Source organism: Ranitomeya imitator, chromosome 7, assembly GCF_032444005.1.
Source record: "Ranitomeya imitator isolate aRanImi1 chromosome 7, aRanImi1.pri, whole genome shotgun sequence".
In the NCBI taxonomy this organism is placed as follows: Eukaryota; Metazoa; Chordata; class Amphibia; order Anura; family Dendrobatidae; genus Ranitomeya; species Ranitomeya imitator.
This window is the reverse complement of record NC_091288.1, coordinates 180,573,165-180,634,112: the sequence shown is the minus strand read 5'-3', so window position 1 is coordinate 180,634,112 and position 60,948 is coordinate 180,573,165. Positions and strand designations below refer to the sequence as shown.

Here is a 60,948-nt window from a genome sequence, read left to right as displayed (position 1 = left end):
ACAGACAATTTCTCTGTTCTCATCCTTTTTGGTTGCTGTTTTGCTCATGTTTGCATTTTATCATTGCTCCCACCCCTAAAGTTACAGTAACATGAGGCGGTGTCTATAGTACAACCCACAAAAGGTGCTCGGGTACTGCAGCTCATCAAGGTTGGCATGTCAATGCGAGCTGTGGCAAGAAGGGTAGCTGTGTCTGTTAGTACAGTGTCCAGAGCATGGAGCAGGTACCAGGAATAAGGCCAGCACTCCATAAGATGTGGAGAGGGCCATAGGATAGCACACAATCCAGGGCCATTACCTCCTCATTTGTGCAAGGAGCAGTGCCCGAGGAGCAGTGCCCGAGCCCTACAAAATGACCTCCAGCAGGCCACTAACACCCGTGTGTCTGTTCAAACTGTCAGAAACAGACTCCATGAGGATGGTATGAGGGCCTGATGTCCATAAGTGGGTATTATGCTTACAGCCCAACACCGTGCAGGACGCTTGGCATTTGCCAGAGAACACCAAGATTGGCAGATTTGACATTGGCGCCCTGTGCTCTTCACAGATGAGAACAGGTTCACACTGAACACATGTGACAGACTTGACAGAATCTATAGACACTGTGGAGAATGTTCTTCTGCTTGCAACATCACCAGCATGACCGGTCCCGAGTGCCGGCGGCAGTGCCGGGTATTGACACGCAAGACTAGTGCGAGTTTCTCGCAAGTGTGACCCCGGCCTAATTCTTGTCTTTTCTATTATGCTAATCTGTCTTATTCTGCAATCAATAACTCCTACTGCTTCTGCCATCACTGTGTCTGGTGGGTGTAACCAACAAAGTCAGTATATGCAATAAAAGAAAGACAATTATTCAGCCCACAAAATTTTATTGGTTATAAAAGCAAATTTTAAATTCTAACAAGTGTTCACATTTAGAAAATATTCAGACACTGAAATCCCATAATTTGCTGCTTACTTTTTACTTCTATTGCCAACTTAAGAATTGGAAAAGTTGACACTACATATTATTGCCTGGTTGCTAGGGAATACCCACATGTATTTATGCTGGCTAACAGATGTATATCATTCAGCTGCGGCAATAAAAACTAAATCTCCGAGCACTAAAAAATACTCAGAGGACACCCGAGCGTGCTCGAGAAATCTCGAGTAACGAGTATATTCGCTCATCACTAATCCGAAGATCTAACCAAACCAAACTTGGGTAATCAGCAGGAGAGCAAAGCCAACAAGTGCAGGAGATTCTTGTGTGCCTGGAAAAAAAAAAGAACCATTTTTATAATAAGAATTGTAATCTCTAATTCAGTTTTAAATCTGTTTTCCAATAATGTAATATGTATTATGTCAAAATATCATATTGCTTTAAAACATCCTACTGTATTTTATGTGCAGCTCCTTTGATGACCTGTATGTCTCCATGATTACCTACTACAGCACAGCGGCTCAGTGATCAGCACCAGGGACAATGACAGCAGTCGCAGAGGTCATGACTTGGCCTTTGTAGGTGGGTGACCATGTGGATGGGGCCCGCCGACGCCAGCAGAAACTTCAACTGGATATGCATCCTCAGACGCACATCCAGCTGACGTGTATTGCGGCGCACAGACCCACAGGGTCCGTGCACGGAAATAGATTTTGCCGGACAATAAGAGGCCAGAAACTGAAGTCGATGTGCACGTGACTGGGGGAGCATGGCAGTGACTTTAGGAGCGGACGATACGTGGTGGGGAAGCTGATGGGAGGGGAGTATAACTTTTTTTTCTAAAGTATTAAAGAACAGTGGCAGATCGGGGGAGTTGAGGAGGTAGTATGGGAGTGGGAGACGCTACATGTTCATTTTAGAAAGGTATGAGGAGATTTAGGAAAGGGCAAGGTCTTTGATGTCAAGTGAAGAGAGGATCTATAATATTAATGAGTGGTCCACTCTGCCAAAGGCAATGGAACGATTTAGACCTTCGCCTAGATTGGAACATGCTTAGATTAGGCTATGTTCACATTTGCATTGTTGGGTGCAGCGTCGTCGACGCATACCGACGCATGCGTCATGCGCCCCTATCTTTAACATGGGGGGCACATGGACATGCGCCGGTATGTGTTGTAATGCGTTTTACGACGCATGCGTCACTTTGATGCACCAGACAGGGCGCGGCCGACGCTACTTGTAGCGTTTTCCCTGCGCCAAAATTCCAGAACTTTACAAGTTTATGACAACGCATGCGTCATAAAACACTGCGTTGTGTACATGCATTGTGGGTTGTGTCGACGACGCTGCGCCCAACGACGCAAATGTGAACGTAGAAGCTAGATTAGAAGACTTATATACACTAAATGGGGTCTCCACCAGTCTATTGCTATTTTTTTTATAGTTGCTTGAAACAGGAAGCAATTTCCCGTTAACACAGTCTTTTTAACAAAAAGAGGGGAAAGATACTGTACTTATAAATACTGCAATAAAGAGAAACTGGTAGTAGAAGTGCAGATATTCTTCATGAATATGTACCACCGAATGTCATACTTACCAATACTGCCGGAAGGTGGAGTGACTATTACTTCATCTGTAAAAAAAAACAATAGATACATAGATTATTCAGACAGTTTGAAATAAGTTACCAAACATGAGAAAGAAATCACCAGTGAATTGAAAAGGACTTTGTATCTGGATAGAGAACTCCTAAATGAAAGAAAGGCTCCTTCTTCGTGATTAGGTTCTGACATTCCCCCAGTGAGACTTACAGGTCCTTCTCAAAAAATTAGCATATAGTTATAGTTATTATTTACCATAATGTAATGATTACAATTAAACTTTCATATATTATAGATTCATTATCCACCAACTGAAATTTGTCAGGTCTTTTATTGTTTTAATACTGATGATTTTGGCATACAACTCCTGATAACCCAAAAAACCTGTTTCAATAAATTAGCATATCAAGAAAAGGTTCTCTAAACGACCTATTACCCTAATCTTCTGAATCAACTAATTAACTCTAAACACATGCAAAAGATACCTGAGGCTTTTATAAACTCCCTGCCTGGTTCATTACTCAAAACCCCCATCATGGGTAAGACTAGCGACCTGACAGATGTCAAGAAGGCCATCATTGACACCCTCAAGCAAGAGCGTAAGACCCAGAAAGAAATTTCTCAACAAATAGGCTGTTCCCAGAGTGCTGTATCAAGGCACCTCAATGGTAAGTCTGTTGGAAGGAAACAATGTGGCAGAAAACGCTGTACAACGAGAAGAGGAGACCGGACCCTGAGGAAGATTGTGGAGAAGGACCGATTCCAGACCTTGGGGAACCTGAGGAAGCAGTGGACTGAGTCTGGTGTGGAAACATCCAGAGCCACCGTGCACAGGCGTGTGCAGGAAATGGGCTACAGGTGCCGCATTCCCCAGGTAAAGCCACTTTTGAACCATAAACAGCGGCAGAGGCGCCTGACCTGGGCTACAGAGAAGCAGCACTGGACTGTTGCTAAGTGGTCCCAAGTACTTTTTTCTGATGAAAGCAAATTTTGCATGTCATTCGGAAATCAAGGTGCCAGAGTCTGGAGGAAGACTGGGGAGAAGGAAATGCCAAAATGCCTGAAGTCCAGTGTCAAGTACCCACAGTCAGTGATGGTGTGGGGTGCCATGTCAGCTGCTGGTGTTGGTCCACTGTGTTTCATCAAGGGCAGGGTCAATGCAGCTAGCTATCAGGAGATTTTGGAGCACTTCATGCTTCCATCGGCTGAAATGCTTTATGGAGATGAAGATTTCATTTTTCAGCACGACCTGGCACCTGCTCACAGTGCCAAAACCACTGGTAAATGGTTTACTGACCATGGTATTACTGTGCTCAATTGGCCTGCCAACTCTCCTGACCTGAACCCCATAGAGAATCTGTGGGATATTGTGAAGAGAAAGTTGAGAGACGCAAGACCCAACACTCTGGATGAGCTTAAGGCTGCTATTGAAGCATCCTGGGCCTCCATAACATCTCAGCAGTGTCACAGGCTGATTGCCTCCATGCCACGCCGCATTGAAGCAGTCATTTCTGCCAAAGGATTCCCGACCAAGTATTGAGTGCATAACTGAACATTATTATTTGTTGGTTTTTTTGTTTGTTATTAAAAAACACTTTTATTTGATTGGATGGGTGAAATATGCTAATTTATTGAGACAGGTTTTTTGGGTTATCAGGAGTTGTATGCCAAAATCATCAGTATTAAAACAATAAAAGACCTGACAAATTTCAGTTGGTGGATAATGAATCTATACTATATGAAAGTTTAATTGTAATCATTACATTATGGTAAATAATGAAATTTAACACTATATGCTAATTTTTTGAGAAGGACCTGTATTTAATTATTTTTACCTGGATTAGATGAAGCCCATGTAAATATCTTTATCAAACAAAATTATACTTAATAAAACTGATTAGCTGATCTCTTGACTCTGTATTGTCCGCTTATCCCTTAGCTAATACTAGTTTGTGGAAAACATTTCTTCTTTCACACAACTGCATTCACCAGTAGATTGCCACCAGATCAATACAGTGATGATCTGACCTCTGTGAAGAACAAGAGAAGGTATAGTGGGTGCAGAGATAGCAGTCACATGTGGGCCCTGGTCTATTAACCCCTTCCCGCCGCAGCCTTTTTTAGTTTTTGTGTTTTTGTTTTTCGCTCCCCTCCTTCCCAGAGCCATAACTTTTTTTATTTTTCCGTCAATATGGCCATGTGAGGGCTTATTTTTTGCGGGACGAGTTGTACTTTTGAACGACATCATTGGTTTTACCATGTCGTGTACTAGAAATCAGGAAAACAATTCCAAGTGCGGTGAAATTGCAAAAAAAAAAGTGCAATCCCACACTTGTTTTTTGTTTGGCTTTTTTGCTAGCTTTACTAATTGCTAAAACTGACCTGATATTATGATTCTCCATAACGAGTTCATAGACACCTAACATGACTAGGTTATTTTTTATCTAAGTGGTGAAAAAAAATTCAAAACTTTGCTTAAAAAAAAATATATATATGCCATTTTCCGATACCCGTAGTGTCTCCATTTTTCGTGATCTGGGTCGGGTGAGGGCTTATTATTTGCGTGCCGAGCTGTCATTTTTATTGATACCACTTTTGTGCAGATACGTTCTTTTGATCGCCCATTATTGCATTTTAATGCAATGTCGTGGCAACCAAAAAAAACGTAATTCTGGCGTTTTGAATTTTTTCTCACTATGTTGTCTAGCGATCAGGTTAATGTTTTTTTTTTAATTGATAGATCGGGCGATACTGAATGCAGCGATACCACTATGTGTAGGTTTGATTTTTTTTATTGTTTTATTTTGGATGGGGCGAAAGGGGGTGATTTAAACTTTTAGATTTTTTTTATTTTTTTCATATTTTTAAAAACATTTTTTTTTTACTTTTGCCATGCTTCAATAGCCTCCATGAGAGGCTAGAAGCTGGCACCACTCGATCGGCTCAGCTACCTAGCAGCGATCATCAGATCGCTGCTATGTACAGTAGCTGAATTGCAGGCTTGCTATGAGCGCCGAGCACAGGGTGGCGCTCACAGCAGGCCGGCATCAGTAACCATAGAGCTCTCAGGGACCTCTATGGTTACTATCCTGATGCATTGCCGACCCCCGATCATGTGACGGGGGTCGGCGATGCGCTCATTTGTGGCCGCTCGGTAGTTAAATGCCGCTGTCAGCGTTTGACAGCGTTCCTTTTCGTCTTGTGCTGCTACATTATGCACACCTTTGTATTATGTCTCATTGAAGCGTAATTGCAAAGTAGCATAGAAAGACCTTTTTGGGGGAATCAACACTTTACAGCATTTGACCATTTTTTTTCATCACACAACTGGGATATTTACCTTCACGATGAATTGGACCTAGACTTAGCTGATAGCTTGCTTCAGCTGCTGAACTTTGGGACCGACTTCCAGAACACGACTGCAAAAATAATAAAGAGGATATCATTTCAAGGTAATTGTTAGTTATAAACTTATACAAAATGCAAACTGTGCAAAGAGGCAAAACGTTGCAAGACACAATAATGCACAGTGTGTACTTACAGGGGCGCAGGATCCAGCAGTGACGTCACACAGACTGACAGCGCAGTGAATGTAGACATAGCTATGATTGCCAACAAATTTAAACACTTGCAGAGACAGCCGACCTTTTTTTGAAACACCATTTTCTGGTACGCTAATGGTTGAGTCTTGTTTGTTAGGACAGCTACAGAGGAAAATAATACAAACAACAGTTACAGTATAACCAATGTCTGAAAAAGTCAGTATGACGTCTTACTAGGTCTAAACCTCCTATCCTATTCTATCATTTGATTCAATGAATAAAGGATCTAGTGATGCGCCAGAAATGCATCAGGTGTTTCTCATGCCTTTAATCCAGTTTGACATGCCGAAATAAAGTTTTTTCTTTTATTCTTGGGTTAGAGTGCCCAATCATTTTCCCTTTTTTTTGCCTTTGCCTTTGCCTTGCTCACCGGTGGAATGAGCACCCACCCATCTGCTGCACTGGGCTCAACTCACTGATCATTCTGCTGGATAACGTCTGCAGCTCCGTACCTCTCTCTCCTACCCATGACCGTACCGAACACCTACTGTTCAGGCACAAACACCGAACATGGACTTCACCAGAAAGTCCGTGTTACTGTTCAGGTACTGTTCAGGTTCAGCTCCCCGAACACCGAATGTGCATGACAGCGAGGCAAACACCGCTTCTGATCAGTGGTAAAATCAAATGACAGAGTGAGCACACAGCTGTGATCGTAGATATAAAGTTTACCTCTGGTCACTGGTGTTAGCTAATGGGGCTACTGCTCCCAGCAGCCAACGCCTGCTGCCGCTAATAGCAGTGAGAGCAGGAGCAGCTGATGGAAGTATTCATTAGGCGACTCCTGCGCTGTAAATAAATAATTTAAAAAAATCCTGTGTGGGTTCCCCTGTATTTTTGATAACCAGCCAGGCAAAACTCACAGCTGGGAGCTGCAACCCATGACTGTCAGCTTTAGAAAGGCTGGTTATCAAGAATAGAGGGGTCCTCACGCTATATTTTTTAATTATTCAACTTCAGCCTCTAATGCCCAGGGGCTGCCATATTTGTGGTGTGTAAATGTTATGCCAAAATACTTTACTCACTGTCAAATACAAATGGCAGCCCCAAATGGCTGCACAAAAAATAATAAATAAATAAATGTTAAAACAGTAAATTTCATTTTGAATTGAAAATAAATGATTATATAATCTGGCTTTTAAACTGGCATAAAAATTATTGTTACTGGCAGTACTTTATTCTGTGTAAACAGATGATGTCCTACCGATGACAGCATAGGGGTGCTGAGCTAAGAAGAGGCTGCTCCCACTGCTGTCCACCCTGTTTTTCTGATCTAATACTGGTATTATGAGGGGTATCAAGGTAACACATCAAGGTTAGATTTCAGAAAGGCAGATTTTAAGGGACTCAGAAAGAGAATAGGAGGGATCCAATGGCTGGATATCCTTAAGGACAAAAATGTCCAGGAAGGATGGGAAATCTTGAAAAATGAGATTCTTAAAGCATAATCGTTAACAATTCTGAAAAGAGGGAAGAATAGGAAGCATTGTTAGATTTCAGAAAGGCAGATTTTAAGGGACTCAGAAAGAGAATAGGAGGAATCCAATGGCTGGTTATCCTTAGGGACAAAAATGTCCAGGAAGGATGGGAAATCTTGAAAAATGAGATTCTCAAAGCATAATCGTTAACAATTCTGAAAAGAGGGAAGAATAGGAAACATTTAAGGAAACCAGGATGGATAAACACAGAAATTAAACACATGCTAAAAAGGAAGAACAAAATGTTTTTCAAATGGAAAGAGGGAGGAATATCTAAAGAAGAATATAATGCTGTCTGCAGAACCTGCAGGGCACGAATCAGATTCACTAAAGCTGACAATGAGTTGAGGCTTGCAAGAGATGTCAAAAGCAATAAAAAGGATTTGGGGGATATGTCAAAAGTAAAAGAAAAGTCAAAGATGCTATAGGATTTTTAAAGGATGAAAATGATGATGCATTTGTTTTTGTCTCAGAAAAGAAATATAACATCAACCGGTTTTCACTGTCCTATTAGGGGTATAGAAGAATCCAGGATATCTATAAACATAAAGATAGAGAGGAAACGCTTAGCTAACATAAGTGAATTCAAATCTCCAGGTCCAGATTAATTACACCCCAGAGTACTGACAGAGATAGCAGAAGAAATTTTTGAACCACTCTCCATAATCTTTGAAAATTCTTGGAGAACAGGAGAAGAGCAAATTATGTTCCTATCTTCAAAAAGGGGAAGAAGGTGGACCCAGATAGCTATAGGCCGGTGAGTCTGACGTCTATACCAGGAACGATCTTTGAGCAAATTATTAAACAACATGTATTTAAGTGCCTGGATAAAAATGAAGTAATTAATCAGAGTCAGCATGGGTTTGTAACTAATAAGTCATGTCAGACTAACTTAATTTCCTTCTCTAACAGAATCACTGACTGGGTGGATCACGGAAATGAAAAAAGATATAAATAAACTGGAGCAATGGGCAGCAAATAACAGAATGGTTTTTAACAGGGAGAAATGCAAAGTACTACATCTGGGCAATAAACATGAAACAAGCATATACAGAATGGGAGAAATGGGGCTAAGTAACAGCACATGTGAAAAAGACTTGGATACACTAATAGATCACAGACTGAACATGAGTCAACAAGGTAATGCAGCAGCAAAAAAGGCAAATACAATTCTGGGATGTATTAACAGAACCATACAGTCTAGATCACGTGAATTCATTACTGCCCTCTTTGGTCAGACCTCATCTGGAATACTGTGTCCAGTTTTGGGCACCACATTTTAAAAAAGACATCAACAAACAGGAGCAAGTTCAGAGAAGAGCCACCAGAATGGTGACCGGTCTGCAAACCATGTCCTATGAGGAACGTTTACAGGATTTGGGATGTTTAGCTTGCAAAAAAGAAGAATGAGAGGAAACTTAATATACATCTACAAATATCTCAAGGGCTGTCACATTGTAGAAGCATCATCTTTGTTCTCATTTGCACAAGGAAAGACTTGAAGCCATGGGATGAAACTGAATGGGAGGAGACAGATTAGATATTAGAAAAAACTTTTTGACAGTTAAGGTGATCAATGAGTGGAACAGGCTGCCACGAGAGGTGGTGAGTTCTCCTTCAATGGAAGTCTTCAAACAGAGGCTGGGCAAACATCTGCCTGGGATGATTTAGTGAATCCTGCTGTGAGCAGGGGATTGGACAAGATGCCCCAGGAGGTCCCATCCAACTCTATCATTCTATGATTCTATGATTAAGAAGAGCCTGCTCCCACAGCTGTCCACCCTGTCTCTCTGATCTAATACTGCTGTTACCAGGGGTATTGAGGTAAGAAGAGGCTGCTCCCACTGCTGTCCATACTGTCTCTCTGATCTAATACTGCTGTTACCAGGGGTATCGAGGTAAGAAGAGGCTGCTCCCACTGCTGTCCATCCTCTCTCTCTGATCTAATACTGCTGTTACCAGGGGTATGGAGGTAAGAAGAGGCTGCTCCCACTGCTTTCCACACTGTCTCTCTGATCTAGTACTGGTGTTACCAGGGGTATCGAGGTAAGAAGAGGCTGCTCACACTGCTGCCCACCCTGTCTATATGATCTGATAATGGAGGTACCAGGAGTGCTGAGGTAAGAAGAGGCTGCTAAGAATGCTGTTCACCCTGTGTAATTTAATACTGGAGCAGTAAGAGAGGCTGCTCACACTGCTGCCTAGCCTGTCTTTTTTAATGACTATAGAAGATAGATATCTAACTTTAGATATTTATTTTTTCTATTCCCAGATAATTTCTTGAAGTAATGTAAATTAACCATTATCTTCACTTAAATCAATTATCTAATTGAGAGATTAATAGTCAATACCTGTCTTGAATGATGTAATACTTCAAGGGATCATCTGCATTTGGTGAAGGTGTTGCATAACAGGTCCTCATTACAAGAACGTAGTCAAAAGCATCTCCTCCATGAACAAAGACTCCAACGTACAGCATTGACTTGGTTGACAGCGCAACTTCTGTTCCTTCATATGGAGTAGTATAGCTGCTGTCTTTATAAAGAGCCATGTATGCTGTGAATTGTCCAGTCCCTCCAACAGTGATATTTGTGGAGCTGTAGATAGGAAAATGTGAATATATGAGTCTATGGCCTGCATGTGGTATTGAAGCTCAGTCCAATATGCTAAATATTTATTTCAAGACATATAGCAGAGCAGAACTGCTTCTGGAAAAAAATAAACTCCTTTGGAGATCTTTTCTTAAGCTGACCATACACATTAGGCAAAAATCTTCAGAACGCATTGATATAGACCCCACGACTGTCCTCTGTCAGCAGAAAGGAAAGATTGTCCATGGTGAAATTTAACATACCATTCTCAATCCTTTGTTCCCAGGAGAGGTAAACAGCTGCCAGTTTTCATTTCTTATACATTTGGATGGATAATAAAAAATGAGCAATTTCTAATTCCAGAAGACATCTAGTCTGCATGATTTTTTGGGCATGCAGTCTCTACAGATTAAACGTTTTGTCTACAAAGTAAAACCCAGAAAAATGTATGCAGCAACATCAACCATAAACCATGTGGGCTTTGCAAAGCCTGCGCCAATTTAGTTAAAGGAAGAGAATTTAAGAACCATGATCAATCCAGAACTCATGAAACCCGTAAATATATTACGTGTAGTTCTAAAAGTGTAATGTATCTTGCGGAATTTCCTTGTAGAAAAATCTATTTTGGCCTCACCAGTAGGGAGTTCAAAGTGATGACAAGAGAACACTGTCTAGACATCATTAAGGCAAAAAGTATTGTCAATGAGTCAGATATGAAAACCCTCCCGAGGCATTTTAAAAAGTTTCACCAATGCAATCGCAACCTCCTTAAAATTCGGGGTATAGACTTGGTCAATATTGGATTTAAGGGGGGTGATTTGGGTAAACTATTAGACAAAAGAGAAAGCTGGTGGATTTTCAAACTTGGGGTATTGACCCCGCAAGGTCTTAACGAGAGCTTTGGGTTTGGGGCATTTTTGTAATTTGTGATCGGATAATCTTCGTACTGGAGTTTTCTCATACAGTATAGGGATATGTCTTGTTTTTATATTTGTGGTTTTAATTTGTTTTTAATTTATTTCTAGTTTGTGCTTACATTTTGGATGCCTGGGTCGGTGTGTCGTTAGGGGGGCTATTTCCCCCCAGAAGATTCTACAGCTATTTATTATGGTCATCAGAAGATCTTTTTGGTCTTTCTGTTCTACATTTAAGGACAAGAAGTGGAAAGGAAAAAGAATAAGAATGATGAAGAAACGGTTTAAATAATAGAAAAATTGACATTTACGGTATATTAAGATCAATTAGCTGTTCATTGGAAATTTCAGCCACGTAAGATAAAATCTGAATATTTTCTGTTGATCATTTTAAAATATAAATAGTTTCTTATCTGATGCAATTTTGCATATTAACAAATGTTATGTATTAGCTATGTTATTTTCACATATTTCACTAATTAATTATTGCCCTTTTAAAATCAGTTTTTATTGATTTAAATAAATTGGGTCACAATCTATCACTTCACTTCTAACATTGTATCATTTTATGGGTATGCCACTGGTCATTCATTTATTTTTCCTTTAGGCTATGTGCACACGTTCAGGATTTTTCACGTTTTTTTTCTCGTTTTTTAGGCCGATTTCCGTGGGAAAAACACTTAAAAAACGCATACATAAGCATTCCATCATTTTTAATGCATTCTGCAATTTTTGTGCACATGATTCGTTTTTTTCCACAAACAAAAACGCATCACGGTAAAAAACGCATCATGTTCATTAATTTTGCGGATTTTTCGCGTTTTTGCCACTATTTTATGCATTGGGAAGCTCAAAAAACGAGCGGACAAAACACATGTGGATTTCCTGCAGAAAAAGTCCGGTTTTGTTCAGGAAAATTCTGCAGAAAATCCTGATGTGTGAACATAGCCTCATTCATTTATCACGTCATTCACTTTATTCACTTCATTCAGTGATTGTCCTTGTAATGGTATCATAATTAAATCATTTCATTTTTTTCCTGTGGACAGGAAATTAAAATGTGATCGCCATCCGCCCCCGCCCCAATAGGGCATGTGGTGGTTAGATCGTGTTTCACAGAACCACTGCCGCTGTGCTATATTAACGAGTGCAGCACACCACTGCCATATGCGACAATAAATCATGTCATGATCAGTGGGACTTGTGTTTGGTTCTTTTTCACAAAATAGTTAGTGATTTCTATTTGCACTTTAATAGTTAAATATTCACTCAATAATAAACAATTTATTTATTTATTTAATTTTTCTTTATTTTTTTTTAAATAATATTATATATTATGTATATAAATTTAATGGTACTCTTCTCACAATACTTATTTAGTCATATCTCACTGGTTTAGTAATTATATTGGATGTATACCTATATTTAATTTTTAGCCTCTGCTGAGGATGATAGTCCATCCTACTAGAAAACTTAGTTTCACACATTTGCCTAATTTAATCGGATGGCAATGTTTTTCATTACCGCAGTATTCTTCTTTTTTTACTTTCTACGTCATGTAACACTACCCAGCAACAGCAGCGTCACTATTCCGGCCCATCTCCGTGATTAGGAGGATTATTTTCTTTTTTTTTTTTCACTCGCGCATGCGCGGTACATCATAGCAACAAATGATGTCATTAGCGAGAATTTTTTTTCTATTGGTCGGTTCTCATATTTAAGCACTGACACTCCCACCTGAAGAAGCAGGGCGAAACGTGGGCGTCAGGGTGAGAGGTTTAGGTCCTAACAGCAACGCACTCAGTGGATTTTGATTTTTACAGGTAATTTAGCGGTGTTTTCCAGCCATCAATCATATCGGTCACTTGTATTTCCTACTTTGCAGGACACAATCTTGTGCGATTTATAAACAGCAATATGTATTTATTGGGACTCGACACTGCACCTTATAATATGTATATAGTTTTATAATAATAATAATTTTTATAATAATATAGTTTAAACATTTGTGTATAGAATTGTACTTAAAACGCTGATATAGTTGTGTTTGGCTAGATTTTGGCATTACATACATGCATTTCTCTCATTTTGGGAGCTACAGTACCACGTAGTGGCCAATTGTGATATTTATGGCATTAATGAAAAAAATATTCTATAAATAATTTCTTGGCACTATGCACTTTAATTAATATTTTGACATAGATATTTAAAATGTATTTATGAACATAATTTGCCATTTATCCATTGGTCGCCATTTGGGGTTATACTGTAATATTTAAATTGTTTGCCATATATGTTAGTAGTGATCCTTTATTGAACCTCTATTTTTCCAGTATTTGTTTTGTTCCTGAACTTTTTTTAATCATGTATAAATCAATAAATTATTGCAGTTTTTTAAAAATATTTTTGTGTCAACTTCCAGAGATTTGCTCTTGCGCCTCTTTTTTGATTATGGTGCATGAGAAATAAGGTCGTATTGTCAAACTAGTAGGAAGTGTTGGCCCTTGTTCATGGGCGCTCTTATGGATTGAGGACTTGTTGGTTTACATCAACCATAAAGTGTGACCGCCCTTAACTTGCACTAAGCAGACCACATCTGAGGTTAATAGGTTAAATATAGAGAGAAAAGGTAGTCAATGAGTTACCTAAAGAATGGATTCACTGCCATGTTCAGACTGACCATCATGTCCAGTACGTACGCACAATATATTGTCACAGTCAGTTCTTCATCTCTTGTTATTACACCAGTAGATTCCAACATAAGATGCAGTGCGCTTATATAAGTTACATGAGTTGTATTTGCCTACATAAATATAAGATATATAAAATGAGTGAATCAGAGGCTTAGACAGCAGTGAAATCTTACATGAGCTAATATACTTTACACATATTTAAAAGAATTTGTTATAATAAAGTCAGAAACATAAAATCAATATCCCAGAAGAAGATAACAGCTAAAAATAATGACTTTCCACATTTAGGCGTACCCATTCCCATATTTGTACAAAACTACCTGGTCTTCAATTTGTATGAAAACTAATTTGTATCATCATGCATTTTATGTCTTGCTAACCCTGAGAGGGCTGATCCCCGCTAATGCAAGGACTGTACTACCTTTATGCTGATAACACTCAGATCTACCTTTCTGGCCCAGACGTCACCGCTCTGCTGTCCAGAGTCCCAGAGTCTCTATCTGCCATATCCTCCTCCTTCTCCTCTCGCTTCCTCAAACTCAATGTGGACAAATCTGAACTCATCATCTTTCCTCCATTTCATAGATCTTCCTTACCTGACCTACAGTATCTATCGCAATTAACGACATCACGCTTTCCCCAGTACCGGAAGTCCGCTGCCTCGGAGTAACCTTTGACTCTGCCCTGTCCTTCTACCCGCACATCCAAGCTCTTTCCACCTCCTGTCACCTCCAGCTCCAAAATATCTCCAGAATCCATCCTTTTCTCAACCATCAATCTACTAAAATGCTTGTGCATGCCCTCATCATCTCCCACCTTGACTATTGCAACATCTTTTTCTGTGGCCTCCCTGCTAACACCCTTGCACCTTTCCAGTCCATCCTTATCTCAACAGCCCGAGCTGCCTGACTAATTCATCTCTCTCCTCGCTACTCCTCCGCTTCCCCCCTCTGCAAATCTCTTCACTGGCTCCCATTCCCTCAGCGTATCCAGTTCAAATTACTAATACTGACCTACAAAGCCATCCATAACCTGTCCTCTTCATATATCTCTGAACTAATTATTATTATTATTATTATTATTATAGCACCATTTATTCCATGGCACTTTTCATGTGAGGAGGGGTATACATAATAAAAACAAGTACAATAATCTTGAACAATACAAGTCACAACTGGTACAGGAGGAGAGAGAACCCTGCCCACGAGGGCTCACAATCTACAAGGGATGGGTGAGGATACAGTAGGTGAGGGTAGAGCTGGTCGTGCAATGGTTTGGGCGATCGGTGGTTACTGCAGGTTGTAGGCTTGGCAGAAGAGGTGAGTCTTCAGGTTCTTTTTGAAGGTTTCAATGGTAGGTGAGAGTCTGATGTGCTGTGGAAAATAGTTCCAGAGTAGGGGTGATGCGCGAGAGAAATATTGTATGCAATTGAGGGAAGAGGAGATAAGAGGGGAATAGAGAAGGAGATCTTGTGAGGATCGTAGGTTACGTGTAGGTAAGTACCGGGAGACGAGGTCATAGATGTATGGAGGAGACAGGTTGTGGATGGCTTTGTACGTCATGGTTAGGCTTTTGTACTGGAGTCTCTGGATAATGGGGAGCCAGTGAAGGGATTGACAGAAGGGAGAGGCCGGGGAATAGCGGGGGGACAGGTGGATTAGTCAGGCAGCATAGTTTAGAATAGATTAGAGGAGTGCGAGAGTGTTAGAGGGGAGGCCACAGAGCAGGAGGTTACAGTAGAAGAGGCGGGAGATGATGAGGGCATGGACTAGGGTTTTTGCAGATTCTTGGTTTAGAAATGTACGGATCCGTGAAATATTTTTGAATTGAAGGAGACAGGAAGTGGAAAGGGCTTGGATATGTGGATTGAAGGAGAGATCAGTGTCAAGGATTACCCCAAGACAGCGAGCTTGTGGGACTGGGGAGAGTGGGCAGCTGTTTACTGTAATGGATAGGTTCGTTGGGGGGGTCGTGTGAGATGGGGAAAGATGATGAATTCTGTTTTGTCCATGTTAAGTTTTAGAAATCTAGTGGAGAAGAAGGATGAAAGAGCGGACAGACATTGAGGGATTTTGGTTAGTAGGGTGGTGATATCTGGTCCAGAGATGTAGATCTGTGTGTCATCAGCATAGAGATGATACTGAAAACCGTGAGATTCTATGAGCTGTTCCAGGCCAAAAGTGTAGATGGAGAAGAGCAGGGGCCCTAGAACTGAACCTTGAGGGAGGGTGTGAGGTGAGGAGGTGGTGTGTGAGTGGGAGATGCTGAATGTCCTGTCAGTTAGGTATGATGAGATCAAGGATAGGGCCAAGTCTGTGATGCCAAGAGATGAGAGAGTCTGTAATAGCAGGGAATGGTCCACTGTTGCAAAGGCAGAGAACAGGTCCAGGAGGAGGAGGATAGAGTAGGGTCGCTTGCTCTTGGCAGTTAATAGGTCATTGGTGACCTTAGTTAAGGCAGTTTCAGTGGAGTGGTGTGACCGGAAGCCTGATGGTAAGCAGTCGAAGAGAGAGCAGGAAGATAGATGGGAGGACAGTTCAAGATGGACGTGTTGTTCCAGTGGTTTTGAGGCATAGGGGAGAAGTGATATAGGGCAATAGCTAGATACAGAGGATGGGTCAAGAGAGGGCTTTTTGAGGATAGGTGTGATTGAGGCATGTTTAAAGCTTGAGGGGAAAACACCAGTTGTTAGTGATAGGTTGAAGAGATGGGTTAGGGTTGGGATATCCCGATATCTTCCCTTGCGTAATCTCCAGTCCTCCCAAGACCTCCTTCTCTCCTTCACACTTATCCGCTCCTCACCCAACTGCCTCCAAGACTTCTCCAGAATATCCCCATACTCTGGAATTCTTTGCCCCAACACATCCGACTATCAACCACATTCGGATCCTTCAGACGGAACCTGAAAACCCACCTCTTCAGGAAGGCCTACAGCCTGCACTGACCCTGCTGCCTCCTCACCACTACCGAAGCTACCGCCTCACCAACACCAGAGCTCCTGCAACCCTCAACCTATTGTCTCCTTCCCCACTATCATGTAGAATGTAAGCCCACAAGGGCAGGGTCCTCGCCCCTCTGTATCAGTCTGCCATTGTTAGTTTGCTTACTGTAAGTAATATCTGTAATTTGTATGTAACCCCTTCTCATGTACAGCACCATGGAATCAATGGTGCTATATAAATAAATAATAATAATACCTAGTACTACGTTTTTTTGTTGTGTTTTGCTGTTTTGCCCAAAGGGCAGTGTTTATTTTGTGCTTCAGCTTGGTTTATGCGCTCGGTAGTGAACAGTGCAAGAAGGAGTTAGTGGGCTGGAAAATTTGGTCTGGCAATCCTTAGGAATTTGCTCTGGAGCTGGAGAAAAGGTCATAAACAGCTACTGGCTTGAGTTTCCCCACCACTAGAGTTGAGCGACCTTGACCTTTTTAGAGTCGAGCCGGGTTTTGCGAAACCCGACTATGTCCAAAGTCGGGTCGAGTGAAATCGGCCGATTATGACGTAAAGTCGGGATCGACCGAAACACGAAACCCAATGCAAGTCAATGGGGCAGCATAGTCGGCAGTGAGTGGGGGCCAGGAAAACACCTAGAGTGGCCATTTTAATGTCAAAACCATCCATTCTTCTTAATGAAGCTTGTCAAGCGTAATTTACCTTATAATAATTGGAAGGCATTTGAAATTGGGGGTCATTTGGCTAAAGTTGTGGGGGGTAGGGCTGGTTCAAGTAATTAGTGGGCCCAGGAAATCTGGACCACGTCACGGCAGTGGAGCAGGGAGAGGTAAGTATTTCAACTTTGCAAGTGCTGTGAACCTGAGCAAGCAGGGGGGGCCCACTCGTTGGCATTGGCACTGGCACAGGGCCCCTCAAAGTACAGCGGTGTGTTTGCACGGCGGGGGCGCCTCCCACCGGCAGCAACACTTTTGCGTACTATGAGAGGCCCTGTGCCAGTGACGTCGCCAACTAGTATTCCTCCCCCCACCTGATGAAGGAACCTGCACTTTCATCTGCACCTTCCTCTTTGTCCCCGTGTAAGGTGGTATGGTATGCGGGAAGAGCAACCTGACTTTCAGCAGGGTCACAATGTTGTTGTGTAGCGTGCACGGGGAATGTTGCGTTATGGGTCAATGTACCAGCAGACTCATCTATCACTGGCTGGGCAATGGGCACGATGAAGTGGAAACACAGATATAGGCCCAAAGAAGAAAGTGGGCTAAATGCAGTTCAAAATTGGTAACACAGGAATAACCAGGGGGCATTGCAGTGGAGGACAACTGGAATGAGAGGCTGACACAGAGAGTAGGGCCAAATCAGTAAGTAGTCGAAATGCAGTTCAAAATTGGCAACCGTAGTAAACAGGCGGCACAGCTTTGTTCAGTGGAGGAGAACAGCAAGGAGTGGCAGACACCGATAGTAGGCCCCAAACCAACTAGTACGCCAAATGCAGTTGTTCCATTTAACCACAATTTAATGAGAGCCTGAAGATAGAAGCTCAGGAAAGGCAACCTGGGGAACACCTTGGAGTGTAACACACCATCTCTCTCCACCCCATACCCATTTTGTATGGCCTAATGCAGTGTACTTTTCTACAACTACTAAACGAGAGTCGGAAGACCGAAGCAATGGCAAGGAAACCTGGGGAACACCTTAGAGTGTAACACACCCTCTCTCTACACCCCATACCCAATTTGAAGGCCTAATGCAGTGTAGTTTCCAAGAACTACTAAACGAGAGCCGGAAGATCGAAGCTCAGGAAAGGCAACCTGGGGAACACCTTGGAGTGTAACACACCCTCTCGCTACACCCCATACCCAATTTGAAGGCCTAATGCAGCGTAGTTTCCAACAACTACTAAACGAGAGCCGGAAGATCGAAGCTCAGGAAAGGCAACCTGGGGAACACCTTGGAGTGTAACACACCCTCTCTCTACACCCCATACCCAATTTGAAGGCCTAATGCAGTGTAGTTTCCAAGAACTACTAAACGAGAGCCGGAAGATCGAAGCTCAGGAAAGGCAACCTGGGGAACACCTTGGAGTGTAACACACCCTCTCGCTACACCCCATACCCAATTTGAAGGCCTAATGCAGCGTAGTTTCCAACAACTACTAAACGAGAGCCGGAAGATCGAAGCTCAGGAAAGGCAACCTGGGGAACACCTTGGAGTGGAACACACCATCTCTCTACACCCCATACCCAATTTGAAGGCCTAATGCAGAGTAGTTTCCAAGAACTACTAAACGAGAGCCGGAAGATCGAAGCTCAGGAAAGGCAACCTGGGGAACACCTTGGAGTGTAACACAACGTCTCTCTACACGACGGAAGGGCTGATTCTTAGGAAGGAAGGCTGTTGGAAATAAGCATTGCGCGTCCGAGGGTGATTATATTCTTATTAGGTATATACTCACCCTCGGACGCGCCCTGCTTCTTTATTTGGAATGAATGTTTATTTGCAATGTGGTGTTGACTTTCTCTATTATTTTGGTAATTAATGATTTTATTATTTTCATTATTTTGCATCTTCTCGGCAATAATATAAAGAAGACGCGACAGGACAACACTCGGTGGATGCCATATGTGTGTTTTCAATTTAAAAAAACTTTCAGTTAACTACTTGCAGGAGAAAGTAATTGTAGCTGGTGGCCATTTTTAGTACTGTACCAGATTAGAGTTGTGTGTTTGTTTTTAATGTTAAAATGTCTGCATTTGATATCTCACCAGTATTTTCTTTTTTATAAGCAAAATACTTATTTTTATATTTTCTGATGTTGGTTCCAGGGGTACACGGCCAGCAGTGCCCTGGTCAGTGTAGTAGTAGTTGAAAGAATGGACCGCAGACAGGCATCGAAGGCCTAAAATAATAACACATGGCTGTAGGCAATTTTAAATTGGTTCCAGGGGTACACGGACAGCAGTGGTGTGGTCAGTGGAGGCCTAGTGGAAGGAGTGACCGCAGACAGGCATCGAAGGCCTAAAATAATAACACATGGCTGTAGGCAATTTTAAATTGGTTCCAGGGGTACACGGACAGCAGTGGTGTGGTCAGTGGAGGCCTAGTGGAAGGAGTGACCGCAGACAGGCATCGAAGGCCTAAAATAATAACACATGGCTGTAGGCAATTTTAAATTGGTTCCAGGGGTACACGGGCAGCAGTGACCTGGTCAGTGTAGTAGTAGTTGAAAGAATGGACCGCAGACAGGCATCGAAGGCCTAAAATAAAAAAATTGGGCTGGCTGTAGGCAATTTTAAATTGGTTCCAGGGGTACACGGGCAGCAGTGACCTGGTCAGTGTAGTAGTAGTTGAAAGAATGGACCGCAGACAGGCATCGAAGGCCTAAAATAAAAAAATTGGGCTGGCTGTAGGCAATTTTAAATTGGTTCCAGGGGTACACGGGCAGCAGTGGTGTGGTCAGTGGAGGCCTAGTGGAAGGAGTGACCGCAGACAGGCATCGAAGGCCTAACATAACAAACTTGGGCTGGCTGTAGGCACTTTTAAATTGGTTCCAGGGGTACACGGGCAGCAGTGGTCTGGTCAGTGGAAGTCTAGTGGAAGGAGTGACCGCAGACAGGCATCGAAGGCCTAAAATAATAACACATGGCTGTAGGCAATTTTAAATTGGTTCCAGGGGTACACGGACAGCAGTGGTGTGGTCAGTGGAGGCCTAGTGGAAGGAGTGACCGCAGACAGGCATCGAAGGCCTAAAATAATAACACATGGCTGTAGGCAATTTTAAATTGGTTCCAGGGGTACACGGACAGCAGTGGTGTGGTCAGTGGAGGCCTAGTGGAAGGAGTGACCGCAGACAGGCATCGAAGGCCTAAAATAATAACACATGGCTGTAGGCAATTTTAAATTGGTTCCAGGGGTACACGGGCAGCAGTGACCTGGTCAGTGTAGTAGTAGTTGAAAGAATGGACCGCAGACAGGCATCGAAGGCCTAAAATAAAAAAATTGGGCTGGCTGTAGGCAATTTTAAATTGGTTCCAGGGGTACACGGGCAGCAGTGACCTGGTCAGTGTAGTAGTAGTTGAAAGAATGGACCGCAGACAGGCATCGAAGGCCTAAAATAAAAAAATTGGGCTGGCTGTAGGCAATTTTAAATTGGTTCCAGGGGTACACGGGCAGCAGTGGTGTGGTCAGTGGAGGCCTAGTGGAAGGAGTGACCGCAGACAGGCATCGAAGGCCTAAAATAATAACACATGGCTGTAGGCAATTTTAAATTGGTTCCAGGGGTACACGGGCAGCAGTGACCTGGTCAGTGTAGTAGTAGTTGAAAGAATGGACCGCAGACAGGCATCGAAGGCCTAAAATAAAAAAATTGGGCTGGCTGTAGGCAATTTTAAATTGGTTCCAGGGGTACACGGGCAGCAGTGGTGTGGTCAGTGGAGGCCTAGTGGAAGGAGTGACCGCAGACAGGCATCGAAGGCCTAAAATAATAACACATGGCTGTAGGCAATTTTAAATTGGTTCCAGGGGTACACGGGCAGCAGTGACCTGGTCAGTGTAGTAGTAGTTGAAAGAATGGACCGCAGACAGGCATCGAAGGCCTAAAATAAAAAAATTGGGCTGGCTGTAGGCAATTTTAAATTGGTTCCAGGGGTACACGGGCAGCAGTGACCTGGTCAGTGTAGTAGTAGTTGAAAGAATGGACCGCAGACAGGCATCGAAGGCCTAACATAACAAACTTGGGCTGGCTGTAGGCACTTTTAAATTGGTTCCAGGGGTACACGGGCAGCAGTGGTCTGGTCAGTGGAAGTCTAGTGGAAGGAGTGACCGCAGACAGGCATCGAAGGCCTAAAATAATAACACATGGCTGTAGGCAATTTTAAATTGGTTCCAGGGGTACACGGACAGCAGTGGTGTGGTCAGTGGAGGCCTAGTGGAAGGAGTGACCGCAGACAGGCATCGAAGGCCTAAAATAATAACACATGGCTGTAGGCACTTTTAAATTGGTTCCAGGGGTACACGGGCAGCAGTGGTCTGGTCAGTGGAAGTCTAGTGGAAGGAGTGACCGCAGACAGGCTTCGAAGGCCTAACATAACAAAATTGGGCTGGCTGTAGGCACTTTAAATTGGTTCCAGGGGTACATGGGCAGCAGTGTATGGTCAGTGGAAGTCTAGTGGAAGGAGTGACGGCAGACAGTCTTCGAAGGCCTAACATAACAAAATTGGGCTGACTGTAGGCACTTTTAAATTGGTTCCAGGGTAACACGGCCAGCAGTGGCCTGGTCAGTGTAGTAGTTGTAGAAAGAAGGGACCGCAGACAGGCTTCGAAGGCCTAACATAACAAAAATGTCAAAACAATGGTATTGTCAGTGCCAGGCATTGAAGGATGTCAGCGGCTAGACTACACATTGGTGAAGCTGTGAGAGATAATTTTGCTAGTGGTAGAGCACTGTTTGAGCTGGGGGGGGGAACTGTCTTGTGGCCGGCGGTACAGGCACAGGGCCCCTCATATTACAACGGTGTGTCTGACGTTGGGTGCGCACCACCACCGCCAGAGACACTTTATTGTACTATGAGGGACCCAGTGGCAGTGCCGTCGACCAAAAGCGGCCACACCCACCTCTTCAGACAAACAGCACTCTCAAGGGTCCAAGCGCAAAGTGGCGATAGCACGGCCCCGTGTGGGGAGTTTGGCCATTTCGTGAGGTGGAAACATGTCGTATGCTGGACAATCAGGTGAAGAAAATTACGAGATTGGAAAAGTCATTCAGAATAGTCCACAGGCAAGACCTTTTCATAGGAAAGCTAGGTGTCAGCCGGGCAGGGTGGGGCAAAAGATTTTGAAATCCAGTTGTGGTTCATTTTAATGAAGGTTAGATCATCTACATTTTGGGTAGCCAGACGAGTCCTTTTTTCTGTTAGTATTGAACCTGCAGCACTGAATACTCTTTCTGATAGGACACTAGCTGCCGGGCAAGCAAGCTCCTGCAATGCATATTCTGCCAATTCTGGCCAGGTGTCTAATTTGGATGCCCAGTAATCAAATGGGAATGACGGTTGAGGGAGAACGTCGATAAGGGATGAAAAATAGTTTGTAACCATACTGGACAAATGTTGTCTCCTGTCACTTTGAATTGATGCTGCAGTACCTGTCCTGTCTGCGGTCATAGAAAAATCACTCCACAACCTGGTCAGAAAACCCCTCTGTCCAACGCCACTTCTGATTTCTGCCCCTCTAACACCTCTGGTCTGCTGGCCCCTGGAGCTCGTGTGAGAACGATCACGGGCGCTGTGTGCAGGGAATGCCAGAAGCAAACGGTCAACAAGAGTTGATTGTTTTGTTGCTAATATTAGTTCCAAGTTCTCATGTGGCATAATATTTTGCAATTTGCCTTTATAGCGAGGATCAAGGAGGCAGGCCAACCAGTAATCGTCATCGTTCATCATTTTTGTAATGCGTGTGTCCCTTTTGAGGATACGCAAGGCATAATCCGCCATGTGGGCCAAAGTTCCCGTTGTCAAATCTGCGGTTGTGCTTGGTTGAGGGGCAGTTGCAGGCAAATCTACGTCACTTGTGTCCCTCAAAAAACCAGAACCCGGCCTTGCCACGCCACCAATTTCCCGTGCCCCCGGGAAAGCTTCCTCATTAAAAATATACTCATCCCCATCATCCTCCTCATCCTCCACCTCCTCTTCGCCCGGTACCTCGTCATGTACACTGCCCTGACCAGACAATCGCTGACTGTCATCAAGGCTTTCCTCTTCCTCTGGTGCAGACGCCTGATCCTTTATGTGCGTCAAACTTTGCATCAGCAGACGCATTAGGGGGATGCTCATGCTTATTATGGCGTTGTCTGCACTAACCAGCCGTGTGCATTCCTCAAAACACTGAAGGACTTGACACATGTCTTGAATCTTCGACCACTGCACACCTGACAACTCCATGTCTGCCATCCTACTGCCTGCCCGTGTATGTGTATCCTCCCACAAAAACATAACAGCCCGCCTCTGTTCGCACAGTCTCTGAAGCATGTGCAGTGTTGAGTTCCACCTTGTTGCAACGTCTATGATTAGGCGATGCTGGGGAAGGTTCAAAGAACGCTGATAGGTCTGCATACGGCTGGAGTGTACAGGCGAACGGCGGATATGTGCGCAAAGTCCACGCACTTTGAGGAGCAGGTCGGATAACCCCGGATAACTTTTCAGGAAGCACTGCACCACCAGGTTTAAGGTGTGAGCCAGGCAAGGAATGTGTTTCAGTTGGGAAAGGGAGATGGCAGCCATGAAATTCCTTCCGTTATCACTCACTACCTTGCCTGCCTCAAGATCTACAGTGCCCAGCCACGACTGCGTTTCTTGCTGCAAGAACTCGGACAGAACTTCCGCGGTGTGTCTATTGTCGCCCAAACACTTCATAGCCAATACAGCCTGCTGACGTATGCCAGTAGCTGCCCCATAATGGGAGACCTGGTGTGCAACAGTGGCAGGTGCGGATGGAGTGTTTGTGCGACTGCGGTCTGTGGACGAGCTCTTGCTTCTGCAGGAGGACGAGGAGGAGGAGGAGGAGGGGGTGCGAACGGCTACAGACAACTGTTTACTAGACCGTGGGCTAGGCAGAACTGTCCCAAACTTGCTGTCCCCTGTGGACCCTGAATCCACCACATTTACCCAGTGTGCCGTGATGGACACGTAACGTCCCTGGCCATGCCTACTGGTCCATGCATCTGTTGTCAGGTGCACCTTTGTGCTCACAGATTGCCTGAGTGCATGGACGATGCGCTCTTTAACATGCTGGTGGAGGGCTGGGATGGCTTTTCTGGAAAAAAAGTGTCGACTGGGTAGCTCGTAGCGTGGTACAGCGTAGTCCATCAGGTCTTTGAAAGCTTCGCTTTCAACTAACCGGTAGGGCATCATCTCTAACGAGATTAGTCTAGCTATGTGGGCGTTCAAACCCTGTGTACGCGGATGCGAGGCTAAGTATTTCCTTTTTCTAACCATAGTCTCATGTAGGGTGAGCTGGACTGGAGAGCTGGAGATCGTGGAACTAGCGGGGGTGCCGGTGGACATGGCAGACTGAGAGACGGTGGGAGATGGTATTGTTGCCGCCGGTGCCCTAGATGCAGTGTTTCCTACTACGAAACTGGTGATTCCCTGACCCTGACTGCTTTGGCCTGGCAAAGATACCTGCACAGATACAGCAGGTGGTGCGCTAAATGGTGGTCCTACACTGCCGGAAGGGATGTTGCGTTGATGACTAGCTTCATTGGCCGAGGGTGCAACAACCTTAAGGGACGTTTGGTAGTTAGTCCAAGCTTTCAAATGCATGGTGGTTAAATGTCTATGCATGCAACTAGTATTGAGACTTTTCAGATTCTGACCTCTGCTTAAGGAAGTAGAACATTTTTGACAGATGACTTTGCGCTGATCAATTGGATGTTGTTTAAAAAAATGCCAGACTGCACTCTTTCTAGCATCGGATACCTTTTCAGGCATTGCAGACTGAGCTTTAACCGGATGGCCACGCTGTCCTCCACCAGGTTTTGGCTTTGCCACGCGTTTTGGGCAAGATACGGGCCCGGCAGATGGAACCTGTGGCGATGTTGATGCCTGCTGCGGCCCCTCCTCCTCCTCTGCTTCAGAACTGCTGCCGCCTGCACCCTGTTCCCCCAATGGCTGCCAATCGGGGTCAAGAACTGGGTCATCTAATAACTCTTCTTGTACCTCCTGCGCAACTTCGTCTGTGTCACCGTGTCGTTCGGTGGTATAGCGTTCGTGATGGGGCAACATAGTCTCATCAGGGTCTGATTCTTGATCAGCACCCTGCGAGGGCAATGTTGTGGTCTGAGTCAAAGGACCAGCATAGTAGTCTGGCTGTGGCTGTGCGTCAGTGCACTCCATGTCAGATTCAATTTGTAATGGGCATGGACTGTTAACTGCTTCACTTTCTAAGCCAGGGACGGTATGTGTAAAGAGCTCCATGGAGTAACCCGTTGTGTCGCCTGCTGCATTCTTCTCTGTTGTTGTTTTTGCTGAAGAGGACAAGGAAGTGACTTGTCCCTGACCGTGAACATCCACTAACGACGCGCTGCTTTTACTTTTACCAGTTTCACGAGATGAGGCAAAAGAGCTAGAGGCTGAGTCAGCAAGATAAGCCAAAACTTGCTCTTGCTGCTCCGGCTTTAAAAGCGGTTTTCCTAATCCCAGAAAAGGGAGCGTTCGAGGCCTTGTGTAGCCGGACGACGAACCTGGCTCCACAGCTCCAGACTTAGGTGCAATATTTTTTCCCCCACGACCACCTGATGCTCCACCACTACCACTACCCTCATTACCAGCTGACAATGAACGCCCCCGGCCACGACCTCTTCCACTAGACTTCCTCATTGTTTTAAAAACGTAACCAAACTAACGTTATTTGTTGCAGTCACACAACTTACACGGTGAGCTATAACTTCTGTATGATTTAGCTACCCCTTTACAGGTTGGTGAGACCACAGCGAAAATCAGGCCCAATGTTACACACTCTTTTTTTGGTGGCTGCAAATTAGAGAGATGCCCCACACGCAGGACTGTCACTGAAGCACAAATGTTAATATTAATGTCACACTATTATTTTTTTTTTATTTTTATTTTTTTCAGGAACACTTTAGAAACCCCCCAAAAAAAAAAAAATAGATTTTTGCAGGGAGAATTTAGAAAACAAATGTAACAAACTATATGCTTTCTATGGGCCACTGAGTGAGAGATGACGCACACAGGAATCAGGAGTGGCACACAAGCCCAGAGGCCAATATTTTTCTACCAATGATTGATGGAGTTATTTTCTCTGGTAGATTTTGGAACCCAAATCAAGGAAAAAAAATGTAGGCTTTCTATGGACCACAATTGGAGAGAGAGAGAGAGAGAGATGGCACACCCAGGAGTCAAGACTGGCACACAAGCAGAAAGGCCAATATTAATCTCCCACTGTTTTTTTTGGTTGTTTTTTTTTTTTTTTTTTTCAGGGAGACTTTAGAAAAAAAAATAATAAAAAAAATATGATTTTATCAGGAAGAATTTAGAAACCAAATAAAATAAAATGATTTTTTCAGGGAGAATTTAGAAAACAAATAAAACCAAAAATAGGCGTTCTATGGCCCACTGACTGAGAGATGACGCACCCAGGAGTCAAGACTGGCACACAAGCAGAAAGGCCAATATTAATCTCCCACTGTTTTTTTTGGTTGTTTTTTTTTTTTTTTTTTTCAGGGAGACTTTAGAAAAAAAAATAATAAAAAAAATATGATTTTATCAGGAAGAATTTAGAAACCAAATAAAATAAAATGATTTTTTCAGGGAGAATTTAGAAAACAAATAAAACCAAAAATAGGCGTTCTATGGCCCACTGACTGAGAGATGACGCACCCAGGAGTCAAGACTGGCACACAAGCAGAAAGGCCAATATTAATCTCCCACTGTTTTTTTTGGTTGTTTTTTTTTTTTTTTTTTTCAGGGAGACTTTAGAAAAAAAAATAATAAAAAAAATATGATTTTATCAGGAAGAATTTAGAAACCAAATAAAATAAAATGATTTTTTCAGGGAGAATTTAGAAAACAAATAAAACCAAAAATAGGCGTTCTATGGCCCACTGACTGAGAGATGACGCACCCAGGAGTCAAGACTGGCACACAAGCAGAAAGGCCAATATTAATCTCCCACTGTTTTTTTTGGTTGTTTTTTTTTTTTTTTTTTCAGGGAGACTTTAGAAAAAAAAATAATAAAAAAAATATGATTTTATCAGGAAGAATTTAGAAACCAAATAAAATAAAATGATTTTTTCAGGGAGAATTTATAAAACAAATAAAACCAAAAATAGGCGTTCTATGGCCCACTGACTGAGAGATGACGCACCCAGGAGTCAAGACTGGCACACAAGCAGAAAGGCCAATATTAATCTCCCACTGTTTTTTTTTTTTTTTTTCAGGGAGACTTTAGAAAAAAAAATAATAAAAAAAATATGATTTTATCAGGAAGAATTTAGAAACCAAATAAAATAAAATAATTTTTTCAGGGAGAATTTAGAAAACAAATAAAACCAAAAATAGGCGTTCTATGGCCCACTGACTGAGAGATGACGCACACAGGAGTCAGGAGTGGCACACAAACCCAGAGGCCAATATTTTTCTACCAATGATTGATGTAGTTATTTTCTCTGGTAGATTTTAGAACCCAAATCAAGGAAAAAAAATATAGGCTTTCTATGGACCACAATTGGAGAGAGAGAGAGAGAGAGAGAGAGAGAGAGAGAGAGAGAGAGAGATGGCACACCCAGGAGTCAAGACTGGCACACAAGCAGAAAGGCCAATATTAATCTCCCACTGTTTTTTTGGTTGTTTTTTTTTTTTTTTTTTTTCAGGGAGACTTTAGAAATAAAAATAATAAAAAAAATATGATTTTATCAGGAAGAATTTAGAAACCAAATAAAATAAAATGATTTTTTCAGGGAGAATTTAGAAAACAAATAAAACCAAAAATATGCGTTCTATGGCCCACTGACTGAGAGAGAGAGAGAGATGGAACGCTTAGTACTGGCACACAAGCCCAAAGGGCAATATTAATCTCCCTTTTTTTTTCCAGGGAGAATTTCTGAAACCCAAAAAAAAAATAAAATAGGCTTTCTATGGCCCACTATTTGTGAGAGAGATGGGACGCTCAGGACTGGCACAGATGGCACGCTCAGGACTGGCACAGAAGCCCAGAGGCCAATATTAATCTCCCTTTTTTTCTGGGAGAATTTATAAAACCAAAAAAATATTTAAATAGGCTTTCTATGGCCCACTATTTGTGAGAGAGATGGCACGCTCAGGACTGGCACAGATGGCACGCTCACAACTGGCACAGAAGCCCAGAGGCCAATATTAATCTCCCTTTTTTTCTGGGAGAATTTATAAAACCAAAAAAATATTTAAATAGGCTTTCTATGGCCCACTATTTGTGAGAGAGATGGCACGCTCAGGACTGGCACAGATGGCACGCTCACAACTGGCACACAAGCCCAGAGGCCAATATTAATCTCCCTTTTTTCAGGGAAAATTTATAAAACCAAAAAAAAAATTAAATAGGCTTTCTATGGCCCACTATTTGTGAGAGAGATGGCACGCTCAGGACTGGCACAGATGGCACGCTCACAACTGGCACACAAGCCCAGAGGCCAATATTAATCTCCCTTTTTTCAGGGAAAATTTATAAAACCAAAAAAAAAATTAAATAGGCTTTCTATGGCCCACTATTTGTGAGAGAGATGGGACGCTCAGGACTGGCACAGATGGCACGCTCAGGACTGGCACAGAAGCCCAGAGGCCAATATTAATCTCCCTTTTTTTCAGGGAGAATTTATAAAACCCAAAAAAAAATAAAATAGGCTTTCTATGGCCCACTATTTGTGAGAGAGATGGCACACTCAGGACTGGCACACAAGCCCAAAGGCCAATATTAATCTCCCACTGTATTTTTATCAGGGAGAATTTATACACCCCACAAAAAAAAATACAGAAAAATGAAAAGGCTTTCTATGGCCCACTATGTGAGAGAGATGGCACACACAGGGATGGCACTCTAGCAGAAATGCCAAATTGCCAATCTTAATCTCCCACCAAAAAAAAAAAAAAAAAAAAAACAGGGAATGTCCTACAATTACTATCTCCCTGCCTGCAGTAATCTCAGCCAGGTATGGCAGGCAGCTACTATCTCCCTGCCTGCAGTAATCTCAGCCAGGTATGGCAGGCAGCAATAAGGAGTGGACTGATGCACAAATGAAATAAAAAGTGTGGACAAACAAAAAAGATAGCTGTGCAGAAAGGAAGGAACAAGAGGATTTGTGCTTTGAAAAAAGCAGTTGGTTTGCACAGCGGCGTACACACAGCAATGCAGCTATCAGGGAGCCTTCTAGGGCAGCCCAATGAGCTACAGCGCTGAGGGGAAAAAAAAAAAAAAAAAAAATTCCACTGTCCCTGCACACCGAGGGTGGTGTTGGACAGTGCAAATCGCTGCAGCACAAGCGGTTTTGTGGTTAATGGACCCTGCCTAACGCTATCCCTGCTTCTGACAAAGCGGCAGCAACCTCTCCCTAAGCTCAGATCAGCAGCAGTAAGATGGCGGTCGGCGGGAACGCCTCTTTATAGCCCCTGTGACGTCGCAGACAGCAAGCCAATCACTGCAATGCCCTTCTCTAAGATGGTGGGGACCAGGACCTATGTCATCACGCTGCCCACACTCTGCGTTTACCTTCATTGGCTGAGAAATGGCGCTTTTCGCGTCATTGAAACGCGACTTTGGCGCGAAAGTCGCGTACCGCATGGCCGACCCCGCACAGGGGTCGGATCGGGTTTCATGAAACCCCGACTTAGCCAAAAGTCGGCGACTTTTGAAAATGTTCGACCCGTTTCGCTCAACCCTACCCACCACTGTTTTAAGGCAATGCATCATGAGCAACTGAGGCAGGGAAGAAGATGACCGAAAGCTAGAATAGAAATGAACCAATCACCAAGCCTCCTAAACAAGGAAATAGGACGGTATGAGCTATTTGCTCCATGAGTGAAAAGAAAACTAATTAATTGTCACATACAATTATCTGAAGTCCACATGCTCCTGCACGGATTGGGGATGTTACAGTAAAGGTGTTCATGCTCGGATCATCGCGAAATCCAAAGCATTCACCATCTCTCAGGGTAACACTATTGGCATTGAAGTCCAGACTCGTCAGCTGACATTTTTGAAAAACTGCTCTCATGTCGTAGACATCACAGGTCAGCGCAGGACGGATGTCTGCAAGAGCTGCAATATGAAATACATAAATGTTATTAACTCTCCATTCAGCCATGAAACCTTTTCTTTCTAAGGTCACAATGAGGATCCTTAGGCGGTATTCCCATAATGGGCTTTTGATTTTGCAGATTTCATGCAGCATTTCTGCACCCATTAAATAAAATAGGCTACTTGCATTTTTTTTTTCAAAAATATGCTGCGTCATAAACTCATTGTGGGAATGTAAACCTTAATCAAACATTATAATGCCCTGAAATTATTTAGACCTGGAGGCTGGAATGATCCCAAATGCTGATAGGAAGGGAAAAGCAGCAAGAACATCTATATATATAATTGGCTAAGGGGTACCTCCGTCTGTTTGTCCGTAACTAACTTCCGTAACGGAAATCCTGGGTCGCTGATTGGCCGTGACCAATCAACGATGTTGGGGCGGGAGTTAAACACCGCATCACTTTTTACACGGACCGGGTCGCAGCCACCATGACATTCCCCTGTGAACACCGGACCCGGTACCGAGTACCTCACGGCCCAGGCGGGCGACTCAAATTAAACGGTCTGGTCTGGGGTTTAATATTAATTTTGGAGTTTAAATATATTTAGTCACACCCCTTTGTACATGACACACCATCAAAAGATCACTTCCATTTTTGGCACAACCCACTACTCAAATGTGACAGTGTCAAGGACTCTCCCACGTAGGCGCCACTGATATTGTACTTATAAGAAGGTCTCTGTAGCACAAGCATTGGAGAACTGTGGACATAGCTGGGACTAAGGGTGCAAGTTTTTAAATAAAAGCGAATGTATGTAAGCATTGTGCAGGCAACACATTTCTCAGAACTGTGAGCCACGCCATCTCCTCATATGATGTCATTTTTAATCATACGATACGAGAAATATCAGGGGTTTATAGAGGATGCCTGTTGCTGAATGACATACTAAATGTTATTTGGTGGTTAATTGTGATTGGATAAAAATTAAATAGATTTGGGGTCTTTTTAAGGTCTGAAAATGTAGTCCTGTGGGTATTTTAATTTAATATTTCAAAAATATTAGTAATTATTTCAGGAAATTTTTTTTATCGTTAAGCCAATTATAGCACTGGCTCCATTGTTTCCCATCCTATGGAGGAAATGAATATCCAGGACATATCCTCCACATGTATCATATTATCAACGACAGACATACCAGTGACTTCATATTCATCTTTGCAGTAACATCCGTAGACTCCATCTTTTATTTTCCATTCTTCATCTGCTGCGCAAAGCGAGTTATTAGTTGCTGTAGATGGATCTAAAGAAAAGAAAAAATCTTTATTAAAACATTCTTCAGATTAGCGATTGGTGAAAACTGTACTTGGTTCATGAATTTTGGAGACTTCATTGATCATTGCGCCATGGTGAGATTTTTCAAATGCGTTTTTTTTTTTCTAAAATCAGCACCAAATATGTACCTGAGCTGTGTCTGGTATTAAAGCTTAAAGCCACTGAGCTCAATATGGCTGAGTTGTGATATCTGACATAATATGTGGATAGGTGTGATGCTGTTCATCCGGAGTGATCATGGGCCTCTTGGCTGCATCTCTGATCAGTCTTCTCCTTGAGATGAAAGTTTAGAGGGACGGCCGGGTCTTGGTAGATTTGCAGTGGTGTGATACTCCTTCCATTTCAGTATGATCGCTTGCACAGTGCTCCTTGGAATGATTAAAGTTTTGGAAATAATTTTGTATCCCAATCCAGCTTTAAACTTCTCCACAACAGTATCACGGACCTGCCTGTTGTGTTCCTTGGTCTTCATGATGCTCTCTGTGCTTCAAACAGAACCCTGAGACTATCACAGAGCAGGTGCATTTATACAGAGACTTCATTACACACAGGTGGATTATATTTATCATCATTAGGCATTTAGGACAACATTGGATCATTCAGAGATCCACAATGAACTTCTGGAGTGAGTTTGCTGCACTGAAAGTAAAGGGGCCGAATAATATTGTACGCCCCACTTTTCAGTTTTTGAATTTCCACAAAAATTTAAAATAACCAATAAATTTCGTTCAACTTTACAATTGTGTTCCACTTGTTGTTGATTCTTCACCAAAAATTTACATTTGGTATCTCTATGTTTGAAGCATGATATGTGGGAAAAGGTTGAAAAGTTCCACGGGGCCAAATACTTTCGCAAGGCACTGTAGGTACAGTGGGGAAAATAAGTAATTAATAAACAATGGATTTTGCAAACTTTTCCATCTACAAAGGTTAGAGAGGTGTATCATTTTTATCGTAGGTAAACAACAGAATCTAAAACTAAAAACCTAAAATCACATTGTATGATTTTTAAATAGTTAAATTGCATTTTATTGCATGAAATAAGTATTTGATCACCTTCCAACCAGCAAGAATTCTGGCTCTCACAGACCTGTTAGTTTTTCTTTAGGAAGTCCTCCTACTCTGCACTCATTGCCTGTATTAATTGCATCTGTTTGTCTTGTTACCTGTATAAAACACCTCTGTCCACACAATCGCACTCCAACCTCTCCACCATGGCCAAGACCAAAGAGCTGTCTAAGGACATCAGATAAATAATTGTAGACTTGCACAAGGCTGGGATGGGCTACAGGTCAATAGGCAGGCAGCTTGGTGAGAAGGCAGCAACTGGCACGATTATTAGAAAGTGGAAGAAACACAAGATGACTGTCAATCTTCCTTCTGGGGCTCCATGCAAGGTCTTGCCTTGTGGAGTAAGGATGATTGTGAAAAAGTTCAGGAATCAGCCCAGAACTACATGGGAGGACATTGTCATTTATCTGAAGAGAGCCGGGACCACAGTCTCAAACATTACCATTAGTAAAACCCTATGGTGTCATAGATTAAATTCCTTCAGGGCAAGCAAGGTCCCCTTACTCATGCCAGCACATGTCCAGGCCTAACTGAAGCTCATCAATAACCATATTGATGATCTGAAGGAGGCATGGGAGAAGATTATGTGATCAGATGAGACCAAAATAAAACTGTTTGTTACCAACTCCAACATGAGTACAACCCCAAGAACACCATCCCAACCGTGAAGCATGGTGAGGGAAAATCATACTTTTGGGGTGCTTCCTGCAAAGGGGAAAGGACGATGGCATCATGTTGAAGGGAGAATGGATGGGGTCATGCATCGCAAGATTTTGGCCAACAACCTCCTTCCCTCAGTAAGAGCATGGAAGATGGGTCATGGTTCAGTCTTCCAGCAAGACAATGACCCAAAACACACAGCCAGAGCAACGGAGGGGCTCTGTAAGAAGCATTTCAAGGTCCTGGAGTGGTCTAGCCAGTCTCCAGACCTGAACCCAATAGAAAATCTTTGGAGGAAGCGGAAACGCAATGTTGCCCAGTGACGGCCCTGAAACCTGAATGATCTGGAGAAGATCTGTGTGGAGGAGGGGGCCAAAATCCCTGCTGCATTGTGTGCAAACCTGGTCAGGAACTGACCTCTGTAATTGCAAAACAAAGGTTTCTGCACCAAAAATTAAGTTTTGCTTTTCTTTTTTATAAAAGACTTATTTCCTACAATAAATTGCAAATTAATTATGTAAAAATCATACAATGTGATTTTCTGGATTTTTTTTAAAGATTCTGTCTCTGACAGGTGAAGTGTACCTATGATAAATAATACTGACCTCTCCATTCTTTGTAGGTGGGAAAACTTGCAAAATCAGCAGTGTAACAAACACACTAATGTGTTTAGCATGTATCTAATAACCGATCTTTATATGTGGACCTGCTGATTTGCTAAACGTGCACCCATGCCGAGAACCAGGTTTTTAACACTTGTATTTCCACTGTTTTTAACAGCAAGAATAGCATGGACTACAGAACTATTCAGAGCCAGGACATCATGCTTCTTATTTCAATGGAAGAGGGGAACAGGTTGATGCTGGCAGACCAGTCTGAACAAGAACCACAAGACAGATCACCGCTAGGACTCGCGTGGACATCTGCTTGGATTCACACACTTTATAATCCCAAATTTAGAAAAAGTGCAGCAACGCAGAAATAATCCAAACCGACAAAACATGTCGGCCAGTCCATGGGCTCTTGTATTTTTTTTATACTTATTTTAACCATGATAAAATTAGAGTAAAGTCTTATGGCGTTACCTCTGCATTTCTGGACTTATTCTAAGTTTCAGTCTGGTAATGGTTTATCTGTTACTGCTACCAAGCATGTTCAATCCAATTAATATCTGGGGGCTAAGATTACTTTTTTGTAGACTATATTCACACATCAGTGTGACATATCCCAGTGCCGTCTGTGTTTAACTCAAACAGTGCACTAGTCCATAGACATTAATTAATCCATAAACACAAATGGTTTAGAAAAAGATCCAGGTTTCCAGAGCATGTCGTCGTCTCATCTGTTTTGCGATTAGACTCAGCCATTAAAGGGTTACCTGTCAGCAGATTTTTGCTATGTAATCTGAGAGCAGCATGATGTAGGGGCAGAGACCCTGATTCCAGCAATGTATCATTTACTAGACTGTTTCAATAAAATTAGTGTTTTATCAGCATGAGATTATTACTAGAGGACTAGGTGTATCTTGCCTCCTAGTCCATTCTCACCCTCACCACTGATTAGCAGATTTCTGTTACTATACAGAGTACACAGAAAAGCCACCAATCAGTGGTGGGGGAGGGGTTATACAGGGTTCAGCATTCAGAGAACTGCTAGATCTATGGCAGAAAAGCAGGGATTTTATCACAACTGTTGCACCTAGTAAACTATCTGGCATGTTGCTGGAATCCGACTCTCTACCCTTCCATCATGCTGCTGACAGATTACATGCAAAATGCATGACACATGGAAGACATATTTTGTACTTCATTGTTCCTTCCTCACTTCATTGGTTTTTAACTGATCCGCTGTTAAAGGAAATCTGTCACCAGGTTTTTCTATCTGATATGAGAACAGCATAATGTATGGAAAGAGACCCTGATTCCAGTGATGTGTCACTTAGTGTATTTGTGATACAAGTTTTTCATGTAGCATGTAGCAGAGTTCAGAAAGGTAATGCACCCACACCACTGATTAGCAGCTTTCAGTGTACATTGTATATTGACAGTAAGCTGCTAATCAGTGGTGGGGGGTAGCTGGACCGGGATGCACATGGGCAGCTTGTCCTGTAGTGATAATCTCCTGCAGATAAACCACTTATTGTATTGAAACATCATCAAACAGCCTGATAAGTAACATATTGGTGAAATCAGTGTCTCAGCCCCTACCTCATAATGCCCTTAGCTTAAATAGCAAACATCTGCTGACAGATTCCCTTTAAGATTCAATGGAAAAAATCAGATGCAACACGGAGGCAATATAAATGATGCGTTATAAAAACACGGTATAAAATGGACTTGGATGTGTGAATGTAGCCTTATTTATATGGCTGCCTTTAGTTATTAAGGACACAGATAGTGGAGAGAAGGTTGGCAGTGTCCTTATACTGGAAATAAATTAACTAGATAACAGGTATCAACAAGACTAAAAGAAAATGGTGGGGCCGTTAGGATAAGTGATGGACAAACCCCTGGATGTTCAGGTCCATGGGGTTTGGCCAAACAGTTAAAAAAGTTTGGTTCAAGTACCAGAACTGTGCCTGAACCCTGACCCCATTCACATGAATGGGGGGAAAGCATCCAGTGTTTGCCATGCATGTACATGACAGCATGGTAAACACTGCCTCTGATCAGTGGTAAGATTAATACCGCTTGTCAGAGAGCTGCGGTTCCCATGCTGTCAGATGACAACGTGAGTTCGCAGCTGTGACCGGAGGTAAAAAGTTTAATGGGACTACTACTACCATCAGCCTACGCCTGCTGTCACTGATAACAGCGGGAGCAGGTGCCGCTAATGGGGTATTCATCATCCGGCGCTTGCGCTTTAAATAAATAAATGTAAAAAACAAATGACGTGGGCTCTCCGGTAATTTTGATAACCAGCCAGGCAAAACTGACAGCTACAGGCTGCAACCCTCAGCTGTTAGCTTTAGCATGGCTGGTTATCAAGAATAGATGGGTCACCATGTAATTTTTTTAAATTATTTAAATAAATTATTTAAAAATACGGAGTCCCCCCATTTTTGACAATCAACTAAGCTAAAGCAGACAGCTGGGGACTGGTATTCTCAGGCTGGTAAAGGGCTATGGATATTGGCCCTCCCAGCCTAAAAATAGCAGTCCGCAGCTGCCCCAGAATCACTTTTTCACACAGGGCCCTGTAGGTTTGGATTTCTTTTTCCCTTAATAAAGACCTTCATTTATAAACTGCATTTTGCATTTACTTGTGTTATCTTTGTCTAATATTTAAATTTGTTTGGTGATCTGAAACCTTTAAGTGTGACAAACATGCAAAACCATAGGAATTTAGAAGGGGGCAAACACTTTTTCACACCACTGTATTTCTATGCTCCTTTAAAATGCCAAATCTGTATTTTTTTACGTTGGAAAACCTGATGTGTGAGATGGGTAAAGGGAAATAGTCAAATACCTAACAGTCTTTATGTAAAAAGTAACTATTACCCACCTGTGCAATAAGACAAAGCGCATGCGTTACTTGGGGTTCCTTCCAGTTTATATACATGATATCCTCCAGGACAGACTTTTATCTGGACCGATGATGACCATAAACAGCAGGATCCAGTCCAGCTGGCACACACTGATTGAGTCACAATAACATCGCTTTGCATTGGATGTTTGCCACTCAACCATATTCCGGCATGGGTACCACAACCATATTCTGGGGCACAACTTTCTGGCATGCGAACTCCCCCACTGCCAATAAAACGATACCATCCTTTTTTGGAATCGTCACAGTTAAGTGGGTAATAATGCATATTGGATGTGCTTCTCCAGGGCTCATCGAGAACAGTGTGGTCTGAACATGGATCAGAGCAGCGGTAAGACCCCAGAGATTTTATGCACTCAGTCCCCGGGCCGCAAGCTCCATTTTTGCATTCGTCAACTTCACAATGGAAACCATCACCAAAGTAACCATTCGGGCAGACACAGGAATAGGAGCCGTGGTGGTTAGTACATGATGCAGATGAATGACAGCTGTTTAGCTCAGGACTGGAACATTCATCTAAGTCAACACAGCAGCCTTCTGAACTGAAGATGAAACCGCTTGGACAAGCACAAGTGTAGGAGCCAATAGTGTTTTGGCACATGCCTGTAGAGCAATTATTTGACCAAGAGTAGGCACATTCATCTATATCCGAACAGTTGAAGCCATCTCCAATGAATCCGTCCTTGCAGTTACATTCCATGGAGCCAAAATATTCTTCACATGTAGCACTTGGATGACATTTGGAACAATCCCCTGCAGCTGTAACAAAAACAAACTCTTTAGCGCAAAACTCCTAACTAAGCATAAAGAGGTTATTCTACATACGTAGAATGACCTCCTTACGCCACCTCAAACCATTCTCCTCCATCTTCCCTCCTATTTACGCCATGACTCTAAATGTCAATTATTGTAATACTTACATGAAATATTTGTAGCTGAAAAAGAAACAAGAAGAAGTTTAGTTTATTTAGTACATCAAGTTTTATTAATGTATAATAATATTATAAATATACTAGGAATTAAAAACAGCCTTGGCTTATTTTTGGCTATGTTAAATACATTGTAAATATGCAGACTTGTTGTCTGGGATATGAAAGTGTTCATTTTTTCCATGAATATTCTCCACCATTATCCATGGGTTGTTACTGCAGTATTAAACATAACCTGTCCGCCGACTACGACTGAGCCACGGGAAAACAGGTGAACACACCAGTGGCTACTGTGCAGGAGTGGGCTCCCCATCCTTTGTATATGAGCAATAATTGGCAGAATACACTTGAATTACTACATACAGACAAGGGAGCATCCAATCACACATTTAACAGTGTCCCCAGTTTATTATTGCATAGAAGAAAGGTACTGTCATGGCTGTATCAGAGGCTGTAGATGGTCACACAGCATCTGGCTGCAGAAGGTCTCTGCGGTTGGCTTTGCAGACACCTTCCTAACCCATCTGGCTCTTGGACCCAGTGGCAACCTTCCCCCAGTTTTAATTGACACCTGGACTGGGTGTTTATAGACTTCCTGTCTGCTTCTGGGAATCGCCGTTGATATTTCTATTTTCCCCTGTTGAGGCTTGGAGCTATAGCAAATGGCTATCTTCCTCTTTGGTGCTGTGTTACCTTTCTGAGTCTACTCAAGATACATTTTCCCCTTGTTTTTGCATCTCAGCTGTCTTTTGTTGTAATAGGGATTGACTAGTGGTTGTCCCATCATTTCCTAAGCAGGGCTTATTGCCAGCGTCAGGCAAGGATTAGGTTCCTGCTCAGCGATAGGTGCGGAACCCATATAGGGACATTTAGGGCAGACAGGGTGACTTTAGATCTGCTTAGGAGTCCCCACTCCCCCCTTCCCTAGTGTTGGGTTCCCTCATCCCTTCATGTTGAACTTAGTCTTCACACACTGTGCGTGACACGTACATTTTTATATGAGGGTCATGTAATATTTGCATGTAACTGAAGAGTGGGACCCCAGAATCAAAGTTACTGGTGGGACTTTGACACTCTGACGCTGCCTTTCAGAACAATTTATTAATTAACATGTGGCTTCAGTGCTTGATTCCTCAGTGCTGTCACTTTAGATTGCTACAAAAAGTATAATTTGTATTGTTGTACTACAACGTATACAATCAAACCACTAGCACTAAAACACTATAGCAGAACATTAGTGTTTTGCTCACTTGTAAAGTCGTCTTAGCAGTTTCTTCCTATGCAGAATAACTACTAAAATACACTGTGCAGAATTATTCTGACAAGTGAATGTTTTCACCACACCATCAATTTTATGCTGATTTTCCAACTCCACGCTGCATAAACTTGAATGTTTATTGGATAAATCTGATCAGATGATGTGTATTTGTGTAATGAGGGGGGAGAGACCTAAGGAGCTGAACGCCCTTTATCAAGGTGTGCACATTTATTAGGCAGCTTGTTTTCATCAGGCAAAATGGGTCAAAACAAGATTTAACTGAAAAGTCAACAATTGTTATGTCTTATACAGAGACTTGGCATTCTTGCAATTGCTAAGATATTGGGTGTCATCACAGACCCATCAGAAGTTTTGTTGCAAATAGTCAATAGGGTCAAAAAGAATGTTGAGAAAAAAAGACGCAAATTAACTGCGAAGGATTTGAGAAGAATGAACTATGAAGGGACCAGGAAGCCATTAACTCCTTGAAAGGTCCAGAAGTACAAGGTGTTCAGTGCTCACAGACATGGCCAAAATGAGGAGGGCGAAACCCAACCACCACCGCATCAAACACAGAAGATGAAACTTCAAGACTGGGCCAAGAAATATCTGAAAACAGATTTTTGAAAAGTTTTTTTGGATTGAAAGGATGAGTAACTCCTAACAAACCAATAGATGAGCTGGAGCTGGATTATTGCTAGAAAATTTATAAAATCAAAGTCCAAACTGTCTCTTCAGAGAGGAAGAGGACAAGAGCTCTAGTGCCACCTATTGGAAGTAGCAATCCTAACAGTCAATGTCGACCTTTTGACGAGCTTTGTCACATGACTTAGGTTAATAGCCAAACCAGAATCTCAATTTGCAGACACTGTGTTTCAGGGTACTGCTCCTCGTCAGTGCAAAGTGGAGATCTGGTTTGGCTGATTGAGAGGCGTCTGACCGGGATCCAAGAAGTATCGTGAAAAGGTGTCTGACCGGGATTAAAGAAGTATCGTGAAACGATACTTCTTGGATCCCAGTCAGACGCCTCTCAATCAGCCAAACCAGATCTCCACTTTGCACTGATGAGGGGCAGTACCCCGAAACACAGTGTCTGCAAATTAAGATTCTGCTTTGGCTATTATCCTAAGTCATGTGACAAGGCTCGTTAAAGGGTCGACATTGACTGTTAGGATTGCTACTTCCAATAGGTGGCAGTAGAGTTCTTGTCCTCTTCCTCTCTGAAGAGACAGTTTGCATATTTCCCAGAGGAGCATTGCGGCTTTAAGTCTCCTAACCTCGACATGCTACTCTCCGCAAGGAGAAACGATAGTATCAAAGTCAAATAGACCACATGCAACATCAAATCTACAGGCCCAGGACTACTTCGGTAGCAGCGACCACAATATTAAAGTTCCAGTGTAATAGTTAACAAAATATTACAAAAGGAGAAATATGAAAACATGGAACTTTAGGTAAAGTTAAGTTCACTCAATTAACCCCTTCACGACATGCGCCGTACTAGTACGGCGCATGTCGTGTCTCCCCCTTTGATGTGGGCTCCGGCGGTCAGCCCACATCAAAGTTGCGACATGTCAGCTGTTGTGTACAGCTGACATGTGTGCACAATAGCGGCGGGTGAAATCGCGATTCACCTGCCGCTATTAACCTGTTAAATGCCGCTGTCAAACGCTGACAGCGGCATTTAACTACCCCTTCCGGCCGCGCGGCAAGAAATGAGCGCATCGCCAACCCCGTCACATGATCGGGGGTCAGCGATGTGTCAGGACAGTAACCATAGAAGTCCTTGAGACCGCTATGGTTACTGATGCCGGCCTGCTGTGAGCGCCCCCCTGTGGTCGATGCTCATAGCAAGCCTGCATTTCAGCTACATAGCAGCGATCTGATGATCGCTGCTATGTAGCTGAGCCAATCCAGTGGTGCCAGCTTCTAGCCTCCCATGGAGGCTATTGAAGCATGGAAAAAGTAAACAAAAATGTTTTTAAAAATAAGAAAAAAATAAAAAAAATATAAAAGTTTAAATCACCCCCCTTTAGGCCCATCCTAAATAAAACAATAAAAAAATTCAAACCTACACGTATTTGGTATTGCCGCATTCAGAATCGCCCAATCTATCAATAAAAAAAGCATTAACCTGATCGCTAAACAGCGTAGCGAGAAAAAAAATTTGAAACGCCAGAATTACTTTATTCTATTTATTAAAATGCAATAACGGCGATCAAAAGAATGTATCTGCGCAAAAGTGGTATCATTAAAAACGTCAGCTCGGCACGCAAAAAATAAGCCCTCACTCGACCCCAGATCACAAAAAATGGAGACGCTACGGGTACTGGGAAATGGCGCATTTGTTTTTTTTTACCACAGTTTTGAATTTTTTTTCACCACTTAGATAAAAAATAACCTATATATATTTGGTGTCTATGAACTCATAATGACCTGGAGAATCATAATGGAAGGTCGGTTTTAGCATTTAGTGAAGCTAGAAAAAAAGCCAAACAAAAACAAGTGTGGGATTGCACTTTTTTTGCAATTTCACCACACTTGGAATTTTTTTCCCGTTTTCTAGTACAAGACATGGTAAAACCAATGGTATCGTTCAAAAGTACAACTCGTCCCGCAAAAAATAAGCCCTCACATGGCCATATTGACAAAAAATAAAAAAGATATGGCTCTGGGATGGAGGGGAGCGAAAAACAAAAAAGGGCCGCAGCGGGAAGGGTTTAAAGAAGCGCTCCTCCTCCTCACATCAAAATTTTTATCCTCTTAATATATTGCAATCATCATATTATACAGCACTGTGTACTTACAATTGCAAATTTTCTCTTTCTACCTAGATAATTCTTCTCTTAATTCTGCTCGGTGTAGAAAAAGGAAGTCTCTAGTCCCTGTATTTATCATCCCCCTCTTCAACTCCTGACCCAGCTGTTCCACTCCTACCCATGCCAGGGACTTTTACAGTCACCTATGACTCATACAGGGAAAACTGACCTCCTGTTTCTACATAGAGCTTAGAAGGAGTCAGCTAGTCGTTTTTTAATCATTCATGTTATGTCATAGACCTAATGGAAAAGAAAAGAATTAACTGGGTAGAAAGGCAAAATGAGCAATTGTAAGTACACAGTGTTGTATAATATTATGATTGAAATTTATTAAGAAGATACAAATGTTGTGAGTGCTTCTTTACGTTAAGATCTTTGTATTGTAGACTAAGAGAGTGTCCTGGTAACTGGAGATACCGAACATAAATGGAGTGTATCTGAAGATAATAAGCTAAAGATCTCAATAGGAAATGTAACAAAGAAATCAAGCTAGGAAAGTTACCTACAGAGACACGAATTGCCAGCAACATTAAAATTGGTCCAACAAATCTTCTGAATAATTCCAAAAAGAGAAAATCTGATGGCATTGGCCCCTTAAAAGATAATCATCTACTATATAATCGTCTAATTCTGTCTGTTTGTCTGTAAGGGAAATCCCGCGTTCAGTCACGCTTACTGAACAAGTTCTGTCAGTCACAGTGCCACGTAGTTCACTCACGTTTACTGAACAAGTTCTGTCAGTCACAGTGCCACGTAGTTCAGTCACGTTTACTGAACAAGTTCTGTCAATCACAGTGCCACGTAGTTCAGTCACGTTTACTGAATAAGTTATGTCAGTCACAGTGCCACGTAGTTCAGTCACGTTTACTGAATAAGTTATGTCAGTCACAGTGCCACATAGTTCACTCACGTTTACTGAACAAGTTCTGTCAGTCACAGTACCACGTAGTTCACTCACGTTTACTGAATAAGTTATGTCAGTCACAGTGCCACATAGTTCACTCACGTTTACTGAACAAGTTCTGTCAGTCACAGTGCCACGTAGTTCACTCACGTTTACTGAACAAGTTCTGTCAGTCACAGTGCGACATAGTTCACTCACGTGTACTGAACACGTTCTGTCAGTCAGAATATTCTAGAATACCTGATGCGTTAGAATCGGGCCACCATCTAGTAATAATATAATAGTAAAGAACGTGCACAATAAAAGGAGTAAACTGGCATTGCTATGTCCTCTTATTACACCATTCCCAGTAGCTCACGGGCATGTGAATTGGTTGCTCTGACATTTAGTCATGCTCTAGTGGTCAAAGACAAAAAATCCACAGATAAATAGATAGTATATACTGTAGATAGACAGATAGATAAATAGATAATAGGTAGAAAGATACTAGCTAGATTGATATGAGATAGATAGATAGATAGATAGATAGATAGATAGATAGATAGATAGATAGATAGATAGATAGATAGATAGATAGATAGATAATAGATAGATAGATCGATCATAGATATGAGATAGATAGATAGATAGATTTACAGATAATGACAAAATATGGTAAAATACCTTTCAACCCCTCCACTCGTAAAGAACATCGACTTCCTCCATTTATCTTAACAGTCCAAATTCCATGTCTTGGATTTTTCAGCAGATACATTGAGCCCCAAAGTTCAGAAACTATTGGTTTTAGTGGAAGTTCAACAGCTGCACATAAAAGAAATAGATATGTACTATAACTATAAATCAAGTATTTTCTCTATAAGGAGATAGTTACTCTTAAGGCTATGTGCACACGCTCAGGATTTCTCGCAGAAAATTCCTGAGAAAAACCGGACATTTTCTGCAAGAAATCCGCAAGAAATCTGCATGCGGTTTTGCCGCGGTTTTGTCGCGGTTTTGCCGTGTTTTTTTCTGGACATTTCCCAATGCATTTTGTAGTGGGAAATCCGCAAAAAAAAACGCAATATTAATGAACATGCTGCGGTTTTTACCACGATGCGTTTTTTCATGGAAAAAACCGCATCATGTGCACAAAACATGCAGAATTCATTCTAAATGATGGGATGCTTATTGTATGCGTTTTTTTGCCGTTTTATAGCGTTTTTATCAGGAAAAACCGCAAAGAAACTGCGAAAAAACTGCAACGTGTGCACACAGCCTAAAGAAATAATTACAGACTGTGCTGGCTAATACACTTGTCACTTGTGTGTTTCTAAAAAAAATAGCAGGAGCGCATTTTCTTTCTAGAGTGTGCACATAAAGCGGTGTACCGGCTCAATAGAAAGTCCTTGAGCGTAGGCACCCTTCAACTGAATCCGTCAGCAGGTTTTCACTATGTAACCTGATGACGTCACCACGGTTCAGAGCTGATGGGTCTCGTGGAGTAAAGTGTGAGACCTGGCAGCGGCTGCTGCTCCAGTCCATGGAGCTTCGTTCTCTGAATGTGGCTCCATCCGCTGGATCAAGAAGACGAGGATCATCGTGAGACATCCATTTGGAATATGGCGGACGTACTGGGATTATTTCTTTTTAATAAATGGGTAAAAAAAGGGAAATTGTTTTCGAGGTTTTTTTTTATTAATAAAGATTGTTATTTGTGTGTGTTTTTATCTTTTTAATACTGGGTTAATAATGGTGGTGTCTGACTCTACATTGCTAACTCCTGGGCTTGATGTTAGCGCCAACTGCTGACATCAACCCCAAAACCATTACCCCAATTGCCAATGCACCAAGGTAATCGGGAAGAGACACGGCCAAGCGCCAGAATTGGTGCATTTAATAGATTCGCTACTTTTGGGGTGACTCTAGGCTGGTATTCTAAGGCTAGGAAGGTCTAGATAACCACGGACCTCCTCAGAATATTAATATCAGCCCGCAGCTGTCTACTTTGCCATTGCTGGTTATCAAAAATGGGTGGGGACACCATGTCATTTTTTTAGGGTTGCCCCTATTTTTAATAACCAGCAAAGGCAAAGCAGATAGCTGCAGGCTGATACTAATAGACTGTTCATGGCTATCTGGACCTTCATGGCCTAAAAATACCGGCCCACAGCTTTCTGCTTTCCCTTAAGTAGGTTATTAAAAATGGGGGGAACTCCACATCATTTTATTTATTTATTTAATAGGTTGAATAAGAATAAAAACACTCTTTCGTGCTAGATTAAAGGAACTAAAGGGTGCTAGTTTATTATATGTAGGGGTGCTTGTGACAATAAATATCTACAGAACATCTATCCTATCTATTCTTTCTATATATCCATCTATCTATCACTTTCCTATCCACATTTGTTTGCAGGGCAATTGTCCTGCTCATACCCCCATTTTGCTTCCTTTTGCAGCCCCCTACTCCTTACCACAACCATTTTACAGACATTTTTCCGCACAAAAGTTCAATTTCCCATTGGCTTCTATGGGGTTTGATTTGCAGTCAAGTTCTGGTACCCGAACCGAACTTTGGACTATAGATCGGCTGAACCCGACACACCCAAACTTCCACGGGGTCACTCATTCCTACTTATAATTAAGGTTTTATCACTAGTATATTATCATTGCTGTAACTAGGATGTCAAGTGAGCAATTGTCCGACCAACAGTTTACTTCTTCATGCACTGCTGCTCTCAGATTAGGTGGCAAAACCTGGTGATAGATTCCCTTCAAAGCATATCTACTCTGAAACACTATAGAAAAATATACCTGGCTGCAATGGTGTTGTTTGGGCTGCATGAATCAGCTGACAGTTCCCTTTTAATCTGTTATATATAGATATAGATTTTACATTACAGGTAGAAAGCAATAACCATCACAGATCAGCTATAAAGGAAAGAGTAAAACGCTCACACCCCTTATATGTCCATAATTAGAGTACTTACAGTCGGGCCCCAATACTTGTATGGAATAGATCACCCCATCTGCGGTTATTATTAAGGACGTAAAATTGTCTTCTATAGCAAAGCTTCCAGAATTAGATCCTTCGGTAAACTCCCCAGAGAAGAGTCGCGCCGAGCTGTTTAATGGTCTTGAAAGGGTAAGGTCCAAGTAGTGAAAGACCTGAAGGCAAGGCACATTGAAGGGGAACGTCAAGTACAGATAGGAAGAAGCCAAACCAAGTTGTGTATCACAGACTATGTACCCGCCATAATGCATGGCATGCGCAGTGCGATTTGCAGGGTTGCGGTGAAGGTACAGGATGCGGTATTGATATGCGTCAATGTCGGTAGCCAGCATTCATTAGTGAGTGTATACTATAAAATTTGGCAGAAGACCAGTGGGGTACGACCATGTGGGCACTATAGGGCCCATGAGGTGGGAAGGGCTCAATGTCAGTGTCCCCTGCCCTGTATCGCATGTTCAACTGTATGAGTATCCTGGATGCTGATACAGTTGAAAGTGGTGAGGAAACAGGGATCCATCCTCTCCCTCCTCCATCATTCTCCCTCGGCGTCTGAGATATGATGTCTCAACGCAGCCGTCTTGATGACATTATTTCATTGTACCTGCTGTGGGGAGCTGTGAACACGAAGCTCCACAACACTCGAGGAGAAGATGTATTGTATTTTTTCTTTAATCAATGAGTACATTGTGCTGGTCAGAATACTATATGGCGGACTATGGGGAGTGCATTATACTATAAGGAGGACTTTGGGGTGTATTATACTATATGGAGGACTATGGGGAGTGGATTATACTATAAGGAGGACTTTGGGGTGTATTATACTATATGGAGGACTATGGGGGTGAATTATGCTTTATGGAGGACTATGGGGTGCATTATACTAAATGGAAGACTATGGGGACTGCATTATACTGTATGGAAGACACTGTTAGGCCCATTACACTGTATGCAGGACTATGGGGAGTGTATTATACTATATGGAGGACTATGGGAAATGCATTATACTATATGGGGGACCATGGGCAGTGCATTTTATTATATGAAGGATTATGGGGGTGCATTATACTATGTGGAGGAAAATGGAGGAGTGCATTACACTATGTGGAAGAATGGAGAAGAGACCTGGAGTCATATTATGGTCAAAACATGCTTGAATCTGATCGAGAGCATGCACAGAAGCCAAAGGTAGATTTACAAAATAATACAAAATAAACTGTAGATTTTTAGGAGAAAAACAGTAACAATGCAATGACATGGCAAGAAACTGGATAAATAATCATATGCAAAATAGTTGCAAGTCAAATTTATGTATGATATATCCAAGATGATTGTCTGTAGAATGATGACAGTCTGATGTTCGAAGCTGTAGTGGATGGTGAGATATGGAGCCTGAAAGTCAAAAGTTCAAAACATTGTTACCCTTTTGCTCATCAGTGTGTACAATGTAAAGGTTTGTTTTGGGTATATCATATTGTGTGGAGGATTGTATGGAGGCCATTATACTGTCTGGAATGCTAGTAAGGTTCATTATACAGTGTGGAAAATTATACTGTATATAAGCCCATTAAGCTGCATGGAAGGCTGTATGGGGGTTACAGTTGGGGGATCATACTGTGTTGGCGTCACCATACTTTGCTGGAGAGGTTGATGGAGGGTACAGTGAAGGAATTCACTGTGGGGGCATCATACAGTGTCTGTGGGGTATCATGCAGTGTCTATGGGGTATCATGCAGTGATTGTGTGGCACTTTTGTTGGAATCATATTTTATGGATGCAATGAAAGGGGAATCTAGGAGGTTCAATAGGAGGAAAATAACTTTCTAAGGGCTTCAAAGTTCTGAGATATGCCGTTCAGTGACCCCGCCAAATATTAATATTTTTTTTGGGGGGGTGACCCAACTAGATTATCTGCTTTGGAGCCCCATGATTGTTTTGTATGCCCCTGTAGAGGGTACGGCCTCAGTACCCTCTAATGAAGCTATACACGAAACACGTATCAGGATACAGTGCAGCGTGAGTCACTTTGTCCACTTATTATGGTGTGCGGTGGGTACTGCGTTATTTGTTTGGTCTGACTCCTTGTGATTATTGTAAGTAAAAAACTCGACACTCAAAATGTATCATGTTGAAAAAAAAGGGTTCCAATTTATTTTGCATACAGTGATCAATTAAACGTTTTCGGTCTGGGTATAGACCTTCATCAGAAACTGTATGCTGCTTGTTTAGGGAACCACGTGTCCAAGCACAGGGAAAGTTACCAGTGCCATGGGTCTGATAAACAGACCGGGTAAATGTAGTCTGGTGTAGCGGTTAGGGTAAATAGGATAACCCATTGCATATTCGGTTTTCTGCTTGATGAGTAAATTATGTGCCCTGGTGCAGGAAATATGGCGAGCTGCGTCGCCTGTGATAAGCGCTTATTATTATTATTTGTACTGCTGATTTCACCGGTAACTGGGGTTTGGTGAAAGAAGCACTGTCAGTGCTTCCAATACTCTATACACAGTGCTTGTTCAGCATTGTATATACAGTAATCGAAAAGTCAGACATGGTAATGAACTATATTTGGCTTCTCTGTGGGGAGTCTGGCTGGGTCTTACAGCCAGCTCTCCTCACCTGTCACGGGCCTACCGCAACAGAGAGGTTCCAGAGAACTGCAGCGCTCTGGGCCTCGTTCACACACAGTGAACAGAAGCTCTTCTCCTGTATTCTGACCTGGCTGCTTTGTGCCAGGAGTTAATCTGTTGCTGAGTTGCTGTGCGCTGGGTCTCTCAGCTGAAGGTGTTTTTGTAATCTCCTCCTATATATAGATCCAGCCTTGACTTCAGCTATTGTCAGTGATCAGTTCTGCTGCCTGGCTTGGAGGTTGAAGGAGCGTGGTGTATTAGGAGCTTGGAGGTTTATTTACAGAGATTGGTGTCTGCTGTTTTGGTTGCATGTTAAACCTGTTTTCCTTCCTAGTTTTTTCCTTCACTTTCCTTCTATGTGTACCCTCTGTGGTTGTGTGAGCATTTGGTGAGTTTGAGACTTTTAGTTACCTTGTCTGTATACCCTGTTTATTGTTGTATTTATACACTGGTGCAGTCCACCTCCTTTGGGGGTGAGGGGGCCATTGATAGGGCCTGCACAAGAGACAGGGATACGCTGGCGGCTCAGGCCTCCTAACCATCATAGGTACCCCTGAGACAAGGGAAAGTCAGGGCCCCATTTTAGTGGCAGGGACAGGTGCGGGTCCCAGCACGCCGTCCTGCCCCTTTATCACCGTTATCGGCATGACATCACCTGTACAATTTCCTGCAGGCTTCTTACTTTGTTTTGACATTTTAGAATGCTAATGCACAGAAAAGTGCAGACAACGTGGATGGTTAAAGTCCATGGACTGCTTTAACAACAAAATTGGTAATCTTGCAATTTTCACAGCGGCCACTTGAGCTGTTTTTACTTCTGTCTTTTCAGGAAAAGTTTTCAGCATGCTCATTATCTTCAGAGGCAAGATTACAATAATATCTCTATACACAGAAACTAACACAAGATCCACAAATCGAAATATTTGATTTCACAATTCCTCCACTCCACCTCCCTTCATAATTACGGTAACTTTGAAGACATTTATTAGATGCTTCAATTCAAAAGATAGGGTCAGAGTCTTTCTATTCCTGCTAATATTCATGTGGATTTCTATAATAGACCTAGTGGCCCGTGAGAAAATTGCAATATTTCTAATTTCTATTTCCATTTGTTTCTAAAATGAAACGGACAAAAGGAATATCTGAACAAACACGTCTAAATCACCCATACAAGATAAAACTTATAAACTAATGATTTACTTTATTCAGGTCTGATAAGGAGACTTGAAAGACGTGTCCAAAGCTGGCAGCTGAAATTTCTCTATAGATAAGGAAATCTGCATCATTTATACTTCCGCACAGGCCGGTTATAAGGAAGAAAACCTAAAAAGGAAATAAAAAGGAAATATTTTAAAAGTTTTATAAACAGAAATAATTGCAATATAGATGATAATTTTTTTTTTATACTGATGGGATATCCTTAGAATTGTAATGGTTGTCACTAATCTTTATTATTCTGATGTAAAAAAATCATCAGCGGCACAATCTACTGTATGCATATGCAAATTCCGCTAATTTTTAATGGTCAGTGACCAACAATGACAATTCAAGCCCAGCTGTTGTGTGAAAGAGGTTTACAAATTTTGAAAAATAAGGCAGAATTCTTCGAGAAACAGCACTACACCTGTCAATGGGTTGGGTCAGGTATTACATCTTAGCTTTAGTGAATAGCGCTGCAATACCAGGCGCAGCCTATGGACAGGGGTGGCGCTGTTTCTAGAAGAGTGGACATGTTTTTTTAATCTGTGTGCAATCCTTTTAATGAAGACACAGAAAAGAAGAGAGAGAAGAGTAGGAACCTGTGTGTCTGTCTGTGCGTAAGACTCATGTGAGAGTGAAGAGGAGCATCGGGAGAGTGGACAGGGTCATCTAATTAATCAAAGTATATGAAACAACTATCGAGATTCGCAGTAGAATAAGCCCACCCAAGCCTGGAGCGAGTGAACATTTAAAACTGAGGATATGAAGCACAATATTCCTGACTGTAATTCTAAAGATAAGTTACATCTGTTATTCTTATTTTCGACAATGAAGTACTATGTTATAAGTATTGTACCTGAGATCTTGAGGATGCTAAAAGTGAATAGATACGGTTTATCAGGTCAGTATTCCAGTAATCTAAAGCAGATGCATCTGTTAGTACCAGGATGAAAGAATTGGGTGGCGTGTTTTCCAATGCCAGTTTAAGCCCCTGCATGGCCAACTCCGGACAGTTACCACCTCCGGTGGCCACGAGCCTATTAAAGAAATCATCAAATTCTTTGTGGGATTGGGTTATCCTAACAGGTCCAACAGCTGTAGAATAAATGAGAAAAAAACAATTAGAATATCATTACGAGAATCCCCACCCTGTACAAATTGTATCTGACACACCTAAATGTGGTCTGTCACGTGAATGATATTGCAGTGAAATAGATATAATTAACGGCTCTATATAGGTGCAGCGCCCCAGAGACCTGGTCGTTGCAGTAGTATTGCTCTGCCACTAAGGGGAGTGATGGTACGTTTGATGGCACTAAAGGAGTTCATCTGACCAGGTATCACCAGCACACATTATACTTCACACTCCGGCCACTAGGGGGAGCAAAGGGTTTTATTTATTAGGCCACTCCTCACACTGGTAAAACTAGGGGTTGGATAGGAAGTTAGACAGAAGCTGACTGGGTTTTGTTCAGGCAACATCCCGTGGCAGAGGGTGTTGCGGGGGGAAGATTCAGGGGGGTCCCTGTCAGGCGTGGGAACCTGGCAAGCACCTAGCAACAAGGATAGAACGTTACGGAGCTGCGCCTGCGCTATCTGCGGCGGCATCCAAAGAAAGGACATGAAGCGAAGGATATTGTGGACAGTGAGAAACTAGATCAAAGCACAAAGGAGAGCCAGTAGGAGTCGTGCCCGGAGAACAGCAACATCCTACTGAGGCGCGTAGCCGGTGCCCGGACACCGAGGAAGTAACTGACTTTATGCCTTACTTCAAATACCGCAGGACAGTTAATTATAGGTTGGCTGTCTACCTTACATCACTTAAGCAGTCATAGGGGGCAACGCGTGGAGAGGGGCATCTCTAGGGTCCCGGATGAGCTCCGAGCCTTCCCATCAAACGGTGGCGTCCTAGCCATAACAAACCTGGGGGACGGAGAATAGAAAGAACTAGAAAGAACTGGAATGAACGAGAACAGAAGTTGTGAGGACTATCCCGAATGCTCAGCAGGGAAGCACTACAACACACAGGCGCTAGTGGTAGGCAACGATTTCCACCTGCAAAGGGAACTCTGGATGTGCCTTCGGACCGGCCGGTCTCAGACAGCCCTGTTAACAGTGCTCTGGATTGAGGATCCTGAAGTCTTCAGTAAAGAGGTAAAGAGACTGCAACCCTGTGTTCTTGTTATTGTCTGCACCTCACACCATCGCCATCTGCATTATCGGGAAACCCTGGGGACACACATCACCTCTGGGAAGGTATACCATCTAGCTGCCATCACATCACCCCAGTGGACCCCAAGCAGCGTTGGTCTCACTGGCCGAATACCACAGGTGGCATCACGAAACCTTGAGAAACTACCATCACCCCTTTTATTGGATGCAGGGTTACGGACCGGGTCCAGCCACCGTGGCAACCCCAGAACTGAGACAGACAGGACCGGTACCGAGTAACCTCTGGTGCTGTGTCTGGGGGCCCTCCATAGGTTTAACAATCACTTTCATTTATTTGTTTTACTCGCTTATATAGCACTATTTATTTCCATAGAGCTTTATAGACATCATCAGCACTGTCACCAATAGGAATCACAATCTCAAAATCAGTATGTCTTTGAAGTGTGTGTGGGGGGGGGGAACCCATGCAAACATGGGAAGAACATATAAATTCCTTGCGGAGGTTGTCCATTATGGGACTTAAAGCTATGACCCCAGAACTGCAAAACTACAGTGCTAACCAATGAGCCATCGTGCTGCCACTTCCATGCAGTCTTTTCAATGTTTTTTTTCAAATTAGTAGTTGTGGTATTGACGGTGCGCTCTGTTGCTGGCTTGTTACTTCTGATCTAAGCCAGCAAGAGAGTGCACTGTCATTGTTCACACTGCACAGTGACAAGAATCATTGGAAGTGACAACTGACACATGCTCGGTAGAGCAGGGACTAGCCCACCTCTTGAAACAAATGTCATTAATGAATCATCATTTCAGGGAGGGGCCAGAGGCCACAGCTTCTGCCCCCAGATGATGCTTTGTTTGAATATCCATTCATGCACTGGGATTCTCAAACAAAGCGTCATAAAAAAGGAAGTAGTAAAAAATATAAAGCAATTACATAGTGTAGTTAGGAAAGGTTAAAGACTTTTTAATTAAAGTATTTTAGAAAATAGATTAGAATGTTATTATTGAATAGATATGGATTTTAGAACGAAAATGTATATTTGTTTCAGACCACCCCTTTAATTTGTAAATGTACATTGGTATTATGAATCTTTGAGGGATCTTCCTCTCTTTTTCTGATTACGATATTTTCATCTATGCCTTACACTTTTTTTTTAAACTTATTTAGCACGAATAATAACCTGGCTGCAAATTTTTAATCTAAACATAAACGTAAATTAAGCAATGCAATGCAAACCCAATGACGGTCACAGTAACATACTTGGATCATTGAACTCCACCATGGTATATTGGCGAACACCACAAGGGAATCGGGCTGTTACTCGTTCCAGGAGCCAACTATTTACAGCCTTCAGCTCTAGAAAATCATCATACATCGACCCTGTGGTGTCCACCAGGTAAGTCAGGGATGATGATTCTGGAGAAAAAAAATAATATAATAGTGAATTCATACTATCAAAAAAACAATGTAAATAATCTTGATCGCTTCTTAGAATTAATATTTTGTTTTTATCAATTTTAATATTTTTTATAACATAGTAACATAGTTAGTAAGGCCGAAAAAAGACATTTGTCCATCCAGTTCAGCCTATAATAATAATTATAATATAATAATAATATATAATAATAATAATATAATAATAATTATAATAATAATAATATAATAATATAATAATTCCTGGTTTGTCTTGCTTCCTCTGCTATTTTGAGCTTTAGCCGCTGATTTTGAACGATGTTCAGATCAGGGGACTGTGAGGGCCATTGGAAAACCTTCAGCTTGCGACTTTTGAGGTAGTCTATTGTATAAGATATAAAAAAAATAATTGGGGGGGGAGGGGGGGTGCAAAACATATGTAAATACTTTTACACCAAAAATCCAAAAGTGTTCTAGTAGTTTTACCTTAATTGACTAACCAGGACAATTATATTTTCAAGCTTTTGGAGACACCTTCAACTTGCAAGTTTATAAATGAATGATTGAGACAAGAGCACAACATTTCAAAAATGTTACAAGACCTTTGTACATACGGTCTATGGAGTGATGTATCCTAAAGATAAGCCAAGATCATAAAACTGAGAATTTTTGCTATAGATGTAGCAGGGTTTATTACTTAAGACAGCCATTACAGCAGATGGCTGTTGGACGAACAATATTTCGGAAGATCATTTCGCTGACAGCCATGTAGGCCATCTATCCCATAAACATGAGTGCTTGTTCGGTCAAGCGCTTATGTGTTCTCCATGAGAAAGCTGCCAGTAGACATATCTGCCGGTGACTTATTTATAGGAAAACAAAGAGATCAGCAGACTGAAATCAGACATTCCAATTGACATCTCCCCTATTGATCTGCTGACCTCCATAAGCATTAGTGTAACGGCTGGACCCGTTGTTATCAGCCGACATTAGTCAAATGGGTATGAGGGCCTTTAGCAGTTTAGTGAGTCTGTCTGGCAGAGGTGTAAAATTTGTCCATGAAGTGGCATGTAAACATTTGGGCACCCCTGGTCAAAATTACAGTTATTGTTAACCGGTAAGCAAGTTGATGATGAAATGATCTCTAAAAGTCCTAAAGTTAAAGATGACACATTTCCTTTGTATGTTAGGCAAAAACATATATATATTTTTTCATCTTTTACATTTTAAAAATTACAAAACGGAAAATGAGCCGATGCAAAAGTTTGGGCATCCTGCATGGTTAGTACCTAGTAGCACGCCCTTTTGCAAGTATCACAGCTTGTAAACGTTATTTGTAGGCAGACAAGAGTCTTTCAATTCTTGCTTGAGGGATTTTCATTCATTCTTCATCGGAAAATTCTTCCAGTTCCGTAAAATTCCTGGTTTGTCTTGCTTCCTCTGCTATTTTGAGCTTTAGCCGCTGATTTTGAACGATGTTCAGATCAGGGGACTGTGAGGGCCATTGGAAAACCTTCAGCTTGCGACTTTTGAGGTAGTCTATTGTGGATTTTGACATGTGTTTAGAATCATTTTCCATTTTTTACAGACCTCATCTTGACCCCCTCTGTTCCTGATAACTGGCATTTCTTAATTACATTTCAAACTAAGTAAAGGGCAACTTGAAAACTCTTTGCTATTGTCTTATAGCCTTCTCCTGCTTTGTGGGCCTCCACTGTTTTCATTTTCAGAACGCTAGGCATCTGCTTAGAAGAACCCATGGCTGCTGGTTTTTGGCAATGGTTAGAGAGGGCTGAGCTTTTATAAAGATGGGGGATTTGCAACACCTGGCCTTTCCTAATGAGGATAGTGAACAAGCCATAGCCCTAACAGACTAATTAAGGTCTGAAACCTTGGTCAAAGTGATCTGAGCACACAAATCTCCAAGTGTGCCAAACTTTTTTATAAGCCTTTTTTGTAATTTTTAAAGTGTAAGAGACGAAAATATAACTTTTTTTTTCCTAACATATTAAGGAAATATTTAACTTTAGGCCTTTTAGAGATCATTTCATTAGTGATGAGCGAATAGCATTGTGCTCGAATCTCCCCGAGCATGCTTGGGTGATCTCCGTGTAGTTTGTAGTGCTCGGACATTTAGTTTTCATGGTCTCAGCTGCATGGTTTAAGGCTGATTCACGGCTGCTAGCCAGCCTGAATACATGTGAGGAATGCCTGTTTGTTAGGGAATTCCCACATGTGTTCAAGCTGTCCAGCAGCTGTAAATCACTACATTTCATCTTCAACTTGCTTAACTGTTCACATTAACAGTAATTTTGACCAGGGGTACCCAAACTTTTACATGCCACTGTACACTGTATCATGCACACCACACTGGAGGATGTACAGAATAAGGCATGGGTAATTTGCTTGCTGGGATACTCAAGCAAAGCGTTATTGGACCAGGGAACAGAGGCTGCTGTCGCTGTCCCAGCCCCTGCACCCTCCCTGTTACAGTGGGGCAAAAAAGTATTTAGTCAGTCAGCAATAGTGCAAGTTCCACCACTTAAAAAGATGAGAGGCGTCTGTAATTTACATCATAGGTAGACCTCAACTATGCGAGACAAACTGAGAAAAAAAAATCCAGAAAATCACATTGTCTGTTTTTTTAACATTTTATTTGCATATTATGGTGGAAAATAAGTATTTGGTCAGAAACAAAATTTCATCTCAATAATTTGTAATATATCCTTTGTTGGCAATGACAGAGGTCAAACGTTTTCTGTAAGTCTTCACAAGGTTGCCACACACTCTTGTTGGTATGTTGGCCCATTCCTCCATGCACATCTCCTCTAGAGCAGTGATGTTTTTGGCTTTTCACTTGGCAACACGGACTTTCAACTCCCTCCAAAGGTTTTCTATAGGGTTGAGATCTGGAGACTGGCTAGGCCACTCCAGGACCTTGAAATGCTTCTTACGAAGCCACTCCTTCGTTGCCCTGGTGGTGTGCTTTGGATCATTGTCATGTTGAAAGACCCAGCCACGTTTCATCTTCAATGCCCTTGCTGATGGAAGGAGGTTTGCACTCAAAATCTCACGATACATGGCCCCATTCATTCTTTCATGTACCCGGATCAGTCGTCCTGGCCCCTTTGCAGAGAAACAGCCCCAAAGCATGATGTTTCCACCACCATGCTTTACAGTAGGTATGGTGTTTGATGGATGCAACTCAGTATTCTTTTTCCTCCAAACACGACAAGTTGTGTTTCTACCAAACAGTTCCAGTTTGGTTTCATCAGACCATAGGATATTCTCCCAAAACTCCTCTGGATCATCCAAATGCTCTCTAGCAAACTTCAGACGGGCCCGGACATGTACTGGCTTAAGCAGTGGGACACGTCTGGCACTGCAGGATCTGAGTCCATGGTGGCGTAGTGTGTTACTTATTGTAGGCCTTGTTACATTGGTCCCAGCTCTCTGCAGTTCATTCACTAGGTCCCCCCACGTGGTTCTGGGATTTTTGCTCACCGTTCTTGTGATCATTCTGACCCCACGGGGTGGGATTTTGCGTGGAGCCCCAGATCGAGGGAGATTATCAGTGGTCTTGTATGTCTTCCATTTTCTAATTATTGCTCCCACTGTTGATTTCTTCACTCCAAGCTGGTTGGCTATTGCAGATTCAGTCTTCCCAGCCTGGTGCAGGGCTACAATTTTGTTTCTGGTGTCCTTTGACAGCTCTTTGGTCTTCACCATAGTGGAGTTTGGAGTCAGACTGTTTGAGGGTGTGCACAGGTGTCTTTTTATACTGATAACAAGTTTAAACAGGTGCCATTACTACAGGTAATGAGTGGAGGAAAGAGGAGACTCTTCAAGAAGAAGTTACAGGTCTGTGAGAGCCAGAAATCTTGATTGTTTGTTTCTGACCAAATACTTATTTTCCACCATAATATGCAAATAAATTGTTAAAAAAACAGACAATGTGATTTTCTGGATTTTTTTTTCTCAGTTTGTCTCCCATAGTTGAGGTCTACCTATGATGTAAATTACAGACGCCTCTCATCTTTTTAAGTGGTGGAACTTGCACTATTGCTGACTGACTAAATACTTTTTTGCCCCACTGTATATGGGATGGGACCTTACTTGAGCACCAGCCTATAAATGAAGTGCCATGTTTTTGTTACATATTAAACAATTACATATTCAATTATTTCAATTTAGTCCCCTAACTCACACCACATGCCAAGTTCTCCAATGCTATTGATGAAATTGAAAGCCTGGTATATAAAAGATTAACTGTTGTGGCGGTGGATGAGGTGGACTGTGCAAAACACTGACTCAAACTCACCTGACAGTTTCACTGTCAGAGGTAACATCATCCTGCTGTGACTGAGATGAGTTATGCGCCATCAATTTTATTATGACACTTCCTCGCCACTAATATGCTTGCCGGAGGCAATATTGACCTATGTTTGATAGTACTGCAGCCAAGATGGGGGCGTCAGCAGAAGTGGTGTCTTTTTGTTTGTTTTTTTTCTAATTATTTTGTAAAACTATTTTTGCTGCTGACAAAAAGCTGTAACAAAAAAATTGATATATAAAAATGTAGCAACAGTCCACAATATTATCATGAGTTTTGTGATAGCTAGATTGGACTAGTAAAAAAGTATCCAAAAAGGAAAACAAAAAGTAATTAAAAAAAGAAACACAATTTTACCCCCGTACCACCCTTGACAAACAGCCATTAACAAAAATGCTACGATAGGCTACGTTCACACTAGCGTTCCGCTAGTGTGCGTCGCCTTAGCGTCGGGCGACGCAGCGGCGACGCACGCGTCATGCGCCCCTATGTTTAACATGGGGGATGCATGCGTTTTTGTGTGTTGCGTTTTGCAACACTTGCGTCTTTTTTGCCGCTAGCGTCGGACCAAGAAAACGCAACAAGTTGCATTTTTCTTGCGTCCGATTTTCAGCAAAAAACGACGCACGCGTCGCAAAACGCAGCGTTTTTGCGTGCGTTTTGCCGCGTTTTTTTGTGCGTCGTGCGTTGCATCGCCGACGCAGCGGCGCGCAACGCTAGTCTGAACGTAGCCTTACTAGTAGATGTGAGCGAATCTGTTTGGGTCCCTCCGTATTTGGCACTTATCAAATAAGCTGCTGGAACCCGGCTTCCTGGATCGTGGTGGCTCATCAACTGTCCGGCGCCGCAACTGCATGTGTCACGGCTGTTTCACTGTCACAACACATGCATGGAAAGCCTGTTTATGATCTATTTTAATTTGGCTGTTATATAAAAGGACAATTTTCAATTGTTCATTTATATAATTAATGCACAGATTCAACAATCTCAGTGCTAATGAAGACATTGATTGAAAGTTATTGCCATAAAGCAAACTGGTATAAAACAACAATGGACACTATGGACCATTTTGTTTGAATGCATACTGACTATTTTACATATGGATCATCCTCATGAAAGAAGCCGACAGCCGACCTGAAGCCTTAGGATGCTCATCCAGGGCCACAACAGTCCTCCAATATCAAATATATACAAAGGAGTGGCACTCACCAGGCTAGTTTTTCTGACTTTATTGCAGCATCTTCTGCGGGAGAATGGGAACAGGGGTGCGTGAATGACGACGATCTTTTCGCGCAAGTGCGCTTCAACCGGTCACACCCGTTGAAGCGCACTTGCGTGAAAAGATTTTTGTCATTCACGCACCCCTGTTCCCATTCTCCTGCAGAAGATGCTGAAATAAAGTCAGAAAAACTAGCCTGGTGAGTGCCACTCCTTTGTCTATATTTGATATTAGATATGGATCAACTGAAACATATGCAAATGTATGATTTGTTATAGCTATTGATAAAAGTGAAAAATAAAAACTATTACAAAAAGTAGTAAAATGATGACGGGACCTCATGCAACATATTTTAACTAGAGATCAGCCAATTGGTCCTAATCTAAGCTAATTTGTGTAAATTTTTTAAGAATTCGCTGAAACCAGCAAATTTTAACAATATGCTATCCATTTCGTGAAAATCACTTTAACCCCTTCACCCCGAAGCCTGTTTTCACCTTTATGAGGTAATAACTCTGGAACGCTTCAACGGATCCCGGTGATTCTGAGATTGTTTTTTCGTGACATATTGTACTTCGTGTTAGTGGTAAAATTTGTTCAATATGACTTGCATAAGTTGCGAAAATATCAGAAATTTGGTGAAAATTTAGTAACGCCCTTGAATTATGCCCTTAAATTATGTCTGACAAAATAGTTAATAAATAATATTTCCCACATGCGTACTTCGCATCAGCACAATTTTTAATACATCATTTTTTTCATTGGGAAGTTGTAAGGGATAAAAGTTGATCAGCGATTTCTCATTTTTCCAACAAAATGTACAAAAGCATTTTTTTTAAGGACCACATCACAATTGAAGTTACTTTGAGGGGCCTATATGATAGAAAATACCGAAAAGTGACACAATTCTAAAAACTGCACCCCTCAAGTTTATTAACCCTTCAGGTGCTTCAATCAATGGAATGTGGAAGGAAAACTAAACATTTTACTTTTAACACAAAAAGTTTACTCTAGACCCAAAGATTTTTCTTTTTGCAAGGGTAAAATGGACCCCAAAATTTGTTGTGAAATTTCTCCTGAGAGTGCAGATACCAATATGTGGGGAAAAAAAACACTGTTTGGGCTTGGAAACGAAGGAGCGCCAATTTACTTTTTGAATGCAAAATGTTCTGAAATAATTAGCGGACATCATGTCGTGTTTGGAGAGTCACTGATGTGCCATAATGTGCCAGAACCATCAAAAGTTTTATTGCAAATAGTCACCAGGGTCACAATAAAGATTTACTTATCGTTAGTTTTAACAAGTATAGAGATCATCTTATACAGAATAGAACAAATCCAAATCCAGGTCTTCTTCTAAAAATGGTTTTATTGAAATTCTTCAAAAGCCACAATATCCCACATACGGTAAATGAAAATAGCAAAGGTATTTCAGGCAAAGTCGAGTCTAAAGACCATAACTAAAGCATTTCTCTGAAAGGCATTTCATTGATGTTGGATATTTTGGCTTTTAAATATTTTCAATAAATACCATTTTTGGGAGAAGTCCTGGATGCTGGATTTGTTCTATTCATTATGTTCCTTCTGTGACTTGCAGTGGTACAAGATTCCCATGCATCTTGCAACTTCATATGGGTGAGCCGAATTTTTCCTAATTTCTCGTCTTATGTATACATATGGGACATCTTTACATACATTACTTCATTTTCATAGTTTGTAAATTAAGAAATACATTACAGCAATTCAAAGCTTGTCTTACCTGTCTGCGTTGCACAACTCCTTTTATTGTCAGCAATGCCAGGAACTGTAAAGGTGTTAATAAAATGGTGAATGCCATAAACTTACAAAAAATATTCTTGATGAAATGTATTAGTATTAGAACTTAGATATCTATCAGTGATCTATGGTTCTATATGAAGGTGAAATAAAAACATTT

General features: G+C 42.0%; 1 protein-coding gene across 1 annotated transcript; it reads right to left on the bottom strand.

The window, feature by feature from the left end:
• Positions 1 to 854: 854 nt before the first annotated feature.
• LOC138645092 (uromodulin-like) lies at positions 855 to 53,455 on the bottom strand. The gene is made up of 15 exons (XM_069734147.1): positions 53,308 to 53,455; positions 50,731 to 50,969; positions 49,875 to 49,997; positions 46,025 to 46,202; positions 43,722 to 43,859; positions 38,069 to 38,083; positions 37,107 to 37,907; positions 31,735 to 31,839; positions 30,347 to 30,555; positions 13,754 to 13,911; positions 9,955 to 10,200; positions 6,065 to 6,227; positions 5,864 to 5,942; positions 2,520 to 2,555; positions 855 to 1,253 (listed from the first exon to the last, which is right to left on the bottom strand). Exons 1-15 carry the CDS (start codon positions 53,420 to 53,422, stop codon positions 1,186 to 1,188), a joined length of 2,673 nt encoding a protein of 890 aa, XP_069590248.1. The 5' UTR covers positions 53,423 to 53,455; the 3' UTR covers positions 855 to 1,185.
• Positions 53,456 to 60,948: the final 7,493 nt, after the last annotated feature.

Bases quoted from the DNA above. Each gene is read 5' to 3' on its own strand.
- LOC138645092 (XM_069734147.1), bottom strand. From the start codon at position 53,422: ATGTATGATGATTTTCTAGAGCTGAAGGCTGTAAATAGTTGGCTCCTG. The intron at 46,203-49,874 runs GTAAATCATTAG...CCTTGCCTTCAG, and splicing joins CCTTATCAGACCTGAATAAA to GTCTTTCACTACTTGGACCT. The intron at 30,556-31,734 runs GTATGTCTGTCG...TTCATATTGCAG, and splicing joins AGATGAATATGAAGTCACTG to CTCTTGCAGACATCCGTCCT.